We start from the raw sequence: 70,452 nt of genomic DNA, 5'->3' as shown, positions 1-70,452 counted from the left end.
GAGAACTGAAGTGGAAGTGGGCCTTGTATTTGCTGTCAAGGAGAACAGAGATTGGTTGTAACGTTCAGAAGGAGGTTTGTTCTACAAAGAGTTTTTTTTTTTCAGTTAGATTGGAGAACATATTTTATATACATATATATACATATATACACATATATATGCATATATACACATATATATACACATATATATACATATATATGCTGATGGCAATAAAATAAAATTTAATGATACAGTAGAGAGAGAGAAAAAGAGAGACCACCTCCGTCTCTTCCTCTCAATACCTACTCATTTATATTAGTTACTGTTTTATCATTCCTCTGTTTTTTCTCAGAATATGTGATTTTTAATAGAAAGTACAGAAGCGATAAAAATAATATGACAGTTTTTAAATAGAGCAAAATATAAAGCCTTATTTCAATAAGAAATTAAGTAGATATTATTGGCATTTCAAAACACAGTTCATAATTACAGAGTTTCCATAGATAAATAAAAATAATTAGTGTAAGTACCTGGGATGTCAGATGATAAAGAATCAAATGAGGAATTTTAAAGCAATAACAATTATGTTCAGTTTTTTACAGAGCAGTAGACCTTTTTTCCCCCCTCTCTGGGGGGAAAGCACTGAAAACATATTATATATCAGTCATGGTTCTACCAGGTAAATAGAACTTATATATATATATGAGATTTATTGGTTTATGAGACTTTGGAAGCTGGCTCAGTAAGTCTGAAATCCACAGGGCAGACCATCAGGAAGGGAGGGCTGGAAACTCCCAGGCTGTAGTTGATGCTTCAGTCCACAGAGAGTTTCTTCTTCTTCATGGAAACCTTGGTTCTGCTCTTAAAACCTCTCAATTTTTTGTTTCAGGCTCATTCAGATTATAAAGGTTAGTCTGCTTTACTTAAAGTCAATTGGTAGTAAATGTTCATCATATCTGAAAAGAAATTCACTGCAACACCTATAATAATTTTTGATGAGGAGGACACTATAGCCTAGCCGCATTGACACACAAAGCTAACCCTCACAGTCCATTCTTGTCATCCAGTCACCCATACACGTTTCCTTAAATCATGTTTATTTTCCAAAGAAAGGTAAGAACAAAGTCCTCCTTCCTCCTAACATGATACACCTATCTTCCTTATAGCCAAAAATGCACTGACTCTTTCTCCAGAAGAAGAGGATGCAGAGTCCTTGGGTGATGTTTCTTCTTCTCCTCCTTCTCCTTCTCCTTCGTCTTCCTCTTCCCCTTCCCCTCCTCCTCCTCCTCCTATCCTTCTCCTCCTCCTCCTCTTCCTCTTCCTCTTCTTCTTCTTTTTCTTTGCCCAGGCTGCAGTGCAGTGGTGCAATGTCACCTCAATGCAACCTCCGCATCCTGAGTTCAAGGGATTCTCCTGCCTCAGCATCCCAAGTAGCTGGGATTATAGGTGCACAGCACCACACCAGGCTACTTTTTATGTTTTTAGTGGAGACGGGGTTTTATCACATTGGCCAGGCTGGTCTCAAACTACTGACCTCAAGTGACCTACCCGCCTTGGCCTCCCAAAGTGCTGGGATTACAGGTGTGAGCCACCACACCCAGCCTTCTCTCTTCTTTTTGATCTCCTCTAATATAAACGCCATGATTTAAAATTACCTATTATTAATACCTTTTATGTTAGGTGATAATGAGACAAAAGAGGAAAGAAAACAAAAATTTTTGAAACACACAAATTTATTCATGACAAAATAAGAAATATTCATTAAAATGATAGTCTTCACTTCTGTAACTGATTCTGTGATCATGGTGGTATTTATAACTACCATCTTTCACTCCTCATTCCATATTCCATCTTCCCTCAACTAGTACCTCAGTTGGTCATCATCTGTGCCTAGTGGGGAAACTCAAACCTTCATTCCTGAAAGATCTGGGGCATTAGCAGTCCTGCTTGATAGAGTTGTGGTTTTACATGGACTTTAATGACAAAACAAGGTGGTACTCAGAGCTGCCCTAATGGGTCTCTCATATTCCAGACATGTTCTTCATTATCTGTATTTAATATAGTAGCATACCAATTTCCTTCTTAGTAGCCAGGATCAGTCACCCCATCCATACAGTAACTCCCTTCTTTGCCTGCTGATTCAGAGCAAGAGGAGCCCAAAGTAGTGATGGGCAGTGGTACCTTCCAGTTCAGTAGAAACATTGTTGTGTCGCTGGGTGGATACATTTCTTCCTTTGGAACCAAGACCTCTGAGCCAACACAGCATAAGGTCATGAGGATGGGAAGCAGAAATTTTTCTAGTGGATCACTAAGGGTAATAATGAGTGGTACAATTCCCATTTCTACCCCTTCATTCCTGGATCCTTGGATTCTAGTTATGGGAGAGAGAGCACCATATACTGAGTGCTGATTTAGAGTATATATAGCTTCCTAAAGGATATTGCTCCAGCCCTGCAAGGTATTGCCTGCTAGCTGGTACTTGGGTAAGTCTTCAAAAGGTCATCCTACCATTCCTTCAAGCCGGCTACTCAAAATGGACAATATGGTAGGACCAGTGAATTCCAGAGTGTGGACCCATTGCCACAGTTTATTTGCTGTGAATTTAATCCCACAATCAAACCAACGCTGTATGGAATGCCATGATGATGGACAAGGCATTCTGTAAGTCCACAGATGATAGTTTTGGCAGAAGCATTATGTACAGAGAAAGCACATTCATGTTCAGAGTTAACATCTATCCCGATAAAAACAAGGCTCTGCTTCTCCCACAAGGGAAGTGGTCGAGTGTGTTCAACCTGCCACTGGGGAGCTGGGTGATTACCCAGGGAATGGTGCCATATCAGGGACTCAGTGTCCATCTCTGCTGTGGGCAGATTGGGCACTCAGCAGTGAGTGTAGCCAGATTGGCCTTGGCAAGTCAAAGTCCATGTTGCTGATCCCAGGAACATCTTCCATTCCTGCCACTGAAACTGTAGAAGCAGGAAACATGTTAGAATGATCAAGGATAGAAACTAGGTTTCTCTGAATGTATCTACTTCCTCTTATGGTTTTTTGACTGTAACAATAACGGGATAGGAGGTGCCAACTGGGAAGAAATTGTACTTGATGTACAACAGCATAACCTATATAAACTTTTAAAATCTTGCCCTTTCTTAAAACTGGGCTTGAAATTACATTCCTATTCCCATAGTCTAGATACCCATCGTGACTGGTAAAATGTTTACCGTGATTTGACTATCTAGAATGATCTCTAGAGACAGTGGCAGACTATATTTTCCACTGATATCTATGTTACATATTTATCTCATCCCACATGTTGTCTGTACAGGTAATTCACACTCCTCCTACTCCTTCCACAGAGGAGTGAGGATTTTTTCCCCCCTCCTCTTCAATCTGGACGAGGACTTGTGACTGCCCTGACCAATGGAGTATGGCAGAAGTAATGCTATATCCCTTCCAAGTGTAGTTCATAAAAAGAATGAAACTTCCATTTAACGCTTTCCCCCTCAGATCACTCATCCTGGGAGATACCATCAGCCACCTTATGAGACTACTCCAGCAGTTCTGTGGTGAGGAAGCAACTTTCCAGCAACAACTCATTATCTATGGGATTATGTCACCTGGAAGTGAATTTTCTAGCCTCAGTCAAGCCTTCAGATAATTGCAGCCTCAGCTCACATCTGACTACAAACTCATGAGAGATTTCAATCCAGAAACACTCAAGCCAGAAACTTCCAAATTCCTGACCCAGAGAAATTGTAACAGATAGTAAATTAGATTACTATTGTTTTAAGCCATGTTTTGAGGGTGATTTGCCTGCAGCAATAGATAACTAACACAGGGACAACCTGGTATAATATTAGCTCAAGTGTGACTTAGAATAGGTGAAACATTATGAATTGCCAGGAGTTTTATCAACCAGCAAGCCTCCCAACTCTGTGTGGGTCTCACAAAATCTCCATCATTAGTAGTTAATTCTTTGACTCTATCTTCCAAACTTTACACCTAGATTGCCATTTCAACTGGAAGAGAACACACTGGGCAAGAGGAACCACTGAGCACCTACTTCCCTACAAATTGGGACAGGAAGTTAGTGTTAGGACCTGAGGGAGTGAGAGTAAGGGACATAGTTTTTGGAGGCGATACTGGCTCTTTTTGTATCAGAGGTTGTCCTTCCTCTTTCACTGTGTTTCTCAGTAACTGTTATGTGCTTTGTGTGTACATACAAAAATCAGATCCAGATTTAGTTGGTTTGCTATTTGTGGTAAGAATTGAGGTGTAAAGGGCATGGGGGACTTTTTTCTGATGAATTATTAATTCCATTCACTGTTGCTGAGAACCTCTTCTTTCAGAAGAACAAAGTATTGTCCACACCTGTGATTTCAAGATCACAGCCTCACTCTCCAAATTTGCTTTTCTAACTAGGACTTCTCCCCATGTTTCCCTCCCAATGGCTGTGTTACCACCGCATATAAAAAAGACCATTTGTTCTATGGTGTGGACCATAAAGATATATCCGTGTTTCCAAGAGGTAATATTAGTTCTAATTCTCATGGCCTAATATTAGTTCTTATTATGTCCTCTAGTTAAGAGAGTATTTATTCAACTGCTAGAAAGCAGGGGAATCATTGCTGGGCGCAGTGGCTCACACCTGTAATCCCAGCACTTTGGGAGGCTGAGGCAGGCAGAGCACTTGAGCCCAGGAGTTCGAGACCAGCCTCGGCAACCTGGCGAAACCCTGTCTCTACAAAAAAAAAAAAGTAGAAATAAGCCCCGTGTGGTGGCATGTGCCTGTGGTCCCAGCTAAGACAGAGGTGGGAGGATCGCTTGAGCTGGTGAGGTTGAGGCTGCAGTGAGCTATGATTGCACCACTGCACTCCAGCCTTGACCATAGAGCAAGACCCTGACTCAAAAACAAAAGAAAACAGGGGAATCTGATTGCACATTACAATTTACCAGGGAATACCTAAAGGGAACAAAGTTAATCTGTGATTAAATACAGATTATTGTGCTCTGCTCCAAACTTTATAAATCAAGACGCTTTGATGTTGCAGTGACCTAACCCATATTAAAACAAACAAACAAACAAACAAACAAACAAACAAACAGACACCTCCCCAATTGACTCTGATGAAACGGCATCAGTGTAGGTCAACATTTGGGACGCAGTTAACTAGATGGTGTTTGGAGCCGCAGGAGGCATGAGATGGAAAGATAGAATGGAATCACAGTTGAACAGTCGCCAGCATCCTAAGGTCATGAAGCATTTACATGGATTTTCTTTCGTCTAATGGCACTGGTAACTCATAGAATGGGATGAGATACAGGAGAGATCTCTAGCCTCCACCGCCTCTGGAATGTACATTTTGGAATGAAGGAGACTTTCTGCATTGAAAGAACAAAGTTACTTGTACAGATGTGCTTAGAAATATATTCTGGGCGAGCTAGCCCACAAATAATCAAGCTTTCCAAGGGTTATCTCCCAATGCGGTCACAGAACTGAGTGAAGCAAGACTTGCATTTCCTTGTGTTTTCTTTTAGCTGCCACAAGAGGGAGCTCGATGTCTAATGAGTTCGTTTTCACGAGCCCAGGAGACCCGAGCCAGTCATGCCGGGGATGGCTTCCTCCTGCTGCCTTTGACCCTGAGTCCTCCCTGTCCTAGCAAGTATGAATTTAGAGAATTGCAGCACCTATATGAAAGGTGTCCTGCTTCAAGCAGCCTAATTTCAGGAGCTATGAAGCTTTACTGGTATAAAGAAAAGGGGACCCGAATTCGATTGACTTATTTTTCATGTTTTCCTCTTTTTTTTGAGACAAGGTCTGGCTGTGTCACCCAGGCTGGAGTGCAGTGCCACAATCATAGCTCACTGCAGCCTTCGCCTCCCGGGCTCAAGCTATCCTCCCACCTCAGCCCCAGTCCTTCAGCTGGGACTACAGGCACGCACCACCACGCCCAGGTAATTTTTGTATTTTCAGTAGAGACGAGGTCTCACTATGTTTCCCAGGCTGGTCTCGAACTCCTGGGCCCAAGCAATTCGCCCACCTCGGCCTCCCAAAGTGGTGGGGTTACAGGCATGAGCCGCTACATCCAGCTGACTTATTTCTCTTAGCTTTTAAAATGTGGACTATAACAACCACCCCCCACACAAACACACACAATGAGAAAAAGATAAACTTGAAGATTAATATATTTGTGTAAAACAAAATGCTCATGTACTCCCACTCATGTCAAGAAATAGATCACTATTTGTTTTTCAGAAAAGTTGTCTTCCTAAGATGTGGCAATGGGCTTTATAGCTCTGATAGTAGATAAGAGCAGAGAAATCAACTAAATTACAAACGATCTTTTTTAGTATTACTTTTTTTAATTTTTAATTTTTGTGGGTACATAGTACATAGTAGTTGTATATATTTATGGGGTACATGAGATACTTTGATATCAGGCATGCAATGTGTAATAATCACATCATAGAAGATAGAGTATCCATTCCCTCAAATATTCATCCTTTGGATTATAAAGAATCCAGTTATACTCTTTTAGTTTTAAAAAATATAAAATTAACTTATTATTGACTATATTCACTCTATTGTGCCTTTGAATACTAGGTTTCATTCATTCTTTCTATTCTTTTTGTACCCATTAACCATCGCCACTTCTCCCCCGACCCCTGCTACCCTTCCCGATTTCTGGTAACCATCCTTCTATTCTCTGTCTCCATGAGTTCAATTGTTTTGATTTTTAGCTCCCACAAATAAGTAAGAACACGCAAAGTTTGTCTTTCTGTGCCTGATCCATTTCACTTAACATAATGACCTCCAGTTCCATCCATGTTGTTGCAAATGACAGTTTCATTATTTTTCATGGCAGAATAGTACTCCATTATGTATATGAACAATTTTTTTTTCTTCATTCATCTGTTGATAGACACTTCGGTTACAAACTATTTTAATTTTTTTCTACAGACAAACACACAGTCATGCAAAGGAATGTGTGTGTGCACAGGTATTCATTGTAGCATTTTTTTTTTTGTAACGAGCAAAAGATCAAAAGCAATTTGGTCAGATTAAATTTTGTTACATTCATCCAATAAAATACAATGCAAAAATTAAAAAGAATGAGGAACTTTGAGAATACAGACACAGAAGGAGGACTTTCTAACTCATGATAAATCCATGATCACCTTCAGATAAGCCTTCAGAAAAGACATGGAGGAAACTTTAAATGCATCCTACTAAATGACAGATGCCAATCGTAAAAGGCTACATACTTCATGATTTCTACTATATGACATCCTGGAACAGGAAAAAACTATAAAGACAATGAAAATATCAGTGGTTTCCAGGGGATAGGGAGGAGGGAGGGGTGAATAGGCAGGGCATAGAGGATTTTTAGGGCAATGAAACGAGTCTCTATGATACTGTAATGGTGAATACAAGTCATTATACTTTTGTCCAAACCCACTGTATTAGTCTGTTTTCTTTTTTCTTTTTTTTTGAGATGGAGTCTCCCACTGTCGCCCAGGCTGGAGTGCAGTGGCGCGATCTTGGCTCACTGCAAGCTCCGCCTCCTGGGTTCACGCCGTTTTCCTGCCTCAGCCTCCGGAGCAGCTGGGACTACAGGCACCCGCCACCACGCCCGGCTAATTTTTTGTATTTTTAGTAGAGACGGGGTTTCACCGTGTTAGCCAGGATGGTCTCGATCTCCTGACTTTGTGATCCGCCCATCTTGGCCCCCCAAAGTGCTGGGATTACAGGTGTGAGCCACCGTGCCTGGACAGTCTGTTTTCATACTGCTGTAAAGAACTGCCTGAGACTGGGTAATTTATAAAGGAAGGAGGTTTAATTGACTCAGAGTTCAGGATGGCTGGGGAAGCCACGGGAAACTTTTACAATCATGGCAGAAGGGGAAGGGGAAACAAGCCACCTTCTTCACAAGACAGCAGGAAGGAGAAGTGCCCAGTGAAGGGGGAAGAGCCCCTTATGAAACCATCAAGATCTCATGAGAACTCACTCACTACCACAAGACCATCATGGAACTGCCCCCGCGATTCAATTACCGCCACCTGGTGTCTCCCTTGACCCGTGGGGATTATGGGGATTACAATTCAAGATGCGATCTGGGTGGGGACACAAAGCCTAACCATATCACCCGCTGAAAGTAAAACACCAAGAATGAACCCTAATGTAAACTGTGGGCTTTGGATTAATGATGTATCTGCGTAGGTCTATCAACTGTAAGAAATATATTACTGTGGTCGGGGATGTTGATAATGAGAGGGATTGTGCATGTATGGGGCAGTGGGTTTATGGGAAATCTCTGTATTTTCTTCCCAGTTTGCTGTGAATCTCAAATTGCCCTAAAAAATAAACTCTAGGCCACGTACAGTGGCTCATGCCTATAATCCCAGCACTTTAGGAGGGCAAGGCAGGAGCATTGCTTGAGCTCAGGAGTTCAAGACCAGCCTGGGCAACTTGGTGAAACCGTGTCTTTACAAAAAATAACAAAAATTAGCTGGGCATGATGGCACAAGCCTGCAGTCTCAGCTACTCAAGAGGCTGAGGTGGGAGAACCACCTAAGCCTGGGAAGTCAAGGCTGCAGTGAGCCATGATTAGTGCCACTGCACTCCAGCCTGGGTGACAGAGTGAAACCCTGTCTCAATCAATCAATCAATCAATCAATAAACACTATGTTAATAAAATAATGAGGCAGCCCCTTATGTACTAATGTGATACTATTTTTGTATCTTACTGCCTAGAATTTACCCACACCTAGCTGGAAGGATGACTGAGAAAAGGATTATTTTAGCTGAATGAATTGCTGCCCACATTTGTTAATAAAGTAGGGGGAAGAATACTGGGTAGGCAGCTGGCAGTCTCCAGGGGAGCTTATGCCTTTGGGTACTCAACAGTCTCTACACTCTTCTCCCCAAACAGAAAAAGTGGTCCTGTTCTTCCCATGGACACCATCCCCAGAGTTTTATTTTGGACTTCCAGATTCGAGCAAGTCTAGAAATGTTTATTGGTGGTGAATGTCCCATAAACACCAAGAATCCTCAGCTTCTGAAGACCCCAGTACACAGGGGTGCAATTGGAACTAAGAATCCACAATGGCAACTTCCAATGAAGAAAAGAAAAATGGGGAGGATGCAGCAGGCACTGTTCCAGTGCAATTAACCAAGGCCAGTGGGAAGGAAAGTAAGACTCCTCTGTCCTGGCAGTGGAGGAAGGCTGTTAACTAGCCAATCTAGAAGCCGCGGTTCTCCTGTTTCAAGGTCATATGCTGTTCTTGGCTCCAGGTTTCTCCTTCTTGCGTTTTCTCTTTGTTCCTTATTTTCTATGGCCACAACTTAGTCGGGCATTAAAGGGTATACTTTCCTTAGGAACTGGAAAGCATTTATAGGAGTCAAGAATGCAAATGAACTAAGTAAACTTCTCTGTTTTGGAAATGTTGGAAATGTAAATAACTTCAGGGGAAACAGGAGGGAAAGGGAGAAGCGGTGGAGTGAGTGAGGACGCTGATAACAGGACTGCCTCATATTCGTGTAGAGTTCTGTCTTTTGCCAGTGCATCCGGAAAGTATGTTCCGCACCGAAGGACCATTTCTGAGTGGTCATTTCCTGTAAGCAAAGTAAAGGGCTGAGTACCTTTGTGGGTTGATTTATTTCAAAACAAAGGCGTGAGGCAACAGTTAGCCATGGTACTTTCCTTAAAGCAGAAGCTCAAAACCAGAAATGGATGAAAAAGTAAGCCACATGAGTATTTCTAAATATTGTGTGCTTGAGGATGGGTGTTTACTGGACATGGTCTGGTTCATGTAATAAGGGTTGGAGATAATTTTGATTTGACATTAAAACTTCTCACTTGACACCTAGGTGATACTATTGTTTATTGATTCGTTTATTCAATGAGTATTTAATGAATGTCTATTACATATCAGACAGTATTTTACACATAGAGGATGGGGTTCAATCAGCAAACCATACAGACCAAAATCCCTGACTTCAGAGAGCTTACATTTTCATTGTTTAAAAGAAACTGTATCTCCAAAGGCTGTGCTCTAGAATAATAACAACAACAAGAAGAACAAAAATCAGAAATTAATAAATACATAAAAGAAAGCATTTCAAGTTTCATACTTTTTTTTTTTTCAGACAAAGTCTCACTCTTGTCCCCTAGGCTGGAGTGCAATGGCACAGTCTTGGCTCACTGCAACCTCCACCTCCCGGGTTCAAGCAATTCTCCTGCCTCAGCCTCCTAAGTAGCTGGGATTACAGGTGTGCACCACCATGCCCAGCTAATTTTTGTATTTTAAGTAGAGATGGGGTTTTACCATGTTGGCCAGGCTGGTCTCGAACTCCTGACCTCAGGTGATCCACCCTTCTTGGCCTCCCAAAGTGCTTGGATTACAGGCATGAGCCACCGCACCCAGCCAAGTTTCATACTGTTTTATAACTTTTAAACAGTTCTTATACTATTTCATGCCGATGAGTTTGACAGTTTGAATGAAATGGCCAAACTCCTTGAAATTCAGTTTACCAAAACTGACAGATAGGAAAAAACAAAAAAACAAAAAACAGAAGAGTCTAATGACTGTTAAAGAAAACAAACTTGTTATTAAAAATCTTCCCAGAAAGAAAACACAAGACCAAGTTGGCTTCACTGGTGAATTTTTCTGAATATTTAATAAAGATATAACACCAGAAAACAGAATCAGAGGAATTACTTCTCAATTCCTTTTCAGAGACCATTACAAGTTTCTCTTTGTTCCTTATTTTCTGTGAAAACTTAGCAAGGATAGTAGAAAAAGTGAAATAACAGTATATAAACATAAACACAGAAATTCTAACCAACTCTTGTGAGATATAAATATTTAAAGTACATCAGGACTAAGTGTGGTTTATTCCAGGAATTCAAGAGTAGTTTAACATTCAGAACTTAATGAACATTATTTATAATGTTTTACATAAAAGAAGGAGAATAATATGACCATCTTAATACATGTAGAAAATGCATTTGATAAAATGCAAAGTCCATTCATGATGTAAGAAAAAGAAACAGAAAACTCTTAGCAAACTAAAAATAGAAGAAAACGTCCATAATCTGATTTTTTTAATAGCTATAAAAAACCTACAGCAAACATTTTACTTTATACTTTAAAGTCTTCCCCTTATTATGCGCTATCTCATCTAAGTCTTACAAATCCCCACCAGTCTTTCTCTTCTTGTATTTCCCAACTCCACTTACCCCAGGGTATAGGCAGAAGTCAAAAAACAAAAAATAACACTAATATTATAGTAGCCTGACTCTATTTCTTAGCCCCAAATCAGGGACACAAAAGCATTTTTCCTGAATAAATACTTGAGCTGTGCATCCTTGAATGCCTCAATATGACTCAAGGGTAGATGAAGCTGGAACTGGCATTAGGGTAGGATGAACAGAACTCAAAATATCCCTGACCCCATCCTCACATTGCCTGTAACTCAGTCTCTGCAGGAGGTGAAGCAGAATTGGCAGCCGTGTCATTAGTTGGGGCTGAGTCCTCAGACAGGGCCCTCTCCAGACTGGTGGGCAGGGAGTGGATCAGTCTCTCTCGGAAGTCTTGGCCCACAAAGACGTAAAGCATGGGGTTGAGGCAGCTGTTGAAGAAGGCCAGGGAGCTCGTTGGGTTAACCAGGATGTCAATGATTTTGTACTTGCCATAGAACAACATCTCTTTGAGCCAGACGGTGCCCAGAAGGGCAACCAGTTGAAAGGGAAACCAACAGATGAAGAAAGAAGCCACCACAGCAGTGAGGACCCGTAAGGGACGGCTGGATTTAATCATGCCCTTTTTGTGGATCTTGGCTGCAATGAGCCCATAGCAGATGGCAACAATGGACATTGGCAAGCTAAAGCCAATGACAAACCGGATAATCCCTCTGGCTGTCAGCATGGTAATGGCCACCTTCTGCCTCTCCTCAGGGGTGCCACCCCAGGATGCAAAGTTGAAAGTACAGTATGTGTCCCCATTTGGAATAGTTACTGTAGTCAAAAAGAGGAAAACTGGCAAGGTAAGGACTAGAGCAAGAATCCAAGGTCCGACGATCACCTTCATGGCCAGACTCACAGTGCGGTGGTTCTGGGCCCAGACTGGATGCAGGACACAAATGCAGCGGTCCAGTGCAATGAAACCAATCAAGAATACACTTCCAAAGAGGTTGATGTCCACCACGATGTGAATTAACTTACACAGGAACCAGCCAAAAGGCCATTTTTCTCCCATGGCCATGGAGACAATGAGGAATGGTAATGTGGCTGTGAAAGAAAAGTCAGCCAGGGCCAGGTTCAGGTAACAGATGGTGGTGACTGTGCGTGTCATCCGGAATCCAGCCACCCAGATCACAAGCCCATTGCCCAGGACCCCGAGGACAAAGGTGACCCCAAGCACCACCAATGGGAGGATCCGCAGAACAGTGTAGCCAGCAGACTCATAGGACACTTCATATTCATTCAGAGGAGTGGAGAAGTTGGTTTCCATCTTGCCAGCAGCACCTGAAACATTCCAACAATGGCCATTTCTCAGCTGTGGAACCATCTTACGGCATCTGTATTTATAGCTCACATCAACTTCCACTAAAGCTCCCACTCCCACCAGGAGACCCACTCTATCTACTAAGCCTTGTTGACAACAGTGCTATAGAATTGGCATTCTCTTGGATGCTCCTTTGGGAAGGGATAGTCCTCCATATTCCCATCATTATCAATATGCATTTCACTTATCGGGCTGATCACTTCACCAAGAGGATTACAAGGCTCATACTGAACTTATGTTGTATGGACAATGGAAAATTGAGCATAGGCAGCCTCAGCATTGTGAGGAAGGCACAAGACTCAGAATCAGAAGGCTCACATCTGTGTCTCCCACCATTCAATGCAAACATGCTGGCAAGCTCTGCAACCTCTTTCAGCCCCAGGTTCTTCCAGTCTCCCAACTCCTGTCCCTCAAACTGTGAGAACCCTTGACCTCTTGCTTGGCTAGTACTCAAGATAAAGTTTGAGGATTTGGCTTGAGGTTATTGTTGAAGAGAATTTTGAGGAGTCACTGGTAACATGTAGTAGTATGTTATATCCTGAGGATTCTGCACTAGAGGAAGTCAGCAAAGAGAGTTCCATCTCTGCTTTCTACCCTCTGCTTTTCCCTGTCCCTGCTTGATGTGGAGCTCTTCTCTGTTTGGAATGCAAATAATCAGTGCCGATTTGTATAGCTTTGGTGTCTGTGGGATAAAGACTATGAGAATAATAAGTCGTATTAATACTTGTGAAGTTCTTATTAGAGACTATGCATTGTGTTAATTACTACATATGGGATCCGGTTTGGCCTATGTAATAGCTGTGTAATATTCATTACTTCTAGTTTTCATTAGAATAAATTAAAGCTCAGGGCAATTGTGAAATGTGTTGAAGGTCACTTAGATAGTAGATAATAGATTAAGGACTTCAGTTTGGCTTGGTCTGACTTCTAAACCCTTACACTTGACAGATATTGCTGGTTGCCCACCCAGCAACGGTTCCCCATTCTTCTCTGCTCGAAAAACCACAATTGTGTTTAGTTACTCACCCTGCAGAGAAGGTGTCTTTTCTCCATGTTGGGAGTAAATCTTGACTAGTCTAATTAGCACTAACTAGAATTCCTTTTACTTTGCAAGGGATTGCTTTGGTAGTGGACACGTGACTAAATTGTGGACAATAACATTGTAAGAATATAACCCTCAGAGCTTCTCAGATCAAGTTTTTTTGTTTTTGTTTTTTTCTTTTAAGAACAAAAACCCAAAACATGTAGTCCCTGCCTCTGGTCCGGATCACATCTGTAATATTTGTATCCAGTTCAACACAAAGTCCCATGTCACCTGAGCACATTTTCTTATGCCGTGGTCTGTGGACTTTATCAGAAACATCCAGGCTGCCTGTTAAAATTGTATTCATTATCCTGAGCAAACTAACGCAGGAACAGAAAACCAAATACCACATGTTCTCATTTACAAATGGGAGGTAAATGATGAGAACACATGGACACAAAGAGGGGAACACTGGGGCCTACCGGAAGGTGGAGGGTGGGGGGAGGGACAGGATCAGGAAAAATAAGTAGTGGGTATTAGGCTGAATACCTCAGTGATGAAATAATCTGTACAAGAAAACACCAGGATACAAGTTTACCTGTATAACAAACCTGCACATATACCCCTGAACTTATAATAAAAATGAAAAACAATTATATCCATAAATCTCATTCTAGAATCTGTTTGTGTAAAAGCCAGGATGATTTGCTATGGCCATGAGAATTTGAGAATCATCTCAGACTGGGCTATTCAGCATCTTTAAGAGAAATAGCAATTCCATAGCACTTGTTCACATCTAATGCTCGTAATAACGTTGGGAAACAGCCATCACATCTGGAGGAATTCATGGCCCGGGGACTTCTGTAGTTTTTTTCAACATCATGCCCAGCCAGTCAGTGGAGGCAGCAAGAAATGGAAACCAAGATGAACAACTCCAGAGCCACTGCCTTTGCATACAGAAGTCCTGCCTTTGAAAGGGATTCCCCCAAGATTACTAGGATAGGGCTATGCCTCAGTCTGGTGATTTTTAGCCTTCTTCCTTTTCCTTATTTCCTCCTTTTCTTCCTGCTATTACCAGTGAGTTTCACTGAGGTATTCCATGGGACGTTATTTAACGTAGCTCAGGGTTTCTCAGCCTTGGCACCACTGACATCTGGGTCTGGGTAATTCTTCATTGTGGCAGACTGTTCTGGACACAGTAGGATGTTTAGCAGCACCCCTGGCCTCTATCCACAGACACCAGTAGCAACTCCTTCTCCAGAAATGACAATCAACAGGTTCCATAAACATTGTCAAAGGTCCCCTCGGAGGCAAAGTCACCCCCAATTGAGAGTCACTGTTACAAAGAATACTGGGCTCAGCCAGATACGGTGGCTCACGCCTGTAATCCCAACACTTTGGGAGGCCAAGGGGGGTGGATTGCCTGAGGTCAGGAGTTCCAGACCACCCTGGGCAATACAGTGAAGCCCTGTCTCTACTGAAAATACAAAAAATTAGCCGGGCCTGGTGGCATGCACTTGCAGTCCCAGCTACTCAGGAGGCTGAGGCAGGAGAATCGCTTGAACCCGGGAGGCGGAGGTTGCAGTGAGCCGTGCCACTGCACTCCAGCCTGGGGGACAGAGCGAAACTCTGTCTAAAAAAAAAAATATATATATATATATATATACTGGGCTCTGAAGTCAGCTAGATCTCTCTTCTAATCTCATCTGTGATGTCTCCTCACTATGAGTTTTTAGTCAGTGATATCTCTTTGAGCCTCAGTTTTCTGCTCTGCAGAACGAGGACAATTTTTTTATGGTGAAGTCTAACTTTCAGGTGAGGATTAAGTGAGAATAGATGTGGAAATCTTTTAGGCTAGACTGAGTACATCTATGACAAATGGGAACTCTTGGCCCTCACCAGGCTGTGTGCTGTGTCGTGGGGCTCAATCCATTATGAAGTTCAAGGTCAGGACAAGAACGATGCTCATAGCAATAGTTGTTTCTACTTATGAACATTACCCACACGCCAAGAGCTTTTCCTTTAACCCTAACAATGCCTCTCACAGGATCTGTGGATGGGCTGTGTTAATATGTGTAAACACTGAGCACTCCTGAGACACAGTGAATATTGATTAATCTTATTAGGTTGGTGCAAAAGTAACTGCTGTTTTTGCCATTGAAAATAATAGCAAAAACCACAAGTACTTTTGCAGCAACCTGATAATTAATATAACCATTGTACAGATGAGGAAGTTAAGACTTAGATGGGCTGCGTTAATTGTTCAACGTTCCCAGGTAGAAAGAGTAGAGACAGAATTGGAGCTCAGCCAGATTGATTACCACAGAATTGTGCTGTTAACCCTTTTCCACTCCATAGTTCCTCAACAGACTCAGATTTTCTCTATCCACACTCCAAACATTCTACAAGGCACTTAGAAGACATGATCTATCCATAATCTCAAATTCATTTTAAAATGTTGATACAGGCTGGGCGCAGTGGCTCACGCCTGTAATCCTAGCACTTTGGGAGGCCAAGACAGGTGGATCACTTGAGGCCAGGAATTCGAAACCAGCCTGGCCAACATGGTGAAACCCTGTCTCTACTAAAAATACAAAAATTAGCTGAGCATGGTGGCGGGTGCCTGTAATCCCAGTTGCTTGGGAGGCTGAGGCAGGAGAATCACTTGAGTCTGGGAGGCAGAGGTTGCAGTGAGCCAAGATCATGCCACAGCACTCCAGCCTGGGTGAAAGAGCGAGACTCCGTCTCAAAAAAAAAAAAATGTTGATACAACAAGGAAGGATGATTGTGCAATGACAGGTGAGGACAAATTAACAAGGCAAAAATTGCAAAGTTTTGGGTCCACCCTAGTTGTAATGTAAGGAGGAGAACTGCGAACGACAGATGATACCTGTACTGATTATGAGGTCTGCTATTTGGTGAGTCCTTAATATGTGTCAGTCACTATATATTTTATCATCTCTGATTACAATACCCTTGCTTTGGGACAAGTGCTGTCCTTGCGTAACAGGTAGGAAAGTACGGCTCAGAGAGCGGAAGTGACTTTCACAATTATTGAGGGTTGCATTTGAATTTATGACCACAGATTTCAAATGAAAACTCAGCAGTTCCTCATTAGGTTACTCTACTTCTCCAGCGCACTCACTATCCCACACCTTAATTATTTCAGTCCTGCTTTCTCCAAAAACTACCTCATTTACTCTGTTTTTCCCACTCTCAGCAGATGCCCTTGACTGACATTATAATGAGAAAATGGTAATAACTAGATGTGAAATTTTCAGCCGTTCCTCCCCTGACCCTCAGTCTATCTGCCCCTGTTACTGTGAATAAAGACTTCTTGTTCTTTCCAATAATTTCCCTCCCTGCATTGGCCCAGGATGCCCTCTCATCTTCCCACAAACTTTCCCCCTGCATTTGTCCTTCCATTTTCTGCCAAAAACAAACCCTCAAGATTTTATTTCTACTAGATCATTCTCACTATTACATAAACATTACATAAATCATATCCCCTCCCTTTAAAAAGAAACCATCCTTGGCCAGGTGCCGTGGCTCACGCCTGTAATCCCAACATTTAGGGAAGCTGAGGCAAGTGGATCACTTGAGGCCAGGAGTTTGAGACCAGACTGGCCAACATGGTGAAACCCCATCTCTACTAAAAATACAAAAATTAGCTGGACGTGATGGCACGTGCTTGCAATCCCAGCTACTTGGGAAGCTGAGGCAGGAAGACCTCTTGAACCCCGGAAGGCGGAGGTTGCAGTGAGCTGAGATCGCACCACTGCACTCCAGCCTGGGCAACAGTGACTCCATCTCAAAAACAAACAAACAAACAACAACAAAACTAAACAAAAACAAAATAAAAACCACCCCAAAAAACAAAACAAAAAACAACCAAAAAGATCCTGGGACTATATTCCTTTCTGGTGTTAACCCTATTTCTCCTGAGAGAATTCTTTCTATGAAAAGAATTTGCAGCCAGATTTTGGAAGGAGTTTTCTGTGTTTGCTCCCTTTGATTCCCTGCCTCACTTTTTCTCCTGAATCCAGTCTGTATTGACTCCAGTCCTTAGCACTGACCTGGTGCATTTTCCTGAGGATGCTTATGACCTCAAGGCTGCAAATGCAGTGGGTGCAAATCCATATTGGTTCTTATCTCAATATCTTCGTGATAGAGGACCCATTGGATCTCTTCTTCCCATTGGATCGCTTCCTTCTCCTTAAATTATGTTTTTCCTGTGCCATGAGATGATAAATGTACACACAACACACTTTCACTTGCATTTGAAGCTCAATTGGCCACCTCTTTTCAGTCCCCTTTGCTAGTATTTTCTGCTCTAAATTGGACTCTAAATTTAGGAGTGTCCCGCAGCTTTTACTTGTTCCCCACCTCTCTTATCTCTATGTAGTCTTTCTATAGGTGATATTATCCAGTCTCAGGGCTTAAAATATCATGCTCTCTTTTCATCTAAACTATCAGCCTTGGCCTCTCTCTGGTGCTCCAGGCTGATATAACCTCTCCCCATGGGAGTCCCGTAGACATTCCAAACCTAACGTGGCTCAACCAAACAGCTGATTGTCTCATCCTCCCAAACCTGCCACTCTTCCAATATTTTGTGTCTATTTGAGTTTAAACATTCAGTTGTTAAAGCTTCCAAACTAGAACTTATCTTTCATTTCCCTTTCTCTCACCACAATCCCATCCAAGCCCTATTAATTCTATCTGCAGAACCTGCTGAATGCACAGCCAGAGCCATCTCTATCTCTACAACCTGTGTCCATGGTCCTGTCAGGCAGGAGTGTTTGCGCCAGCTTTGCAAATAGGTTGTTCCTGGTCCTGCTTTCCCCTGCCCTACAATCCAATCTCCAGAAGGAAACCAAATGAGCTTTTAAAAAGTTCAATAAGGGCCAGGTGCAGTGGCTCACACCTGTAATCCCAGCACTTTGGGAGGCCGAGGCAGGTGGGTCACCAGAGGTCAGGAGTTCGAGACCAACCTGGCCAACATGAAGAAACCCCATCTCTACTAAAAATACAAAATTAGCTGGGCGTGGTGGCACGTGCCTGTAATTCCAGCTGCTCGGGAGGCTGACGCAGGAGAATCGCTTGAACCAGGGAGGCCGAGGTTGCAGTGAGCTGAGATCGTGCCATTGCACTCCAGCCTGGGCAACAAGAGCAAAACTCTGTCTCAAAAAAAAAAAAAAAAAAAAAATCCAATAAGGGCCGGGAGTGGCTCATGCCTGTAATCCCAGCACTTTGGGAGGCCGAGGTGGGTTGATCACCTGAGGTCAGGAGTTCGAGACCAACCTGCCCAACATGATGAGACCCCGTCTCTACTAAAAAAACACAAAAATTAGCTGGGCGTGATGGCGGGTGCCTGTAATCCCAGCTACTTGGGAGGCTGAGGCAGGAGAATCGCTTGACCCTGAGAGGCAGAGTTTGCAGTGAGCCGAGACTGCGCCACTGCACTTCAGCCTGGGTGACAGAGCAAGATTCTGTCTCAAAAAAAAAAAAAAAAAGGTCCAATAAAATAGTGATGCTATTTTCAACACCTTCTAATGGCTTCCAAACTTCTAACTTATCCTTATCTTAAGTTCCCTCAAGTACCCCTGGACCTGCCCTGTGTGTTCCTCAGACCTCATCTCTGCACTCTCGTGGGACACACTGTGCTCCACCCACAACGGGCTCTGATTCCTTGAACATGCAGCTCACTGTCATCTCGGGGCTTCTGCCTTCTCTGTTCCTTCTGCCTACAATGCTCTTCCTCTTAAGCTCCTCACACCTGGCTCCTTCACATGTTTATTTATTTATCTTTGAGTTAGAGTTTCACTCTTCTTGCCCAGGCTGGAGTGCAATGGCACGATATCGGCTCACTGCAACCTCGGCCTCCTGGGTTCAAGCGATTCTCCTGCCTCAGCCTCCTGAGTAGCTGGGATTACAGGCTCCCACCACTATGCCTGGCTAGTTTGTTGTTTGCATTTTTATTAGAGACGGGGTAATGCGAGCCCTAAATGCCAGCCACACACGTGACTTACAACTTTCTAGTAGCCATGTTAAAAAAGTAAAATCATTGGGGGAAATTAATTATAATAATATGTTTCATTTAACCCCGCAAATAAAAAAAATCATTGGAACACGTTACCAAAATGAAAGTTATTAACGAGATAAGTTGTATTATTTTGATCGTACTAATGATTAAACTACACTAAGTATATTTTACACTTAAGCACATTTCAGATCAAGATAGAAACATAGGCGCTAAAAAGCCGCCTGTGGCAAGTGGATACTCCGTTACAGCACTGCTCTAGAATTTAGGAGGTGTTTGTCAGAGACCAGGAGTTCCAACGATAAATTTTAAATTCAGTCCCCAACTTACCAGCAGCTAAGCTCCTTTTCCTGTGTGCTTCTTGGCTTCCTGTGGAGCAACACTGGCTCTAAGGGCTTTTGCGGAGACTATTGAATGATGGGGGAGGGACAATGGAGCTGGAGCCAATCCCCTAACAGAAACTCAGGATTTCTTATAATTTTCAGAAGACACCTTGGGTATGTTGTCAGCAGACTCTTCTTAGAAACCAGTGTGTCTGAATGTTCCTTCACCTCCAGCCTTCTGTGAGAGACTGGAGTTCATGCTTCCAAATGTCAAGGGTCAAGGAATCTGAATGTCCAGCCCTTCCTTCTTCAGAGTTTCATGAAAATGAAAGAAACAATTACTGAAGTGAGAAGAGTTTCAGCCAGGCAATAAAGCCCAAATATGATGATTAAGTCAAACTCAATTCTCGACTTATACAGTCCTTCTGGCATCAAATGTGTGGGTCTCTTCCATATCAAGCAATTCTCCAATTCTCTGGGGACACCACTGGGTATCTCACAATTCAATTCAGCTCTGACGCTGTCTACCTGGAGTTAGTGTCAGATCCCACAAGTTAAAGGGCTCACTCTCCCAAGACTGTCCTCACTTCAGACACCAATCCAAGTCCCAGGTGGCCACCTGTACTTCTGACAGACTGGCTATAAATCGGGGGTGGGGGGATGTTTATAACCCCTTCCTCTGTTTTGATAATTTGTTAGAATAGCTCACACAACTTAAGAAGGCACATTACTGGCCGGGTGCTGTGGCTCACACCTGTAATCCTAGCACTTTGGGAGGCTGAGGTGGGTGGATCACTTGAGGTCAGGAGTTGAAAACCATCCTAGCCAACACGGTGAAACCCCACCTCTACTAAAAATACAAAAAAAATTAGCTGGGCGTGGTGGTGGGCACCTGTAATCCCAACTACTTGGTAGGCTGAGGCGGCAGAATCGCTTGAACCCGGGAGGTGGAGGTTACAGTGAGCCGAGATTGTGCCACTAAACTCCAGCCTGGGCAACAGAGCGAGACTCCATCTAAAAAAAAAAGAAAAGAAAAGAAAAGAAGAAGGCACATTACCTACATTTACTCGTTTGTTCTCAATGGAGTTCACATATCAAGAAATAAAAGGTGGTAGGTATTGTATAGGTGCAGGTCTCTAAAGAGGTGCTTCCTTGCTGGCTGCTGGAGACATAGAGATCAATCAGACATGGGCTCTGCAGACCACCTGAATAGAGAGGTGAGAATGCAGTGCTTAGTTACAATAGGGTGGGGGCACATAGTGATAGACAGATGCCTGGCTCCTTGTGGTGTCCTCTGAAAGGAACCACTAACTCAGATTCACAGATCTAGAGTCAATATCCAGAGAAGGGAACATGTAGGCTGAGACTTAAAGACTCAGATAAAGGAGAAAAAATAATGCATTATTATGAGAGGGGAGTAAAAATACCCACGAAAGGGGTCACAAAAAAGCAGGTTACGTTTGTTTACCAGAGCCTAGATGATGAGGCAGACAGCAATAAGCATTAAGTATGTAAAGGGTGGCAGATGCAATTTCTTGGATGGTCTTGAATGCTGTAAAAAGAACTTAGAATTTCTTCTTAAAATTTCTTATTTATTTATTTTTTATTATTATACTTTAAGTTTTAGGGTACATGTGCACAATGTGCAGGTTAGTTACATATGTATACATGTGCCATGCTGGTGCGCTGCACCCACTAACTCGTCATTTAGCATTAGGTATATCTCCTAATGCTATCCCTCCCCCCTCCCCCCACCCCACAACAGTCCCCAGAGTGAGATGTTCCCCTTCCTGTGTCCATGTTTCCTCATTGTTCAATTCCCATCTATGAGTGAGAACATGCGGTGTTTGGTTTTTTGTCCTTGCGATAGTTTACTGAGAATGATGATTTCCAGTTTCATCCATGTCCCTACAAAGGACATGAACTCATCATTTTTTATGGCTGCATAGTATTCCATGGTGTATATGTGCCTCATTTTCTTAATCCAGTCTATCATTGTTGGACATTTGGGTTGGTTCCAAGTCTTTGCTATTGTGAATAGTGCTGCAATAAACATACGTGTGCATGTGTCTTTATAGCAGCATGATTTATAGTCCTTTGGGTATATACCCAGTAATGGGATGGCTGGGTCAAATGGTATTTCTAGTTCTAGATCCCTGAGGAATCACCACACTGACTTCCACAATGGTTGAACTAGTTTATAGTCCCACCAACAGTGTAAAAGTGTTCCTATTTCTCCACATCCTCTCCAGCACCTGTTGTTTCCTGACTTTTTAATGATTGCCATTCTAACTGGTGTGAGATGGTGTCTCATTGTGGTTTTGATTTGCATTTCTCTGATGGCCAGTGATGATGAGCATTTTTGCATGTGTCTTTTGGCTGCATAAATGTCTTCTTTTGAGAAGTGTCTGTTCATATCCTTTGCCCACTTTTTGATGGGGTTTTTTGTTTTTTTTCTTGTAAATTTGTTTGAGTTCATCGTAGATTCTGGATATTAGCCCTTTGTCAGATGAGTAGGTTGCGAAAATTTTTTCCCATTTTGTAGGTTGCCTGTTCACTCTGATGGTAGTTTCTTTTGCTGTGCAGAAGCTCTTTAGTTTAATTAGATCCCATTTGTCAGTTTTGGCTTTTGTTGCCATTGCTTTTGGTGTTTTAGACATGAAGTCCTTGCCCATGCCTATGTCCTGAATGGTAATGCCTAGGTTTTCTTCTAGGGTTTTTATGGTTTTAGGTCTAACGTTTAAGACTTTAATCCATCTTGAATTAATTTTTGTATAAGGTGTAAGGAAGGGATCCAGTTTCAGCTTTCTACATATGGCTAGCCAGTTTTCCCAGCACCATTTATTAAATAGGGAATCCTTTCCCCATTGCTTGTTTTTCTCAGGTTTGTCAAAGATCAGATAGTTGTAGATATGCGGCGTTATTTCTGAGGGCTCTGTTCTGTTCCATTGATCTATATCTCTGTTTTGGTACCAGTACCATGCTGTTTTGGTTACTGTAGCCTTGTAGTATAGTTTGAAGTCAGGTAGCGTGATGCCTCCAGCTTTGTTCTTTTGGCTTAGGATTGACTTGGCAATGCGGGCTCTTTTTTGGTTCCATATGAACTTTAAAGTAGTTTTTTCCAATTCTGTGAAGAAAGTCATTGGTAGCTTGATGGGGATGGCATTGAATCTGTAAATTACCTTGGGCAGTATGGCCATTTTCACGATATTGATTCTTCCTACCCATGAGCATGGAATGTTCTTCCATTTGTTTGTGTCCTCTTTTATTTCATTGAGCAGTGGTTTGTAGTTCTCCTTGAAGAGGTCCTTCATGTCCCTTGTAAGTTGGATTCCTAAGTATTTTATTCTCTTTGAAGCAATTGTGAATGAGAGTTCACTCATGATTTGGCTCTCTGTTTGTCTGTTATTGGTGTATAAGAATGCTTGTGATTTTTGTACATTGATTTTGTATCCTGAGACTTTGCTGAAGTTGCTTATCAGCTTAAGGAGATTTTGGGCTGAGACAATGGGGTTTTCTAGATATACCATCATGTCGTCTGCAGACAGGGACAATTTGACTTCCTCTTTTCCTAATTGAATACCCTTTATTTCCTTCTCCTGCCTAATTGCCCTGGCCAGAACTTCTAACACTATGTTGAATAGGAGTGGTGAGAGAGGGCATCCCTGTCTTGTGCCAGTTTTCAAAGGGAATGCTTCTAGTTTTTGCCCATTCAGTATGATATTGGCTGTGGGTTTGTCATAGATAGCTCTTATTATTTTGAGATATGTCCCATCAATACCCAATTTATTGAGAGTTTTTAGCATGAAGTGTTGTTGAATTTTGTCAAAGGCCTTTTCTGCATCTATTGAGATAATCATGTGGTTTTTGTCTTTGGTTCTGTTTATATGCTGGATTACATTTATTGATTTGCGTATATTGAACCAGCCTTGCATCCCAGGGATGAAGCCCACTTGGTCGTGGTGGATAAGCTTTTTGATGTGCTGCTGGATTTGGTTTGCCAGTATTTTATTGAGGATTTTTGCATCAATGTTCATCAAGGATATTGGTCTAAAAAAAAATTTCTTTCTTACAATTTCTTCTGCTTAAAAGCTATTTAAGCAGGAGAGTGACTTGTCAGGTGTGTGCTTCCAAAAAACATTGTTCTAGAGCCCCCCTGCAAAGGGATGGCTCTGAGAATGTTCCCAGTTGGAGGCAGAGATCTTAAAGGGTAAGAAGTTGCCAGAGATCAAGGTGAACTTGTCGAATAATTGCCTGTGCTGGAGTAGTGTGCTAGAGAGGAGGTGTAGTTTAGGGAGAGATTTCCAGGCTTGGTAGACTGGGCTTGGAGACCAAATGGCTCTGGAGAATGAGGAAGCATGAAGGGTCTTTATGAAGCCCACATTCATAATTCATAATTACTGTATAACCACCCAAATCATAGCATGTAAAACAACCATTTCATTACGTTCATGGATTATGTGGATTGGGAATTAGGATAAGGCACAGAGGAGATGCTTGTCTCTGCCACCCAAAACTCAAAGGTCTGGGGGGTGACTAGAAGACTGTGAATTGGAGTAATCTAGAGCTCCTTCATTCACATGTCAGATGCCTGGGTTGGAATGACTCAAATGCTGAACTAGGCTGGTATTACACCAAGTGCCTACGGGCAGCCTTTCCAGCATGGTGGTCTCAGAGGAATCAAAGTCCCAGGACAATGGCTGCCTTCCTCCAGAACACGTGTCCCAGGAGAACTGGAAGATGCTTCCTAGCCTTTTTTGACCTAGCCTTGAAAGCTACATGGAAGTCATTTCTACCACGTTCTTTGGTCAAAGTAGTCCCAACTCTACCCAGGTTCCAGGGGAGAGGCGATACAATATGCCTGCCTTCCTGTCAGTGGAAGGAGTGTCCAAGAATATTGTGGCCATTTTCTTCAGAACCGTTGCACCAAGGTAACTGCGTGGATTTGGGGGCTGTCATTGAGACGAGAGTCAATGAAAAGAAGCAGAGTGTTTAGTTTGTTAGAGCTGCCATAACAAAATACCATTGACTGGGTGGCTACAACAATAGAAATATATTTTCTCACAGTTTTATCAGCTGGAAGTTTAAGATCAAGGTGTCAGCAGGGTTGATTCCTCCTGAGTCCTCTCTCCTTGGCTTGCAGATACCGCCTCCTCCTCATGTTTTCACACAGTTTTCCCTCTATGCCTGTCTGTGTCTCGATCTCCTCTTTTCATAAGGATATCAGTCATATTGAGTTGGGGCACACCCTAATGACCTCAGTTTCAGCTAATTACCTCTTTAAAGGTTGTATCCCCAAATACAGTCACATTCTGACATGCTGGGTTGTATTGGTCAATTCTCATGCTGCTAATAATGACATACCCAAGACTGGGTAATTTATAAAGGGAAGAGGTTTAATGGACTCACAGTTCCATGTGGCTGGGGAGGCCTCGCAATCATTGCGGAAGGCGAAGGAAGAACAAAGGGACATCTTACATGGCAGCAGGCAAAAGAGAATGAGAACCAAGTGAAAGGGGAAGCCCCTCATAAAATCGTCAGATCTCGTGAGACATATTCACTACCATGAGAATATTATGGGGGAAATCGCCCCCATGAAACAACTATCTCCCACCTGGTTCCTCCCACAACACGTGGGAATTATGGGAGCTACCGTTCAAGATGAGATCAGGGTTGGGACGCAGCCAAACCATATCATGGGGTGAGGGCTTCAACCTAAGAATTTGAAGGGGAATGTGACACAATTTAGTCCTTAACAGAGTTGTGGGAGAAGGTGAGGAGAGCAAAGGCTGCAGATGAGTTTGAGAGGAAACAGGAACCCAAAATGATGTGTCTGGACATCAAGGGCAGGTCTGAGCTAGAGACAGGGGTCTGATGAATGTTAGCTGAGGTGTGGTTCAAGTTTTAAGCATGGATGGGTTCACCGCAGAGAATGTGAAACAGCAGATAGAGAGGTTTATGTAATTACTAAGATACTGATAATACTTATTGCACTGGAATTCATGCCAAGTGCTTTGTATCACTGATCTTATTTGTTCTGCTCCAGAAAACACCTCTGTAAGTATCATTGCTCTCAATTCACAGGTGAAGTGACTGGGACCCAGTGCAGTTAAATCAGGGGTCAAATCTAGCCACCGCTTGTTTTTGTATGGCCTGAGAGCCAAGAATGGCTTTAATATTTCTTACCGGCTAAAGAAAATCAAATGAAGGGTATTTTGTGCCATGCAAAACTTATATGAAGTCCAATTGTCGTGTTTTAAATAAAGTTTTATTGACATACAGTCATGCTCCTCATTTACAACTTTGCTTGTGGCTGTTTTCAGGCTACAACAGCAGAGCCAAGGAGTTGTGATGGAGACCCTATGGCCTGCCAAATGAAATATATTGACCATCTGGCTCTTCATAGGAAATGTTTGTGGCCCAGTGCAGTGGTTCCGTCCTGTAATCCCAGCACTTTGGGAGGCCAAGGCAGGTGATTGTTTGAGGTCAGGAGTTCAAGACCAGCCTGGTCAACGTGGCAAAACCACATCTCTACTTAAAAAAATACAAAAATTAGCCAGGCGTGGTGGCGGGCACCTGTAATCCCAGCTACTGGAGAGGCTGAGGCAGGGGAATCACTTGAACCTAGGAGGCAAAACTGCAGTGAGCCAAGATCACACCACTGTACTCCAGCCTGGGTGACACAGTGAGACTCTGTCTCAAAAAAAAAAGTTGGGGGAAATGTTCGAGACCCCTGGATTAGCTGGCTTGTCCGGAGCTAGTGAACAGTAGTCCTGGGATTCTAGTCCAGGCAATCTGGCTTCACCACCTCAGTCCAGTGCTTTACTGGGAGGCTGTGCTGCTCGCCGAGGCCATTTCTCATGTTTCAGTTACCAGAAGAGTCAGGGACTTTTGCAGCATAGGCAGGAATACCCCCATTCCGGTCAACCCTAAGACATCTTCCCTTTTAGCCTTACGCAAACACAGAAGTGGAAGTCCATTTTAAGACTTTCCCTTTTTTCTTCACCATAGTCACTTTGGAATGCACACTCGGCTCTATTTTTGCCCAACCTAGTGTGCTAATCACGGGCCATTTGGTAGCAAGGAAGAAAACCTACTTATGTTTTAGAAAAGAGGGCTCATGGGAAACAGGTAGGGGTGTCCCAGGACCCCCATTTTAGGAAGAACAGTCAGACTTCAAAAGACCTACAAATTTTTCTGGCAATTACTCTCTGTGGAGTCCCTTGTCTCTTGTTTTCTCTTGACGTTTGGGCCCTTCTTCTCTGTGCATAATGATGTCCTCTGCCATTCCCTTTATTTTAATCCCCTTACAAACTGTTGGCTTCCATGTGACTCCTAGGCACGTCTTCATTTGTTACCCTTCATACCTTAGGAATCTTCTAAAATGCATCTGTTGTTATGGTCCCAAGAAAATGTTTATAAAATACAAACACAAATGTTTATAAAGTACAAATGAACATATCACCCTTCTGATTAAAGATCTTCAGTGATTCTTCATCTTATCCCCATCCTCCTGGTGTGGGATGCTGGAGTGTAGCAGTCCCCAACATTTTTGGCACCGGGGACCAGTTTCATAAAAAACAATTTCTCCATGGGGTGGCGGGGTAGATGGTTTCAGGATGATTTAAGCACATTGCATTTATTGTAGACTTTATTTCTATTATTATTATTACATTGTAATATACAATGAAATAATTATACAACTCACAATGATGTAGAATCCGTGGGAGCCCTGACTTGCTTTCCTGCAACTAGACAGTCCCATCTGGGAGTGATGGGAGACAGTGACAGATCATCAGGCATTAGATTCTCATAAGGAGCACACAACCCAGATCCCTGGCATGCACAGTTCACAGTAGGGTTCACACTGTTATGAGAATCTAATGCCGCCACTAATCTGACAGGAGGCAGAGCTCAGGCAGTAATGCCAGCAATGGGGAGTGGCTGTAAATACAGATGAAGCTTCTCTTGCTCGCCTGCCAGTCACCCGCTGTGCAGCCCACTTCCTAACAGGCCACAGACCAGTATCGGTCTGTGTATTGGTCTATGGCCCAGAGGTTGGGGACCCCTGCTGTAATGTGAAGTCAGGAGCTGTGGTAGCTTTCTTGGAGCCATGAAGTGGCAATCCCCAGGAAAAAAAGTCACCATATTAGGGATAAAAAAGAGAAAAGATTAAAATGAATGTAGTTCTTGATGATATTTTCCAGATATAACCTAACCTAGTATTACCCTCTTGCAAAATTCTTGTAAAGTAAACCATAAATTTCGTCTTGGTTCTAAGCTAAGCTTGTCCAGCCCATGGCCTAAGATGGCTTTGAATGCAGCCCAACACAAATTCATAAACTTTCTTAAAACATTATCAGATTTTTGGGGGATTTTTTTTTTTTTAGTTCATCAGGTATCGTTAGTGTTAGTGTATTTTATGTGTGGCCCAAGACAATTCTTCTTCTTCCAGTGTGGCCCAGGGAAGGCAAAAGATTGGACACCCCTGGTTGAAGCCATTGTTAGGTGTAATTGTAAATTATAAATTACTTAGAATTAAAAACAGCCCGGCTCACGCCTGTAATCCCAGCATTTGGGGAGGCTGAGGCAGGAGGATCACTAAACCCAGGGGTCTGAGACATGCCTGGGCAACGTAGCAGGATACTGTCTCTAAAATAAAAAAAAAAAACAGCCTTAATGCAACAATGCCTTGGTAATAATGCTTTTAGAATCAGTGTCGTTATCTCTGATTCTGTAACTGTCTTACCGTATTTCTCCATATCACTCTGATACCCTTGGAAGGATGCTTAACATTTCAGAAAAACAGTTATTTCTTTGGGCTAGAAGACTACAAATGAGCTTCCACAAGATCAGAGGATTATGGGGTTAATCTTGCTGGTGTGCATGGGTGTGGACGCGCTGTCCTGCCAACTGTCTCTACATCCCCCCCTCCCTTACCTCTCTCTGTGTTTCTGGTCTCCATCCCTCACGACTTCTTCTCTGCCTTTCATTGCTTCCCTCTGATTCTTCTCACCACAGGGCTTGCTGCTTTCTTTACCTTGACCCTTGGAGGGAGCAGGGGCCCGGACACTTGGATTTCTTGGCTCTTGATGTTGAGAGCACTGAACCTCTGCATCCCACAGAGACTGAGGCTGAGAAATACAGTCAGGTACATGAGTTTCTAAACAGGCCCAGCCCACTGTCCTAATGCCATTAAAATAGACAGTATATTGGTGTATTCTTGGGGCCATCAAAAATCAGAAGAAGCTCTGACTTCCTATTTCCTGCTACCCAGCTGGTTTCAGTTCCTTTACCCCTTCTTCTGTTCCTTGGTGTATGTTTTGCTGCAATCATTAGAGCCTGAGTCACTCTCCCCAGGAGACCCAGACCTAGAACTACCCAGAGCAAGACCACAGCTGGTGAACAGTCCAGGTAAGAAACATATTCTGGGGGACTGAGTACCTTGACATAGACACACTTAATACACTGGTGGACACAATAGACTCTTTGGTTGAAGAAGGATGTGGAGTTGAAGAATAATTTTTTTAAAGAGGTTCTAAACAGGCCGGGCATGGTGACTCATGCTTGTAATCCCAGCACTTTGGGAGGCCAAGGCAGGTGGATAACTTGAGGTCAGGAGTTCGAGACCAGCCTGGCCAACATGTTGAAACCTCACTTCTATTAAAAATACAAAAATTAGCCAGGCGTGGTGGTGGGCGTCTGTAATTCAAGCTACTTGGGAGGCTGAGGCAGGAGAATTGCTTGAATCTGGGAGCTGGAGGTTGCAGTGAGCTCAGATTGCACCACTGCACTCCAGCCTAGGTGACAGAGTGAGACTCCATCTCAAATAAATAAGTAAATAAATAAATAAATAAACAAATAGGCTCTAGACTTTATTGGGGTCCTGATGGGAATGACGGAATATAGAGACACTATGAGGCTGCAGGAGAGAGAAGGGATAAGTGAAGGAGGGACGTTCTTGAGTAAATGGGGGAATGAGTTTTATGGGACCAGTAGAGGGTAGTTCTTGGATGGAAACACTTGTTTTCTGGTCACTGAGATGAGGGCAGAGAACAGTGATGCATGAGCCAGCAGGAGGAGAATCTGGTGGAGCAAGAGGCAAGGGCATCAGCTTGCGGGCTTGAGTCGGGGTGGGAAGGGATGTTTGGTTTGAAGCTTTCAGGAGAAAGCAAAGGAGCCCTAACGCTTTTATGATGGGTCACGGGGAAATGAGTGTAATACAGAAGCAGTCACCTTTCGGATCAGTGATGAGTCTCCACATGAAGACACTGCTTCTGCATGGTGCATAGGACCCAGCAGCGGAATACAGCCCTGCCCTCTCATGAATCTGCAGACATTGGCTGTCATTTCTCATCAAGCTCCTAGTTTCCTCTTCTGTCACACAGGGATGATGACGTATAATCAATGCTGAGTTTGTTGAGATCAGAGGCAAGAAAGTTGAGGATGTGGCACAACGATTATCAAGCATAAAGTCCTTCATCGATGGCAGCCACCAAGGCCTGTGTTCATTGCAAATCACAGGATTTTTCCCTTGAACCATAATTGGACAAAATTGCACAGGTTTTCCTCTCTGGTATGTTCCAGCTCATGATTGCAGAATCTTCCTCATTCATTGCAACAATCTTCTGAACTGGTTGCCTTAGAGATTCTTGAGGACAAAGAGTCCTCAGGGTATTTTGGTGGTTGGATGGGTGGTAGGGGAGGGAGACATCTCTGAGTTGTTTCTGAGATTGTAGAGTATCAAAGTTCATTAGAAATGTGAGCCACATATGTAATTTCAAAGTGTCAAGTAGGCACTTTAAAAAGGTGAAGAGAAACATGCGAACTTAATTTTAATAAAATATCTAACCTAAACTTAAATAGCCAAATTATTATCATTTTAACATGTAGTCAATATAAAAACTATTAATGAGATGGTCACAATATTTTTTTCATACTAAGTCTTTGAAATCCGATGGGTATTTTACTCCTACAGCCTATCTCCAGTTGGACTAGCCACAATTCAAGTGCTTGAAAACCACATGTGGTGAGTGACTAGTGTATTAGACAGCTCTTCTGTGCCGGTAGCATGGCAGGGCAGAGGCAGAAAGAGACTTCTGCTGGAATTTGACAGCCTGGGCTGTTGGGTGACTTTAAGGAATTAACTGAAATGCTCTAAGTCTCACTTTCCTCATCTGCAAAATGGGTACCATAAAGACAGTGACCCTCATAGTAACAATTTTGAGGAAGGCTGCTGCAAGCATTAGAAGAGAAGACCAGGCCGGGTGCAGTGGCTCACACCTGTAATCCTAGCACTTTGGGAGGCTGAGGCAGGTGGACTGCCTGAGCTCAGGAGTTTGAGACCAGCCTGGGCAACATGGTGAAACCCCATGTCTACTAAACTACAATTTTAAAAAAAAATTATCCAGGCATGGCGGCGTGCACCTGAAATCCCAGCTACTCAGGAGGCTGAGACAGGAGAATCGCTTGAACCTGGGAGGCGGAGGTTGCAGTGAGCTCAGATCACGCCACTGCACTCCAGCCTGGGTGATAGAGAGAGACTCCATCTCAAAATAAATAAATAAAATAAAATAAAATAAATTTAAAAAAAGAGAGAAGGCCAGCTGTTGGCAAGAACCTGACATGCACTTTGCATACCTGATCTAATGAAATGTCATATCCAATACATATTTGGACTATTATTTCCATCACGGTCTTCTACATCCCCAAGAGTGCTGAGCCCATCCAATGGATGGAGAAGCACCTCCCATCCATCTGGCCAAGGTAACCGCAGGGACGAGAGTGGAAACAGAGTCTGTTGTTCTGACTTCTTCTAGCACAGAATCCATTGGATATAATACTTGATTATACGTCATTTAGTATCACTCATGGATCCATTTGACCTATGTTGGAAAACTAACCAAGTACTATGCCTTGCTTCCCACGATGAGAGAGGAAAGGGAGATTTCATGACCTTAAAGAGAGAGAGGGAGCAGAATTTGGAGTGGAGAAGTTGCATATCTTTTTTTTTTTTTGAAACAGAGTCTCGCTCTGTCACCCAGGCTGGAGTGCAATGGCACAGTCTTTGCTCACTGCAACCTCCGCCTCCCACGTTCAAGTGATTCTCCTGCCTCAGCCTCTGGAGTAGCTGAGACTAAAAGCACCCACCGCCATGCCTGGCTAATTTTTGTATTTTTAGTAGAGATGGGGCTTCACCATGTTGGCCAGGCTGGTCTCGAACTGCTAACCTCGTGATCCACCTGCCTCGGCCTCCCAAGGTATTGGGATTACAGGCGTGAGCCACTGCGCCCGGCTGAGAAGTTGCATACCTTATAGTTCTTATGCAGTGTCATGGGTGAGAGAAAGTCTTAGTCCATGTTTGTGTGACACTAGGTCACTGAAGCTGTCGCCCACTGATTTTCTGATATCTTATGCTGTTATTTTTTCTTTATTAAATTGATGGTAAAATACACATAACAAAAAGTTAACCATTTTAGGCTGGGCACAGTGGCTCACGCCTATAATCTCAGCACTTTGGGACGCCAAGGCGGGCAGATCACCTGAGGTCAAGGAGTTTGAGACCAGGCTGGCCAACATGGTGAAACCCCATCTCTACAAAAATATAAAAATTAGCTGGGCATGGTGGCAAGTGCCTGTAATTCCAGCTACTCAGGAGGCTGAGGCAGGAGAATCACTTAAACGTGGGAGGCGGAGGTTGCAGTGAGCCAAGATCGCACCACTGCACTCCAGCCTCGGTGACAGAACGAGACTGCATGTCAAACAACAATAAAAAAGTTACCCATTTAAATGTACAATTCAATGGCATTAAGTACATCTACAGTGTGTTGCAACCATAACCATTATCTAGTTCCAGAACTTTTTTATCACACCAAGCAAAAACTGCATATGCATTAAGAAACAATTCCCCACTTCCTAGTTTCCCCAGTCCCTGGCAATCACTAATCTGCATTCGGTCTCTGTGAGTTTGGCTACTCTGGATATTTCATACAAGTGGACTCATACAAAATGTGACTTGTGGTGTCTTCCTTCCTTCTCTCCTTCCTTCCTTCCTTCTTTCCTTCCTTTCTTTTTTCTTTCATTTTAGAGACAGGGTCTCGCTTTGTTGCCCAGGCTGGAGTGCAGTGGCTCAATCATAGCACACAGTTAACCTTGAATTCCTGGGCTCAAGTGAGCCTCCCATCTCACCCTTCTGAGTAGCTAGGACTACAGGTGTGTGCCACCACATCCAGCTAATTTAATTTAATTTTGTTATTGTTGTTGTTAGAGATGAGGATCTTGCTATGTGGCTCAGGCTGATCATGAACTCCTGAGCTCAAGCAATCCTCCTACCTCAGCTTCCCAAAGCTCTGGGATGACAGGCATGAGCCACCACATCCAGCCCTCTTTTGTTTAGTGTAACGTTTTCAAGGTTCAGCCACGTTGTAGCATATATCAGTGCTTCATTGTTTTTTATGGCTGAATAATATTCCATTGGGTGGATAAACCACATTTTGTTTATCCATTCATCTGTTGATGGACATCTGGGTTGTTTCTACCTTTTGGCTATAGTGAGGAGTGTCTCTATGAACATTTTTGTTTGAATACATGTTTTCTCTATACATCTTTGGCCCCATATTCTCCTCTTGGAGGTCAAGGACCCTATCTTCCTTAGCCATTTAATCTCCCTGGTAGGGGCTCGCATGTTAGCAATTATGAGGATGTGTTATAAGATGCAATCTTGGCCACGCGTGGTAGCTCACGTCTGTAATCCCAGCACTTTGGGAGGCTAAGGTGGGTGGATCACCTGGGGTCGGCAGTTCAAGACCAGCCTGGCCAACATGGCAAAACCCCACCTCTACTAAATATACAAAAATTAGCCAGGAGTTGGGTGGCGCATACCTGTAGTCCCAGCTACTCAGGATGCTGAGGCAGGAGAATCGCTTGAACCTGGGAGGCGGAGGTTGCAGTGAGAGATCACGCCACTGCACTCCAGCCTGGGTGACAAAGCAATATTCCATCTCAAAAAAAAAAAAAAAAAGATGTAATCTTGCCCAACAGGTACAATAAAAGATTGCCAATGTATACATGTGGGCATGTGTAAGGGACAGTGGTGAGGATGTTCTGGCTGTTGTGGGAGCTGTAGGGGAAGGTGAGAAAGCTAGGAGTAGGAAAACTGGCAGGGGCAGAAATGAGGGGATGGGGAAATGGTACGGAGGTTCATAACTGAGGAATGACCACGACTGCACTATTTCAGGAGCAGACAAGATGGAGACAAATTCCTCTCTCCCCACGAACATCTCTGGAGGGACACCTGCTGTATCTGTTGGCTATCTCTTCCTGGATATCGTCACTTATCTGGTATTTGCAGTCACCTTTGTCCTCGGGGTCCTGGGCAACGGGCTTGTGATCTGGGTGGCTGGATTCCGGATGACACACACAGTCACCACCATCAGTTACCTGAACCTGGCCGTGGCTGACTTCTGTTTCACCTCCACTTTGCCATTCTTCATGGTCAAGAAGGCCATGGGAGGACATTGGCCTTTCGGTTGGTTCCTGTGCAAATTCATCTTCACCATAGTGGATATCAACTTGTTCGGAAGTGTCTTCCTGATCGCCCTCATTGCTCTGGACCGCTGTGTTTGTGTCCTGCATCCAGTCTGGACCCAGAACCACCGCACCGTGAGCCTGGCCAAGAAGGTGATCATTGGGCCCTGGGTGATGGCTCTACTCCTCACATTGCCAGTTATCATTCGTGTGACTACAGTACCTGGTAAAATGGGGACAGTAGCCTGCACTTTTAACTTTTCACCCTGGACCAACGACCCTAAAGAGAGGATAAAGGTGGCCATTGCCATGTTGACGGTGAGAGGCATCATCCGGTTCATCATTGGCTTCAGTGCACCCATGTCCATCGTCGCTGTCAGTTATGGGCTTATTGCCACCAAGATCCACAAGCAAGGCTTGATTAAGTCCAGTCGTCCCTTACGGGTCCTCTCCTTTGTTGCAGCAGCCTTTTTTCTCTGCTGGTCCCCATATCAGGTGGTGGCCCTTATAGCCACAGTCAGAATCCGTGAGTTATTGCAAGGCATGTACAAAGAAATTGGTATTGCAGTGGATGTGACAAGTGCCCTGGCCTTCTTCAACAGCTGCCTCAACCCCATGCTCTATGTCTTCATGGGCCAGGACTTCCGGGAGAGGCTGATCCACGCCCTTCCCGCCAGTCTGGAGAGGGCCCTGACCGAGGACTCAACCCAAACCAGTGACACAGCTACCAATTCTACTTTACCTTCTGCAGAGGTGGAGTTACAGGCAAAGTGAGGAGGGAGCTGGGGGACACTTTCGAGCTCCCAGCTCCAGCTTCGTCTCACCTTGAGTTAGGCTGAGCCACAGGCATTTCCTGCTTATTTTAGGATTACCCACTCATCAGAAAAAAAAAAAAAAAGCCTTTGTGTCCCCTGATTTGGGGAGAATAAACAGATATGAGTTTATTATTGACTTCTTTTTTGATTTTGGACCTCAGCCTCGGGTGGTCAGGGTGGGAAATGATAGGAAGAAGCTGTCATCTGCATCCTAGTTTGCCTGAAATGAACCCAAATAATACCCATTATTATTAGTCCTGAATTACGAGTAGTGAATGATACCCATCATTCTGGCATCATGATGAGTAGTGTCCACTTCCATTCTGAAAAGTGCCTTGCTGTGAAAAATAAATTATATAGTCATCCTAGGTAAATGAAGGAGGAGGGAGAAGTGTGAAAGAGTATGGCTTAAATCAGACAAGATATACAAGAAGATACTTTATATAGGCCAGGAGCGGTGGCTCATGCCTGTAATCCCAGCACTTTGGGAGGCCGAGGCAGGCGGATCACCAGAGGTCAGGAATTCGAGAACAGCCTGGCCAACATGGTGAAACCCTGTCTCTACTAAAAATACAAAAATTAGCTGGGCGTAGTGGCGGGCTCCCGTAATCCCAGCTACTCAGGAGACTGAGGCAGGAGAATCGCTTGAACCTGGAAGGCGGAGGTTGTAGTGAGCCAAGAAAATGCCACTACACTCCAGCCTGGGTGACAGAGTGAGACTCCGGCTCAGAAAAAAAAAAAAAAAGAAGATACTTTATATAAAGTCCTCAGCCTTTATTGGTCAACAACTCAGTAAAAATATAAAGTTATCGAGATGTCAGCTGAAGACCCCTCATCCCCTTGAGATCTACCTGATTGCCTAATCTTTTATATAATAAATTTTGGGAAACAGATTGTCCTCCCCACAAGGGAGGGCCCCCAGGGCCCGTGTTTTTACCTGTGGCTCTAAGTCTTGCTTCAACTGAGTTAGTCCAGTTCACACAATGTCTGGTGGTTGCTGCCCTGATGAAATTAACCCAGAGAGGAACTCAGACATTTCCTTCAATTTATTGAAAAGCTACCTGCACAAGGTATTTAAATATGAAACACACTTTACAGAAAGAAGCTTGGAAATGTTAGAGTATGCAACTGGCCGGCAATGGACAAACATGAAAGCTTCCAGTTGAACTTAAGACATCCTTTTAAAAGTCCACCCTCCCTCCTATCTCCTCACCTCCAGATTCCTGCTTTTTTTTTTTTTTTTTTTTTTTTTACAACGCAGAGAAATTTAGCCATCCTACCCTTGACTCTGACTCTTTATCCCTCAGGTCTCCTTTCCTAACTCAAGTCATTTATCAATAACAGCATCCTCCTTAAGAAGATTTCTGGTGCCAGCTCTTTTTTTTTTTTTTTTTGAGACAGAGTCTCACTCTGTCGCCCAGTCTGGAGTGCAGTGGTGCGATCTCAGCTCACTGCAACCTCCGCCTCCCGGGTTCAAGCGATTCTCCTGCCTCAGCCTCCAGGTTAGCTGGGACTACAGGCGCCTGCCACCACGCCCAGCTAAATTTTTTTGTATTTTTAGTAGAGATGGGGTTTTGCCATATTGGCCAGGCTGGTTTTGAACTCCTGACCTTGTGATCCACCCGCCTCCGCCTCCCAAAGTGCTGGGATTACAGGTGTGAGCCACCGCACCCCATCAAGAAGATTTCTGTTGTCGGCTCTTGAAGTAATCATTTAATTACCGTTACAGACATCATCATTTTATTGTATTGTATTTTATTTATTTATTTATTTTTGAGACAGAGTTTCACTCTTGTTGCCCAGGCTAGAGTGCAATGGCGCAATCTCGGCTCACTGCAACCTCCACCTACTGCCTCAGCCTCCAGAGTAGCTGGGATTACAGGCATGCATCACACCCGGCTCACTTTGTATTTTTAGTAGAGACGGAGTTTCTCCATGTTGGTCAGGCTGGTCTCGAACTCCTTACCTCAGGTGATCTGCCCGCCTCAGCCTCCCAGAGTGCTGGGATTACAGGAGTGAGCCACTGCGCCTGGCCATCATTTTATTATAAACAAGAAACAGAAGAGAAATGGAGAGAGAATGAATAGAAAGAAGAGAGATGAAGGAGAAGCTTGGAGCATCCAGAATTAACTTACAGCAGAACCTGTCTTTGGGTGAGGGCCTGGGTGATGAGGGCTAATTTCATTTCAGTGCAAGGGGAGATTCCCGAGTTTTGATGACATGATGTGGTCCTTGGGAATCTAGCTCTTCTCTAGACTCCCATGATGATTTTTTCTGCACACCCCCCAAGAAGCTCTGCAAGCCTTACTCATCAGCATCCAATGCATTTATTTAATCTATGCCACTGACCCCAGAGCTTCTGGAGGGCATCGTGTCATCCTTGCCTTTTCCCTGCATACAAAAGCCTTCAATGAATGATGGTTTAACTAAACCTTTTGCTTCTGTACCTCTTTTATAATTACGCAGGATACTTGCAAATCCTGGAACCCCTTCGGTCACCAACTCCATTAAGTCAGAGAGTTCTTCCTATGCTGACACATGGAGAAATTGAGGCCCAGAAGGAGAGTGTAGTAAAATAGGACCCTGCTACAAAGTTAGAGGGCAGACCCTTCATACAAGACCACCCTCGCTTCTGACACCAGCTGCCAATTTGCAGAATCTCCAGAACACCCTCCGGCTGGATTATTTGCTAGAAAGAGTCACAGAGAGAGAACTGAGCAGAGGATTTGAACAGAGAAGGAGTGAGAGATGACGAAGCCCCAGATTGCAAAGGGTAGGGAGAAGCTACCAGATAATGTTCCAGTTCCTCTAAGGTCTAGACGCACTGTCTGCAGTTGGCTTCCTTTAAATTCCCTTGTGTTCTTCCAGCAAGCAGGTTTAACTTAAGCCAGCTTGACCGAGTTTCTACAACTCACAACTCAACCATCCATTCCTAAGCTACCTATAATAATCGTCAGAATGAATCAACCACAGGGTGGTTCCCGTGACTGAGGCTGAGCAAGAGAATGGGGAGAGACTTGGCTTGCGGGGGATGGGTATTACCCTTCCAGCTACTTACTGGGGGAGCTCCTGGTCTTGCATGAACCAGCAAACAGAGAAGAGGCAATGGCCTATGATGTGGTCAAAGAACGAGAATAAATGATAGCCCCTGTCGGCTCCCAAATCCTAACAATATCCAGCTCACCCTGAATGGTGCCTCTATGGGGAAAAAAATCCCTCTTGTAGAATTTAGACGTTAAGAATATAGACCATCCTAATAAGTTGACTGGATTGGAATCTGGACCTCATCTCTTATAAGCTCTGTGATCTGGGGAAAATCAATTACTTTTTCTCTCTCTTTTTTTTTTTTTTTTTTTGAGATAGAGTTTCACTCTTGTTGCCCAGGCTGGAGTGCAATGGCATAATCTTGGCTCACTGTAACCTCCACCTCCCAGGTTCAAACGATTCTCCTGCCTCAACCTCCCGAGTAGCTGGGATTACAGGCACGCATCGACACGCCCGGCTAATTTTTGTATTTTTAATAGAGACAGGGTTTCTCCATGTTGATCAGGCTGGTCTTGAACTCCTGACCTCTGGTGATCTGCCTGCCTTGGCCTCCCAAAGTGCTGGGATTACAGGCGTGAGCCACTGTGCCTGGCCTCAATTACTTTTTCTGTATCAGTAATGGTCCCCTCAAGAAAAAGGCAGTACACTAAAATGATTTCGTTGAAGAAAGCTGGAGACCCAGGAATGCTGGTGGTGCAGTCCCAGTCCTAGTCTGAAGGGCTGAGAACCAGGAGAGACAATGATGTAGTTCCAGTCCAAAGGCTGGCAGGCTTGAGACCCAGAAAGAGCTAATGTTTTTATTTTATGTCCAAAAGCAAGAAAAAAACTCATGTCTCAGCTTAAAGGTTGACGGGAAAGGAGTTCCTTTTATTCATAGGAGGGCCAGCCTTTTTGTTTTATTCAGGCCTTCAAAAGATTGGATGTGGCCCGCCCACAATACAGAGGGTAAGCTGTGTTACTAAGTCTACCCTTTTAAATGTTAATCTTGGGTCTGGCATGGTGGCTTACACCTGTAACCCCAGCACTTTGGGAGGCTGAGGTAAGCAGATGACCTGAGGTCAGGAGTTCGAGAATAGCCTGGCGAACATGGCAAAACTCTGTCTCCACTGGAAATACAAAAAGTAGCCGGGTGTGGTGGTAGGCACCTGTAGTCCCAGCTACTTGGGAGGCTGAGGCAGGAGAATCACTTGAACCAGGGAGGTGGAGGTTGCAGTGAGCTGAGATTGGGCGACACAGAGACTTTGTCTCAAAAATAATAATAATAATAAAATTAAATAAATAAATAAATGTTAATCTTATTAAGTTTAGCCTAAAGCTGTATTCTCACTTTTTTTTTTTTTTTTTTTTTTTGAGACAAGGTCTCGCTCTGTCACCTAGGCTGGAGTGCAGTGGTATGATCATAGCTCACTGCAGCTTCAAACTCCCACCTCAGCCTCCCAGGTAGTTAGGACTACAGATGCATGCCACCATGCCCAACTAATTTATTTATTTATTTATTTGCAGAGATGGGATCTCACGATGTTGCCCAGCCTGGGTGACAGAGTGAGACCCTGCCTCAAAACAAACAAACAAAAACAAAAAACAAAAAACAAAATTATTGCAACGGTTTGGATACAGAAGATAAGAGAGTTCATCTGTCCTTTATTAAACCAGACATTTTAAAAATCTGCAAACAGGCTGGGCATGGTGGTTCATGCTTGTAATCCCAGCACTTTGGGAGGCTGAGGCAGGTAGGTTACCTGAGGTCAGGAGTTTAAGACCAGCCCGGCCAACATGGTGAAACCCCATCTCTACTAAAAATACAAAAATTAGCTGGGCGTGGTGACGCATGCCTGTAATCCCAGCTACTCAGGAGGCTGAGGCAGGAGAATCACTTAAACTTGGGAGGCAGAGGTTGCAGTGAGCCAAGATTGCACCATTGCATTCCAGCCTGGGCGACAGAGCGAGACTCCAGCTCAAAAAAATAAGAACAAAAAATAAAATAAAAACTAGTACTGGATTTTGCAAGAAATAGCAAGTCACCCTGAAGTTATAATTGTATGGCATTTACAATAAAGAGAATTTTAGATTATATTATTATTCTTTGTAAAGTGTGTGGTACATATCCTTTATAATCAGTAAAATTACAAAATGTATTTTAAACATATGTGTTTATACACAGACATACATTTTTCCCCTTGGAGAGCCAGTTGTTAAACATCTACCAGCACGTCACAGTGTAGAAAGCACATGTATTTTGGATCCTGTAACAGTCATGTTCAGATCCCGGCTGTCACTGCTTGTGTGACCTCAGACAAGTCATTTCCCTCTTTGAATGTCAATTTTCTCTTCTTTAACATGGGAGCAGTAATAGCTGCCTGAGGGAATCTTTTGGTTGGAGCTCATGAACATGAGATGGGAAGCACAGAGCTAGCTGAGCATCTGTATCACAGCTGGCCAGGCACAGTGGCTCACACCTGTAACCCCAACATTTGAGGCCAAAGCAGGCGGATCACTTGAGCCCAGGAGTTCCAGACCAGCCTGGGCAACATGGCAAAGCTGAGTCTCTACAAAAATAAAAAAATACAAAATAAAAAAAAATCAGCCAGGATTGGTGGCGCACACCTGTAGTCCCAGCTACTCAGGAGGCTGAGGCAGGAGAATCGAGGCTGGGCCTGGGAGGTCGAGGCTGCAGTGAGTCATGATCATGCCAATGAACTCTATTCTGGGGAGTAAGAGCAAGACCCTGTCTCAAAATATAATAAAATAAAAACATACATATCATGGCCACCATCAACATTATGACCATTTCCACCTGCTGGAGACAGGGTTGTTTTCTTTTTTTTTTTTTTTTTTTTGAGACGGAGTCTGGCTGTGTCGTCCAGGCTGGAGTGCAGTGGCGCAATCTCAGCTCATTGCAAGCTCCGCCTCCCGGGTTCACGCCATTCTCCTGCCTCAGCCTCCCGAGTAGCTGGGACTACAGGCGCCCGCCACTACGCCCGGTTAATTTTTTGTATTTTTAGTAGAGACGGGGTTTCACCATGTCAGCCAGGATGGTCTCGATCTCCTGACCTCGTGATCCGCCCGCCTCGGCCTCCCAAAGTGCTGGGATTACAGGCGTGAGCCACCGCGCCCGGCCAGGGTTGTTTTCTCTGTCCTCTGCAACCAGAGTGACGTGACACTTCCTGTACGACCCGCCCTCTCCCATTCTCATAGTCTTTTTTCCCCCTTGCACCTCCCTTTGTCAAGCAACAGTGGTAGGGGTCATTTAGTAGGAATTACTCTGAAGTCCCTGCACCTGGGGTTAGGGGAGCGGAAACGCTCCCTCAGTGATCTGCTCTGATCACGTGCACCTTAGAAGGGCATGCATGGTCCCTGTGAGCCTCCCCAGGGCACAGAGAGGAGCTTGTTCATCATACGCTCCACATGTACCCCGCACTGGGCTGGCATGTTAGTTTGCTAGGGTGCTGTAACTCATTACCACAAACCAAGTGGCTTCAAACCACAGAAATGGATTATCTCACAGTACTGGAGGCCAGAAGTCTGAAATTAAAGTGGCGGCAGGGTTGGCTCCTTTTGGAGGCTCTGGAGGAAAATCCCTTCCACGCCTCTCTCCTAGCTCCCGGTGGCAGCTGCCATCCTTAGCATTCCTTGGTGTTAGGGATGTAATTTTGTCTTCTCCACACCCTCCATTCCTACGTTGAAGTCCTAACCCCCAGCCCCTCAGAACGTGTCCTTATTTGGATACTGGATCATGGCAGATGTAATTGTTTAAGTTAAGGTGAGGTCATACTGGACTGGGGTGGACCCATAATCCAACATGACTGGTGTCCTTATGAAAAAGGGAAATTCGGGTGCAGGTGCGCACATGGAAAGAACACCATGTGATGAGGAAGGCAGAGGTTGCAGTGATGCTTCCACAAGCCAAGGAACACCACAGACTGTCAGCAAATCACCAAAGATTGTCAGTGTCAGGCACCAGAAGCAGCCAAGTGCAGTGGCTCATGCCTGTAATCTCAGCACTTTGGGAGGCTGAAGTAGGAGGATTGCTTGAGCTCAGGAGTTTGAGGCCAACCTGGGCAACATAGCAAGACCCTGTCCTTACAAAATATTAAAAAGTGAGCAGGGTGTGGTGGTGCACACCTATGGTCCTAGCTACTTGGGAGGCTGGGGCGGGAGGATCACTTGAGCCCAGGAGTTCCGAGTTGTGGTGAGCTACGATCACACCGCTGTACTCCAGCCCAGGTGACAGACCAAGACCCTGTCTAAAAAATAAAAATAGGCAGGGCGCTGCGGCTCATGCCTGTAATCCCAGCACTTTGGGACACCGAGACAGGCAGATCAACAGAGGTCAGGAGCTCGAGAACAGCCTGGTCAACATGGCGAAATCCCGTCTCTACTAAAAATACAAAAATTAGCCGGGTGTGGCGGCGCATGCCTGTAATCTCAGCTACTCAGGAGGCTGAGGCAGGAGAACTGCTTGAGTCCAGGAGGCGGAGGTTGCAGTGAGCTGAGATTGCGCCACTGTACTCCAGCCTGGGCTACAGAGGGAGACTTCCTCTCAAAAATAAATAAATTAATAAAAATAAAAAACAAGCTAACCAGGTGAGGTGTCTCCCACCTATAGTCCCAGCTACTTGGGAGGCTGATGGGGGAGGATTGCTTGAGCCCAGAAGTTCAAGGCTAGCCTGGCAATGTAATGAGACCTCATCTCTACAAAAAAAATTTTTTTAATTAGCTGAGCATGGTGGCCTGTGCCTGTAGTCCCAGCTATTTGGGAAGCTGAGATGGGAGGTCGGCTAAAGCCTGAGAGGCAGAAGTTGCAAAGAGCTGATTGGGGCTGGGTCAGCTCACTGGCTCAGAGGTTAGTGGGCAGTGAGCTGACTGTACTCCATCTTGGGCAGCAGAGAAAGAGCCTGTCTCAAAGAAAGAAAAAAAAAATCACCAGAATCTAGGCAAGAGGCATAGAATAGATTCTGCCTCACAACCCTCAGAAGAAACCAAGTCTGCTGGAACATCTTGATTCTGGACTTCTAGCTGGCAAAACTTTGAGACAGTAAATTTCTGTTGTTTAATCCCCTGAGTTTGTGTCACAGCCGGCCCTTCATATTTGTGGTTTCTACATGTAAGGATTCAACCAATCATGAATAGAAAATATTTGAAAAAAGTAATAAAAAATACAAATTTTAAAAATACAGTAGAAGAACTGTCTATCATTTATATTGTATTAGGTATCATAAGTAAGCTAGAGATGGTTTAAAGTATATGGGAGCACTTTGGGAGGCCGAGGCAGGCAGTTCACTTGAGGTCAGGAGTTCGAGACCAGCCTGGCCAACATGGCAAAACCCCGTCTCTACTAAAAATACAAAAAATAGCCGGGCATAGTGGAGGGTGCCTGTAATCCCAGCCTCTCAGGAGACTGAGGCAGGAGAATCGCTTGAACCCAGGGGGCAGAGCTGAGATTGCACCACTGCACTCCAGCCTCGGTGACAGAGCAAGACTCCAACTCAAACAAATAATAATAAATAAATAAATAAAAATAAAGTATATGGGAGGATGTGCATGGGTTATGTGCAAATACTACACAATTTTATGTAAGTGTCTTGAACTCATCTGTGCATTTTAGTATCCACAGGATCTTGGAAGCAATCTTCAGAGAATACTGAGGGACAGCTGTACTTTTGTATTACAGAAGTCTTAGAAAACTAGTACACTTAGTTTGTGATACATCACTCCAATCTCCACCTGTGTCTCTGCATCACTTTCTTTTTCTTTTTGATACAGGGTCTCCCTCTGTCACCCAGGCTGGAGTGCAGTGGTACAATCATAGCTCACTGCAGCCTCGATCTCCTGGGCTCAAGTGATCCTCCCACCTCAGCCCCTCATGTAACTGGAACTATAAGCGTATGCCACCACATCCAGCTAATTTTTAAATTTTTTGTAGTGACAAGGTCTCACTATGTTGCCAGGCTGCTCTCGAACCCCCTGGGGCTCCCACCTGGGCCTCCCAAAGTGCTGGGATTACAGGCATTCAGTCTTCTTATTTCATTTTGGGAGGCATTTTTTTTTTTTTCCTAATCAGATGGTTCTCAAACTGTATGTAAGAATTACCTGGGGCATTTGTTTAAATCGTTTCCATTGCCCTGAGCTCACAAAATCTGAATAAATGACAGTGAAGACCAGTAGTCGTCATGTTTAGCAAATGCACACAGATGATGTGGATGCTTTGGGCTCCACGGACCAGTTTTGCAGAACACTTGAACATACGATGACAAGAGCTGATGGCGGAGGCCGTGTCTCATGTGCTTTGGGGCAGCTTCCTTCATCTCTGTGTTATCTCTCAACATTTGGAAAATGGAAATTATCACAAGGACCAGAAGGGTGTTGGCCAGGATGGTATCAGTGTTGAAAAGCCAGATCTCATATCAAAATCCTTAACTTCATGACACCTGCAAAAGCTCTTAAAACCCTTTATCCAAATAAGGTCACATCCATAGGTTCTGCAGGTTAGGACTTAGATGTATCTTTTGGGGGCTACCCGTCAACCCCACTACATGTGGAACCAAGGACACCGAGGGACAGATGTATTTTGTTATTACAGAACCCTTAGAAAACTAATACACTTGGCTTGTGGGTGCATCACTGCAATCTCTGCCGCCGTCTTTACATCACCTTCTTCTCTGTGTTTAGTGTCTACCTCCCTCTGCCTCACTCTTATAAGGACGCCTGCCATGGCGTTTGGGGCCGACCTTAAATCTAGGATACGCTCATCTTGAAATTCTTAATTTTATGACATTTGCAAAACCCCTCTTTCCAAATAAGGTTGCAGTCAGAGCTTCTGGGGGTTAGGACATCCTCTTAAGTAATCCCCTCATGGGAAACCACGGCAGCGTTATTTCCTCTTCATCACTGGGAATGACAGCATTGTGGTTTTGAGCCTCTGGACTGCGGGTGCCTGCAGCCCAGGTCACAGAAAGGGGCCGCCGGACTTCTGCAGCTCTGTGTCCTCTATCTGGAGCCCACAGGCGTGCCCCTTTGATGACACACTCTCTGTGCTGCACAGTCTGGCTGTTCACCAAACTGTTTGGAGCTTTCTGCTATGTCCCGGGTAAGAGGGTCTATTCACCCCACGCTTGAGAGACTAGGAACCAAACAGAGTTCCACTCACCTGCATCAACATGGGGAAGGGTTCTCCTTGTCTGCAGGTGGCTAAGGTGGAGGGGGAGGCTCAGAGCCAGGAGCTGGCTTGCGCAAGGCTGCCTGCCTTGGAACCCAGGGGTGTCTGATGACAGAGTGTGGGCTCCTCCCAGCTCCAACCTGGCTTACTCCTCAGAGGAGAGGTGGGGTATCCAGGGAGGGTGAAGGGGTGGGGTATCCAGGGAAGCATCCCCCTGTTGCCACCTGAGTTAGTCTTGGAGACCTTCAACCTCTGCTCTTTCAGGAATGGCTAAACTCACCTCATATTCGAATGTGCCAGACAGACTCTCTCTCTTAATCTTCAGGGCTCTCCTATGAAGGACAAATTGAGACAGTCCCATTTTACAGACGAAAAAAGAGAGGCTCAGAGGAATGAAATGGCTCCATGCCAAGAACAGGCAACTAACGGTGAGGGAATAAGTGTTTGGGTCCCCCTAAACTTCATTGTTGAAATTCTAATCCCTAAGGAGATGATATTAGAAGGGGGCATGTTTAGGAGGTGATGAGCTTATGAGGGTGGAGCCCTCATGCATGCAATTGGTGCTTTTGCAAAACGAGCCCGAGAGAGAGGACCCTGCCCCCACCACCATGAGAGGACGCAGCAAGAAGACCCCATTTTTGAATCAGAAAATCCACTCTCACCAGACACCAAATCTGTCAGTACCCAGGTCCTGGACTTGCCAGCCTCAGAACTGTGAGAAATAAAATTTCTGTTGTTTATAAGCCACCCAGCTTAGGGTATTTTGATAGAGCAGCCAGAAGGGACTAAGACAATAAGAAATATATATCTGGGGCTGGGCGCAGTGGCTCATGCCTTTAATCCCAGCACTTTGGGAGGCTAAGGCAGGCGGATCACTTGAGGCCAGGAGTTCGAGACCAGCCTGGCCAACACGGTGAAACCCCGTCTCTACTAAAAGTACAAAAATTAGCTGGGTGTGGTGACACACTCCTGTAATCCCGGCTACTCGGGAGGCTGAGGCAGGAGAATCGCTTGAACCTGGGAGGTGGAGGTTGCAGTGAGCCGAGATTGCGCCACTGCACTCCAGCCGGGATGACACAGCAAGACTCTGTCTCAAAAAATAAAAAATAAAAAGAAAGAAATATGTATTTGGGCTGGGTGAGGTAGTTTACAACTGTAATTCCAGTACTTTGGGAGGTCGAGGTGGGAGAATCGCTTGAGGCTAGGAGTTTGAGACCAGCCTGGGCAATATAGTGAGCTCCTGTCTCTACAAAAAATAATAAAATTAGCTGGGCACAGTGGCACAGCCTTTATTTCCAGCTACTCAGGAGGCTAAGGTGGGAGGATCGCTTGAGCCTGGGAGGTTGAGGCTGCAGTGAACAGTGACTGCACCACTGTTCACTCCAGCCTGGGCCACAGAGTGAAAACTTGTCTAAAAATAAATAAATATATATTTGTTTTCTGCCCCTAATTTCTAGCACAGAGCTCCTAAAATTCTTGTAACTTCCTGAGTGAGGAGGTGAGAAGAGCATATTTTGTTATTCATAATTAGCCCCTATCAGCCATACCTGAGTTTATGCTAATGAGGAAGATCTGGGCGGATCGGGGATGGTTGCCAGAGAGACGAACCCTGTGATCCCAGTGGAATTTTTAGCCTCATGCCCTAAATTCCAAGAGGGGAGAGGGGCTGGAGATTGACTAATCACCAGTGGCCAATGATTTAATCAATCTTGCTATAAAATAAAAATAAAATCCTAAGGCCCTCCCTCCACCCCACTCACCACCACCACCACCACTGACTCAACAAGACCCTTTCTTAGCCAAAGGGATCCCAGAGAAACCTAAAAACTGAGTTCCTCGCCGTGAGTTCAAGGGAGGTGGGACACGCCTTCTTATGCCCCTTCCCTTTTGGAGTTTAGGAACACAGAAGACCAGCATTATAGTTAAAATAGACCTCGTAAGATTGACAAAACAGACTCTTTATGATGATAAGATACCAAATTACATACGAGACCTAAGGCAAGTGTTAAGTCACTTCTAAGGGCCATCAATCTTGCTACATCCCGCATCCTTATCTTAAAACATTCTTTTTTGCAGACTCCAGGTTTTGCAGACTCCAGGTTTTAAGCAGACCTTACTCCTTTAACCAACTGCAAATTAAAGAAGCCCTGAATCCATCTGTAACCTGTAAGCCCACCCCTCTTCAAGATATTCTGCCTTTTCAGGCCAAACCAATGTATGTCTTCCATGTATTGATTTATGACTTTGCCTGTAACTCCTTTCTCCCTAAAATGCATCAAATCAATTTTTACTTTAAGTTCTGGGATACATGGGCAGAATGTGCAGGTTTGTTACATAGGTATACGTGTGCAATGGTGGTTTGCTGCACCATCATCTAGGTTTTAAGCCCTGCATGCATTAGGTATTTGTCCTAATACTCTCCCTCCCTTATCTCCCACGCCCCCTCCCTCGACAGGCTCCGGTGTGTGATGTTCCCCTCCCTGTGTCCATGTGTTCTCATTGTTCAACTCATGATCGCATGAGTGAGAACATGCGGTGTTTCGTTTTCTGTTCCTGTGTTACTTTGCTGAAAATGATAGCTTCCAGCTTCATCCATGTCCCTGCAAAAGACATGAACTCATTCTTTTTTATGGCTGCAACATCAAACCAAACTTAATCTGGAGAACCTTGGGCACACCACGGTCACTGAAATTGTCCCAGAATAAACTTCTTTAAAATATTTCACAGAGTCCAGGTGTGGTGGCTCACACCAAAAATCCCAGCACTTTGAGAAGCTGAGGCGGGAGGATCACTTGAGCCCAGAAGTTTGAGACCAGCCTGGGTAACCTAGGGAGACCCCATCTCTACAAAAAATTTAAAAAGTAGCTAGGTGTGGTGGCACACGCCTATAGCCCCAACTACTCAAGAAACTGAGGTGGGAGGATCATCTGAGACCAGAAGGTCGAGGCTGCAGTGAGCCATGATTGTGCCACTGCATTCCAGAGTGAGATCTTGACTCCAAAAATTAATAAATAAATAAAAATAAATAAAATAAAATACTTTATAGAGTTTGATTTTTCTGTTAACAATGCCCAGGTAAAGGAACATCCACAAAAACCCTAAACAATAGGGTTTGGAGAAGTTCCAGGTTGATGAAGACGTCCACATGACACCATCGCAGACAGACGCTCTCACACTTGGAACCCTTCTGGACCTCACCTTATGTTCCCCCTCATCAGGCCACTCACCTGTAACCTTTATAATACTCTTTATAATGAACTGGTACATGGAAGTAAAGCACCCCCCTGAGTTCTGTGAGCTGTGATAGCAAATTATGGAATGTCAGGAAGGGATTGTGGGACCCCTGATCTGTAGCCAAGTCAGATAGAAGTGTGGGTACCCTGTGGTCCCAGTGCCTGTGACTGGCATGTGAAGTTGGGGGCACTCCCGTAGGACTGAGCCCTCAACCTGTGGGGGCTGTGCTAACTCCAAGGAGTTAGTGTCAGAACTGAAGTGAGTTGTTACACATGCAGTTGCTGCCCAGAGAGTTGGAGAATTGATTGTTGGTGGGAATGCAGCCCGGCCTCTTTGGTGTCAGAAGTGTGGAGTGGAGAAACAGGGTCTTCTTGCATTTATTCATGTTTTTCGAGACACAGTTTCACTCTGTCCCCTAGGCTGGAGTGCAGTGGCACAATCTTGGCTCACTCCAACCTCCACCTCCTGGGTTCAAGCGATTCTCCTGCCTCAGCCTCCCGAGTAGCTGGGATTACAGGTGCCCACCACCACACCCAGCTAATTTTTGTATTTTTGGTAGAGGCGGGATTTCATCATGTTGGCCAGGCTGGCCTCCAACTCCTGACCTCACATGATCCGCCTGCTTCGGCTTCTCAAAGTGCTGGGATTACAGGCGTGAGCCACCACGCCTGGCCCAGGGTTTTCTTTCAAACCCACTCCTCCCTGGCGGCCCCAGAGGTCCAGGCCACCAGCCCTGGGCCCTGGATCCCCACCTTTGGATCTATTTTCTGAATCTGATTGCTGTGTTTGTCCTACAGAGACTCCTCTGCCCTGACTGTGGTGGAGGCTGATGCAGGAGGCAAGGTGGACAATGGGAACTTACAGAGAGGAGGGGGTAACCCACAGAGCTAAACCACATGTGCAAGAGGAACCTGGGCTTGGGAAGTTTTCTGTCAGGGCTAGGTGTTGCGGGAAGCCAGGGACCCCAAATGGAGGGACTGGCTGAAGCCATGGCAGAAGACCATAGATTGTGAAGATTTCATAGACATTTATTAGTTCCCCAAATTAATACTTTTGTAATTTCTTATGCCTGCCTTTACTGCAATCTCTAAACATAAATTGTAAAAATTTCGTGGACACTTATCACTTCCCCATTCAATACCCTTGTGATTTCCTATGCCTGTCTTTACTTTAATCTCTTAATCCCGTCAACTGAGGAGGATGTATATCACCTCAGGACCCTGTAATAATTGCATTAACTGCACAAATTGTAGAGCATGTGTCTTTGAGCAATATGAAATGTGGGCACCTTGAAAAATGAGCAGGATAACAGCAATTGTTCAGGGAATAAGAGAGAGATAACCTTAAACTCTGACTGCTGGTGAGCCAGGCAGAACAGAGCCATATTTCTCTTCTTTCAAAAGCAAATGGGAGAAATATCACTGAATTCTTTTTCTCAGCATGGAACATCCCTGGGAAAGAGAATACACGCCTGGAGGTATAGGCTTATAAATATCCCCCCCAGGTGCGCCTGTCTCTTATGGTCGAGACTGCAGGGGTGAAATAGACTCCAGTCTCCCATAGCGCTCGCTCCCAGGCTTATTTGGAAGAGGAAATTCCCTCCTAATAAATTTTGATCAGACCAGTTGATCTCAAAACCCTGTCTCCTGATAAGATGTTATCAATGACAGTGGTGCCCGAAACTTCATTACCAATTTTAATGCTAACCTCGGTCCTGCGGTCCTGTGATCTCGCCCTGCCTCCATTTGCCTTGTGATATTCTATTACCTTGTAAAGTACGTGACCTCTGTGACCCACACCTGTTCGCACACTCCCTCCCCTTTTGAAAATCCCTAATAAAAACTTGCTGGTTTTTGTGGCTTGTGGGGCATCACGGAACCTACCGACATGTGATGTCTCCCCCGGACACCCAGCTTTAAAATTTCTCTCTTTTGTACTCTGTCCCTTTATTTCTCAAGCTGGCCAACGCTTAAGGAAAATAGAAAAGAACCTATGTGAATATCGGGGCAGATTCCCTGATAGCACGGAACGCAGTAGAGCTGAGAATCTAGGGGTCCAGGCCTCATCTTGAGCCCACTGGATGCCAGCCCCCCCACCCCCTCCTCCCTCAGGCCCAGGAGTCCAGGTCCAGCCCCTTCTCCCTCAGACCCCAGAGTCTAGGCCCCCAGCCCCTCCTCCCTCAGACCCAGAAATCCAGGTCCCAGGCCCTCCTCCCTCAGATCCAGGAGTTCAGGTCCAGCCCCTCCTCCCTTAGTCCCGGGAGTCCAGGTCCAGCCCCTCCTTCCTCAGACCAGGGAATTCAGACCCAAGCCACTCCTCCCTCAGACTCAGGAATCCAGGCTCTCAGATCTTAGTCTAAGCCCCCAGCTCCTCCTTCCTCTGTGACTGGCAGGGCATAGCCTAGTGACCTAATGCCTACCACCTGATTTCTGTTACCCAGCCATGCTGCCTGTGTGCTGTATCACTTGTCCCAGGAAATGACTCTTCTTGTGCCTCAGTTTCCCTATCTGGAAAATGGGTCTCCTCCTCTCTTGCTTCCCTGGAGAGGATAAACAGCTTTTGCAAAAGGAAGCCCCTCCCTCCCTCTTCCTCTGTCTGGCTCTTACTGTCTCTGTTTCTCTCCAGGGAAAGCGGCAGGAGAGATGGTGCGTGCTGGGGTAGAAAGTGCCTTCAACTTGTTACAGGCAGGGCTCTCCCCCTCCAGGCCTTTCTCTCCCTCCTTCCAGCTCTGGAAGTCCTACAGTTTCTCCCAGAGGCACTAGCTGGAGGCAGAAGGTGGATGTACAGTCATCATTGCTGGCTAGGCTCCCTCCCTCCCTCCCTGGATTTCGGCAGAATCATGGAAGCCTAGGGGTTTCCCAGAATATGCATGTGGGGGAGAAAAGATCCCGTCTAACTCCAGCCCATCCAAGGTTCTGAGTTTCTGGAAGTCCAGAGGCAGTCTCTTTACAGACTTGGGGTCTTTGCTGATCCTGGAGTCTTTTTCGTCTAAGGTCCCACCTCCCCGGAGCTCCTCAACCCATCCTCCCAGGACTGGCCACTCTGAGTGGTGTCCATAGAACTATTACGTAGGAGTCGGTTGGGGGTCCCAGCTGCTAGGCCCTCTCTCCCCAACTTCTCTCCTCCCCCTCTTCCCTATCCTTCCCTCTCTCTCTCCCTCCTCCATTCTCCTCCTCCTCTTCTGATCTTCCTCCCCCTCCTTCTCTCTTTCCCTCCCTCCTCCTCTACTTCCTCCTTCTTCCCTTATCTTTCCTTCCCCTCCTTCCTTCCTCTCCATTTTTTTTTTTTTTTTTCCCCAGACAGAGTCGCTTTGTCACCTAGGCTGGAGTGCAGTGGCATGATCTCGGCTCATTGCAAACTCCACCTCCCAGGTTCAAGCGATTCTCCTGCCTCAGCCTCCTGAGTAGCTGGGACTACAGGCGTGCACCACCACGCCTACCTAATTTTTGTGTTTTTAGTAGAGACAGGGTTTCACCATGTCAGCTAGGCTAGTCTTGAACTCCTGACCTCAAGTGCTCCACCTGCCTTGGCCTCCCAAAGTGCTGGGATTACAGGCGTGAGCCACCGCGCCCGGCCGCTCTCCTTTTTCTTTCCCCTCTCCATCTACCAATCTGACTTTCTATCCTGACCTCACACATTGTTCAACACATATTTGTTGAGCACCTACCTAGACACAGGTCCAGGCTCTGAGGAATGAGCCATGAACAAACCAGATAAAGACAGCTGCCTGTCTAGAGCTTGCATTCGAACCAGGAAGACACACATTATACAAAAAAGATACTAAACGTACCTTATGCAGGTTATACGTTATATAGGAAGGGGACCAATGCTATGGGAAAAAAGAAAAAGCAGAGGAGAGTAAAGGGGGTCAGGAATCCAGGGGTAGGGCAGTTTTTCGCTGTTGAATAGATGGTCGCGGAAGCCAGCTTCTGTCTTTCATTCCTCTCCCTCCCTCCTTTTCTCCTCTGTCTCTCGGTATCTAGATCCCCGCAGTGTGCATTTCCCTTCCCAACCCAGGACACCTGGCAAAGAAACCATCTACCGGGATTCAAGCATTTAATAAAACAAGGATCTCTTCAGGTTACTGCCCAGGGGCCCCTTGCCCTCACTGGTTCCCCAGTAGATACCTGCCTGAGATGGAGCAAAGCGAGGAGCAACTGTAGCCAGAACTAGCTGAGGTTAGGGGCTTGGCAAGTTAGCCCGCCATGTCTGTGTCCATCCCCCAGTCTTCTTGGTCCTGGCTCCTCAGGGTCCTGCACCTCTGCCCAACCTCACTCACACTTCCTCTCTAGCCTGGAAAAGCCGCAGGGATCTCTGATGCAACCCCACCCCCCAGCAACTCATCCTGGCCCAGAGCCCCCTGTCTCTCCCTCCAGTTTGTCCCTTACTCAGACAAAGAGCTGATCCTGCCCCTCCCTTGCTCACAGCCCTTCCATGGCTCCCCATTGCCACCAGAGCAAAGTCCCAGCCTGATTCCTGCATTCAAAACCCGACACGTTGCATGTGTTAAATAGCTTGATTTAGCCATTTCACAACGAATATATATATATGCATATAGCAAACGTCATGTTGTATACCATAAATACGTATAATTGTTACTTAGTTTAAAAAATTTTTTTTTTTTGAGATGGGAGGCTGGAGTGCAGTGGCGCAATCTTCGTTCACTGCAACCTCTGCCTCCCGTTCAAGTGACTCTCCCACCTCAGTCTCCTGAGTAGCTGGGATTACAGGTGCACGCCACCACACCCGGCTAACTTTTGTATTTTTACTATAGACGGGGTTTCACCATTTTGGACAGGCTGGTCTCAAACTCCTGACCTCAAGTGATCTGCCCGCCTTGGCCTCCCAAAGTGCTGGGATTACAGGCATAAGCCACTGTGCCTGGCCAAAAAATTTTTTTTAAACCTAAATGAGTGGACCTCACTAGGGACCCTACAACCCCCCAGCCCCTTGTTTCACCCTTTGTGCTTCACAGCATCAATCCGCCCTTACTTTTTTGACTGGCCACACCATTTCTTGCCTTGGATGCCCCTTTCTTGCCCCACCTTCCACCACCACCACCCTGACCACGGCTAATGCCTCATCAGCCAGCATCACCTCCTCCAGGAAGCCCTCCCTGACTCTTGGGCTGGGTTGGTGCATCCTTGTACTGTGTTGTGGCCCTCTGTTTACACAGCTGTCTTCTCCACCAGATTGGCATCTCCCCAAGGGCAGGGCCCAGGGCTGAGTCATCTCTGTGTGCCCGGCATCGCCCAGCCCAGCCCTGTCCACCAGGGCTCAGGAGATGTCCCCAAAATGAATGAATGTTCTCTCCTCTGCCTTTGCTCCATTTTTGCCTTACCTCTCCCACCCTGTGCTCCTTCTGTCCAGGTATTCTGTAAGCTGTACCCTGAGGTTTCCTGATGATGGCTGAAATGCTGAGAAGTCCACTGTGGACCCAGGGCAGGAACTGGAGAGCAGCCACCACAGGAATGGGGGTTTCCAGAAGCCATGGGTGTTAGTGAGGGGTGCGGGGTCCCTACCTGTCCCTCTACCATCAGCCCTGGCCTGCTGTGGGAGTGTCCAGCTTCACTGCTCCCTGTCTTTCAGCACTTGTCTGGGCTGCTTCCAGCCTTGGTCATCTCTTCCTGCAAGAAATTCTGGGGGCTGGACATGTAGGTCTAAGGGAGAAGGAAGCTGGGAGTTGAGACTCCTGGGTCTGAGGGAGGAGGCACTGGGGGCCTGCACCCCTGGGTCTGAGGGAGGAGGGGATGGGGGCCTGGACTCCTGGGTCTGAGGGAGAAGGGGCTGGGGGCCTGGGCCTGGGCTCCAGGGTCTGAGGGATGAGGGGATGGGGCCCGGACTCCTGGGTCTGAGGGAGGAGGGGATGGGCCTGGACTCCTGGGTCTGAGGGAGGAGGGGATGGGGTCTGGACTCCTGGGTCTGAGGGAGGAGGGGATGGGGTCTGGACTCCTGGGTCTGAGGGAGGAGGGGATAGGGGCCTGGACTCCTGGGTCTGAGGGAGGCGGGGCTGGCAGCCTGGACTCCTGGGTCTGAGGGAGGGGGTGCTGGGGACCTGGACTTCTGGGTCTGAGGGAGGTGGGGCTGGGGGCCTGGACTCCTGGGTCTCAGGGAGGAGGGACTGGGGGTCTGGACCCTGGGTCTGAGGGATGAGGAACTCTGAACCTGTACTCCTGGGTCTGAAGGAGGAGGGGCTGGGTGTCTGGGATCCTGGGTCTGAGGGAGGAGGGACTAGGTGTCTGGGATCCTGGGTCTGAGGGAGGAGGGACATGGGAACCTGGACTCCTGGGCCTGAGAGAGGAAGGGCTGGGGTCTGGACTCTCGGGTCTGAAGGAGGAGGGTGCTGGGAACCTGGACTCCTGGGTCTTAGAGGAGGGAACCGTTGAGGATTAAAGCCCTGGTTATCCTTCCTCAACCGCACTCTGGTTTTAGAAACATCTGGTTTTATACAGCTGCTCCACCCGAGCAGGGCGGGGTGGGGGCTGGGTAGCCAAATGCCCCACTTCTGGGGAGGAGCCTGCGCTGCCCCCTCCCACTGGGCGGAGGACTCACCCTCCCCTTCTGCTCTGGGCTGGCCTCAGATCATCTGAGGACCCATCATCCTGACACAGCCAGACACCAGGCGGCCCGGCTCCCGGCAACAGCGTCAGACACAGCCCGGCCCGCCCTGGTGGGTGGGAAGGGCGTTCGAGCTCCTTGGGAATGCACCTTCTCCCTGACAGGCCCAGGCAGAGGCTTGGCCTGGCACAGCCTCCTCGGGGAAAACCCCAGGGTGTGAGGACTTGGTGTGAGGACTTGGTGTCTGGCAGGGGAGAGCTCCGGGACAGGCTGGAAGAGATGGAACTGCAGGGAGAGACGAAGACGTAGAAACAGAGAAATGGAGAGAAACTGAATGAGAGAGACAGAGAGAGAGAAACACATACAGAGATAGAGCTTACAAAGAGATAGGTGCGGTGGCTCACGCCTGTAATCCCAACACTTTGGAAGGCCAAGGCAGATGGATCACTTGAGGTCAGGAGTTGGAGACCAGCCTGGCCAACATAGTGAAACCCCATCTCTACTAAAAATACACAAAATTAGCCGGGTGTGGTGGTGGGCGCTTGTAGTTCCAGCTACTCGGGAGGCTAAGGCAGGAGAATCGCTTGAACCCGGGAGGCGGAGGTTGCAGTGAGCCAAGCTCACGCCACTGCACTCCAGCCTAGGTGACAGAGTGAGACTCCGTCTCAAAAAAAAAAAAAAAAAAAAAAAAAAGACAGATGGGGATGCAGAGAGACGGAAGGAGGATAGAGACAGAGCTAGAGAGGGAGGGAGATAGAGGGAAAAAGAGACAGAGAGAAAGAGACACACACGCATGGACACACAGTGAGAAAGTCAGGGAGAGGCACTCAGAAAGAAAGAGAGCCACACAAGAAGAAAGTCAGGGAAGCTTCAGAAATGCAAAGGGACAGACACTCCCGGGTAAAAGCAGAGAGAGAATGGCTGTGAGGGGGGATGAGGAGGAGAAAGAGACAGGAATACACAGAGGCAGAGACCCAAATAGAGGGACCGAGAAACAGAGATGGGGTGACAGATACAAAATGACAGAGATTTGGGGAGAGACAGACGAGGAGAGAGAAGCACGGGGGAATTTCTCTCTGCTGCTCCATGTCTTTCAGCCTGTCCTGGAGCTGGCCCGTGCCAGACACCAAAGGTCGTTGGAGTCACAGGCAGGGAGAAAAGAACGAGGCAGCTACCAAGGCAGAAAGTGAGACATCAATAGTTCACAGTAAGAGGAGCAGAAAGAAGAACAGAATTAGATACAGATAGTTTTTTTAAAATATTCATGGAAAGAAGGGCATGTAAGCAGACATGTATCACAGATCTGGTCCTGAGGGGCTGGGGTTCGGGCACCCCAGGTCCCGCATCTCTTTTCACCCTTCCTCTGACTCAGTTTCCCTGATGGGTGACAGCACTGACAGACCCCGGCTGGCTCCCCAGGGTCAGCTGACCGACAACTCTCTGTGTTCATCCCTGAGTCCCTGGGGATACAAATCCCAGTGCCCCAGCTCTCCACCCCAGACCCTGGTGCACACACGCAGACCCACGTCAGTGAGGCGCTGAATGGACAGACGTTCACTCACAGCTCCGGTTCCAGGCAGCCGTGCCTCGGGCCAGCGTACACACAGGCACACCCACAGCACGCACGTGTGTGTGTTTCGTTCCATCTACCAGTTGCTGAGACATGTCCCTGGGGGGCCCAACCCAGAGATGGATTCTGGGGACATGAGAGGCGGCTGTGGGGAGAAGCAGGGCGGGGGTGACTGGGGAAGGTGAGAAGGGGGAGGTGGGGAGAGCTTTAAAGCAAGAAGAGAAAGAAATGAGGGTGAGAGGAGGCAAGAGAAGTGGAGAGGAAGAAAGGGATGGAGAGAAAGACAGAAACTTGGAGAAATGTGGTAATGGGGAGAGAGGTGAGGGTACCAACAAAGAGATGAGGAGAAATAGTGGGTTAGGGAGAAAGAAAGGGATGGAGGGAAATACAGGGATAGGGGATGGGGGGATGAGGGGAACCCCCAAAATGCAAGTGAGGTGGAAGAGAAAAATCAGGGGAGACAAGGGACAAGAGGGGGGAGGAAGAGAGAAGAAGACATAGAGGAGAGAGGGAGAGGAGGGGGAGCGATGGCAGAGAGGACTACAGGAGGGGCGCGGGTAGACATGGGGGCCTGGGAAGGGAGGCCCGTCTGGCTGAGGGGGGGTGGGAGTAATAGCGGGAAGCGGGTGGAGCTGCCCTGCTGGGCCGTGACCTCAGAGCCCCTGGCCCAGCTTAGCCTGACTGACGTCAGCGCTCGCTCCCGCCCCCGCCTGCGCTGGTCTTCAAATGACCCCCCTCCAGCTCTCTGGCCGCAGAGAGGCTGGGAGAGCAAGCCGGAGAGAAGAGAGAGCCCGGCCAGACCCACTGCGATGAGACAGGTGTGTGTGTGTGTGTGTGTGTGTGTGTGTGTGTGTGTATACAGCCATGTGGGGAAAACTACTGCCATATGTGTGACCACGTGTGTCAGGGAACTGTGTGTGCATGATTTCATGTGTGTATCCATGTGCCTGACAGTGACCATATGTGTGTAGGGGACAGTGAGTATGTGAGGCTGAGTGTGCAGGTCTGTGTATACATTGCCCTGTGTGAGCGGCCATCCCAAGTACATGTAGGTGAGACGTGCCATGTCCGTATTTCTGTATCTGCGTATCTTGCTACAAACTTGTGTATGTCTATGTTCCCTGGGAGGCAGAGAGAAAGAGGGAGTGAGACCGTGAGCGAATGAAAGAGACTGAGTGAGAAAGAGAGTTGGATTTGCCTGTGGCACATGGGAATGGATTTCTGTTTCATGCGTTCAATAGCTATTAAGTTGAACCAAATGAAATCGCCGATACTGAGCCACTCTAAACTTGGAAGAATAGCAATTTCATCTGGTTCAGTATCAGCTTGACAGTCACCTACTATTTCTCTTGAAATCTTCCCTGTGCGTCCCATTGCCCCAGACTCTCAGTTGGGGCTCTGTGTGTTTGTGGCCACATGGACATCCTTTGCTGGTGTTGCTTTTTCCTGCTGAGGGGTGTGTGTCTGCAGGTTCACCCGTGTGGCCGTCGGTGGGGGTCACGGGATCGCTGTGTTTGGCCTGAGTGGGTGTCTCGGGTCATCCTGTAGAACACGAGTAATTTCATTCTGTGTGTCACTCATCATGTGTGAGTTCACGTGTGGGGGAGTGTGTCTACACGTGTGTTCATCTGTGTTTCTGGAATCAACTCTCTGGATCCCCAGCATGAATTGAGCCATCCTTAGGAACTCAGGCAAGGCCAGGTTTGAAGCAAAGGAAGAGAGAAGGGGGATTCGAGAAGAAAGAATAATGTTTAATGTTGAGAGTTTAAAAGCTGTACCTCAGTTTTGTCCTCTAGAAATGTAACGAAAACCACAATATCTAATTTAAAATTTTCTTGTGGCCACATTTGAAAAAGTAAAAACAAACAGGTGAAATTAATTTTAATAATATATTTTTATTTAACCCAGTGTGTCAGGGGCCAGCACATTTTTTTAAATAAAGGGCCCAATATTAAACATTTGAGGCTTTTGGGGGCCATCTGGTCTCTTTTGAAAGTACTCAACTTCGATGTGGTAAATGTAGAATCAGCCACAGATGATGTATAAACAAATGAATGTGGTTGTATGCAAATAAAACTTCCTTTAAGGACACTGAAATTTGAATTTCATATTTTTCATGCTCCACAAACTATTCTTCTTCTTTTGGCTTTCAAAAACCATCTAAAAACACACACACAAATTCTTAGCCTGCAGGCTGTAGCAGGTCTTAGCATGCTGACCCCTGCTACATATAAGATATGATCATTTCAATATGTAATCAATACATAAATGTTAATGAGCTATTTTACTTTCTTTTCCCCAGACTTGGGCTTCAAAATCCAGTGTGTTCATAGCACTTCTCACTTAGATGCTACCTTTTCACTGGAAATACCTAATCTGTGTTTAGATTTTATAAAATTTACAGTTATAAAAGGGGCATCGTAGATGCAACTTGTTCCAGACATATTTAAAAGCTTTCCAATAACTGAATCAAGTAAGGGTTTTTAAATTTAAATGAATTAAAATTAAATAAAATTTAAAACTCAGTTCCTCGGTGATACTGGCTGCATTTCAAGTACTCGGTAGACACATGTGGCTGGTGACACCTGTGTTGGACACAAAGATCTACATCTTAACGACGCATTTAAATAACCCACAGTAAGCCTTGAGGCAAGAACTGGTGGCATAGGAGGCAGTTTAGCGTAGAGGGGACGCCAGAGCCAGACTGCCTGAGTTTTACTTCTGACTCTGCTTATTACCTGAGTGACCTTGGGTAAAAGTATTTGCCTCTCAGTGTCTCAGTTTCCTCATCTGTAACAGAAGACAGTGAAGGTACCTGCCTTATAACATTGTTGTAGAGACCGGGTGCAGTAGCTCATGCCTATAATCCCAGCACTTTAGGGGGCCAAGGCAGGAGGATCACTCGAGCCTGGGAGTTCGAGACCAACTTGAGCAACACAGCAAGACCCTGTCTCTATTATTATTATTATTATTTCGAGATGGAGTCTCGCACTGTCACCCAGGCTGAAGTGTAGTGGTGCCATCTTGGCTCACTGCAACCTCCACCTCAGGGGTTCAAGCAGTTCTCCTGCCTTAGCCTTCTGAGGAGCTGAGACTACAGTCGTGCGCCACCAAGCCTGGCTAATTTTTGTATTTTGGTTTCGCCATGTTAGCCAGGCTAATCTCGAACTCCTGACCTCAGGTGATCCACCCGCCTCCGCCTCCCTAAGTGCTGGGATTACAGGCGTGAGCCACAGTTTCTGGCTCCCTGTCTCAATTTAAAAAAAATTCATATATATATATTAAGGTTGTTGTACAGTAGTGTCTGGCACACAGAAAGTACTTTTTCCTCTGATTCTGGGCTCTTCCAGCAACATTTACTCGGGCACCTGGCTCTGCTGGGGAGTTGGGCAGTGGAAAAGGAGAACCAGGCTATGCCTCTGGAAAGTCAGAGAGAAGAGTCCTCCACCATGGGCTGCTGATCTTGTGCAAGCCACTCCTTCTGGCCAATCAGTCCTCAGTTTGGCCACCTGTATGGTGGCAGAGCACTATCTGTCCCCCAGGGCTCTCCCGAGGGCTAGAGGTTTAGAGATTCAATTCCTAGGGTTCAAATCCAGGCTCCTCTGCTTTCCAGGGATGACCTTGGGCAAATTGCTGAACCTCTGTGTGACTCAGTTGCCTCATCTGTAGAACGGGGATAATAATAACAGTACCTACCTTACGGCGCTGTTGTAAAGATTAAAATAAATTCATTCATCTTAAAGGCTTAGAGCAGGGACTGGTACATAGCATTTTGGTTTTTTAGTACGTGTTATTATTATTACTGTCTCAACCCTAAGAAACCTTTGATTGGAAGATAAATCCTCATTGTATGTGCCACTAAGAAAGAGGAGGGAAACGCCCTAGTAATTAAATTGTGACACTCCATCGCATGCAATCATCCTCACGGATTTAAGAGATTTCAAAACGTGGAAAAAAGTTGTATTGGAAGAAACAAAATCACGCTGGGCTTGGTGGCTCATGCCTGTATTCATAGCACTTTGGGAGAATGGGGCCTAGGTGACATAGTGAGACCCCTCTTCTAATTGTTTTTTTTAATTAGCAAGGCATTGTGACTCCAGCCTTGTGGTCCTAGCTTCTTGGGAGACTGAGGTGAGAGGATCGCCAGAGCCTAGGAGTTAGAAGCTGCAGTGAGCTATGATGGTGCCACTGCACCCCAGCCTGGGCGACAGAGCAAGACCCTGTCTATAAAAATAAATAACTAATAATGAAAAGAAGGAATCTAATCAGCATGAAGCCTAGATAGCTATTTGCTCCAATTGTTTTCGTTAATGAAAATAATTTTGGGGCCCGGTGAGGTAGCTCATGCCTGTAATCCCAGCACTTAGGAAGGCCGGGGCAGGCAAGTCACTTGAGCCCAGGGGTTCCAGACCAGCCTAGGTAATGTAGGGAGACCCCCGGCTCTACCAAAAATTTAAAAATTAGCCAGGAGTTGTGGCACACTCTTTGTAGTCCCAGCTACTCGGGAGGCTGAGCCTGAGCTCGGGAAGCTGAGGCTGCAGTGAGCCTAGATGGCGACACTAGGCTGGAGTGAGACCCTGTCTCAAAAGAAAAAAAAAAAAAAAAAAAACGAAAGGAGAGAGAGAAAGGCAGAGCGAGAGTGAGAGAGAGAGAGCGAGACAGAGAGAGAGAAAGAGATAAAGAAAGAGAAGGAAGGACGGAGGGAGGGAGAGAGGGAGGGAGGGGACAGAAAGGGAAGGAGGGAAGGAAGGAAAGGATTTTTAATCTTCTCTCCGAGGTGGCTCATGCGCCCGGAACTCATGCCCCTTCCTTTCCCCTCTCGCTCCCAGCAGGACGCGCCCAAGCCCACTCCTGCAGCCCGCCGCTGCTCCGGCCTGGCCCGGAGGGTGCTGACCATCGCCTTCGCCCTGCTCATCCTGGGCCTCATGACCTGGGCCTACGCCGCCGGGGTGCCGCTGGCCTCCGATCGCTACGGCCTCCTGGCCTTCGGCCTCTACGGGGCCTTCCTTTCAGCGCACCTGGTGGCGCAGAGCCTCTTCGCGTACCTGGAGCACCGGCGGGTGGCGGCGGCGGCGCGGCGCGCGGCGGCGCGGGGGCCCCTGGATGCAGCCACCGCGCGCAGTGTGGCGCTGACCATCTCCGCCTACCAGGAGGACCTCGCGTACCTGCGCCAGTGCCTGGCGTCCGCCCGCGCCCTGCTGTACCCGCGCGCGCGGCTGCGCGTCCTCATGGTGGTGGATGGCAACCGCGCCGAGGACCTCTACATGGTCGACATGTTCCGCGAGGTCTTCGCTGACGAGGACCCCGCCACGTACGTGTGGGACGGCAACTACCACCAGCCCTGGGAACCCGCGGCGGCGGGCGCGGTGGGCGCCGGAGCCTACCGGGAGGTGGAGGCGGAGGATCCTGGGCGGCTGGCAGTGGAGGCGCTGGTGAGGACTCGCAGGTGCGTGTGCGTGGCGCAGCGCTGGGGCGGCAAGCGCGAGGTCATGTACACAGCCTTCAAGGCGCTCGGAGATTCCGTGGACTACGTGCAGGTGAGTAGAGGCGCCTTCAGCCCACTCGTGACCCGAACACCCAAATCCCACTTTCCTGGGTTATTTCCTTCAATGTACAGATTTGAATGACTCTCTCCCTTTCTTTATTCATTCATCCATGCAGTGGAGAGATTCTTTCCTTCACTCATTCTTTCATCCAGCCATCTATCCCTTTATCTAATATGGAGATCATTCGTTCATTTATTCATTCATTTACCTATTCAATGTAGAGGCATTCTTTCCTTTCTTCATTCACCTACTCATTCCAGGAAGAGACAATTTCACTCATTCTTGACTCATCTATTCATCTATCCATCCATTCAATATAGAGATTCATTTGTTCATTCATCCACTGATTCAGTTATCCATCCATTCAATGTAAAATTAAGCCCTTCCAGCCGGGCACTTTGAGAGGCTGAGGTGGGCGGATCACCTGGGGTCAGGAGTTCTAGACTAGCCTGGCCAACATGGTGAAACCCTGTCTCTACTAAAAATACAAAAATTAGCCGAGCATGGTGGCGAATGCCTATAATCCCAGCTACTCGGGAGGCTGAGGGAGGAGAATCTTTTGAACCCGGGAGGCGGAGGTTGCGGTGAGCCGAGATCGTACCATTGCACTCCAGCCTGGGCAACAAGAGCAAAACTCCGTCTCAAATAAATAAATAAATAAAAGTTCTTCCTTACTTCATTCAGTGTAGAAATTCTTTTTCTTTACTCACTCATGGATATACCATCTATCCATCCAATATGGAGATCATTTACTCATTTATTCATTCATTTATCTATTAAATGTGGAGATTTGTTCCCTTTCTTCTTTCCTTCTTCCCTCCTTCCTTTCCCCTCCTTCAGTGTTGAGATTCTTTCATTCAACCACTCAACCATCTATCTATGTATTCAATATACAGATTAATTTCATGTATTTACCTCATTCATCCATCCCATTTGGTGTAGCAATCTTTTTATTTTTATTTTTATTTTTTTGAGATGGAATCTCACTCCGTTGCCCAGGCTGGAGTGCAATGGTTCAATCTCGGCTCACTGCAACCTCTGTCTCCTGGGTTCAAGTGATTCTCCCACCTCAGCCTCCCCAGTAGCTGGTATTACAGGAACCTGCCATCATGCCCGGCTAATTTTTGTATTTTTGTAGGGACAGGGTTTCACCATGTTGGCTAGGCTGGTCTGAAACTCCTGACCTCAGGTGATCTGCCCACTTCAGCCTCCCAAAGTGCTGGGATTACAGGTGTGAGCCACCACACCCAGCCTGATGTAGCAATTCTAATGCATTATATTAGTTTTCCATTGCTGCATAACAAGTTACCATATGTTTGGCAGCTTGAACAAAACACATTTATTATCTCATAGTTTCTATGAGCCCAGAGTCAGCACAGCTCAACTGGATCCTTTTTTCAGGATATCACCAGGTTGCAATCAAGGTGTCAGCTGGAGCTGGGTCTTTTTTAAGGCTTGGGGTTATCTTTCAAGCTTATGTATTTGTTGGTTGGCAGAATTCACTTTCTTGCAGCCACAGAACTCACGGTAGCAGTAGCTTGCCTCTTCAAGGCCAGCAAGGAGACTCTCTGACTTCTACGTCTGCTTTTAAAGGTTCTCCTGATTAGGTCAGGCCCACCCAGGATAATCTCCTTTTGATTAACTTATAGTCAAGAGATTTGGGGACTTACATTGCAAAACCTATTCACCATTTCCATATTAGGTAATATAATCATGGCAGTTACATCCCATAACTTCTGCCATATTCTATTGCTTAGTAGCAAGTTAGGGGTCTCACTCACACACCAGAGGAGATGGTATATGTCTTATTGTTCATGTTCATACAAGGATGTGCATCTTGGAGTACATGTTAAACTGTGATTACACATTGAAAATGACTTAAAAAAATCTCAAAATTATGTTCAGATCGGTTGCAGAATGCCCCAGCTGCATTGCACCCCTTGGTGCCTTCCTCTCAAGCATCAGCCTGATGCAGGGGTCTGTGCTGATCCTGGCCCCTTCCACCTTACAGGTCTGTGACTCGGACACAAGGTTGGACCCCATGGCACTGCTGGAGCTCGTGCGGGTACTGGACGGGGACCCCCGGGTAGGGGCTGTTGGTGGGGACGTGCGGATCCTTAACCCTCTGGACTCCTGGGTCAGCTTCCTAAGCAGCCTGCGATACTGGGTAGCCTTCAATGTGGAGCGGGCTTGTCAGAGCTACTTCCACTGTGTGTCCTGCATCAGCGGTCCTCTAGGTAAGCAGGGGCAGAGATTGGGAGGGCCGTGGATGGGGTGGAAAGGGAGAAGGGAAGCCGGATGGGGCTGAGGATGTGACTGGGGTTGGGAACAAAGATGCAGCAGGGCAGGAATTGGGGATGGGATAAAACTGGAAGCTGGTGGTGAGGATGCTGCTTGGGCTCAAGCTGAGTTTGGTGTGGGGAGTGAGGTTGGAGAAAGGATATGGATGACGATTGGGGCTGGGGCTGGGGCTGGGGAAGAAGATGGGATAGGCTTGGAGTCAAAGACAGAGTTGGAGCCAGGTTTGAAGTTGCAGTGGGTTTTGGATGGGGCTGAGAATGGATATGGGATTGGTGATGAGACTGGGGTGGGCAGGTTTGCAGTCACAGTAGGTATAGTTCAATGACAGGCAAGTTGGAGTGCATATGAGGTTGAGGACAGGATTCGGGCTGGAGATGGGATTGGAGATAGTGCTGAGATTGAGATTATGATGACTGAGGATGGGGTTGGAACTGGAGATGGGGTTGGGGCTGGAAACAGCATTGGAGTTGGTGTTGGTGACAGCAGAGGCTGACACTCTTTCACTCCTCCCCTCCACCCAGGCCTATATAGGAATAACCTCTTGCAGCAGTTTCTTGAGGCCTGGTACAACCAGAAGTTCCTGGGCACCCACTGTACTTTTGGGGATGACCGGCACCTCACCAACCGCATGCTCAGCATGGGTTATGCTACCAAGTAAGCTGAGGGGACCAGGTGGTCGGGTATGTGTGGAGGCCAATGAATATCCTAGCGTGTGTGCATGCTGAGAGTTCTCCAAATCCAAAGTAACTCACCAGACAATGGGCTCTATCAAGTGAGACTTTAGAGGAGAGAGGAGGATACCATAATGGGCAGAGGGGCCATTTGCATTGAGCCAATGGACTCTACCAAGTGAGATGTTAGGGAAGAGGGGAAGATACTATAAGGGACAAGGCTGGCATTTGCATTGAACCATGGAATGCGGTGAACTCTACCAAGAGAGGCAAGGTGAGGGTAGAGAATTCCACCTAGAATTGAGATAGGGTGAGTTGGTTCTGTCATGGAGACCAAGGTAGCACAGTGGGGAGTGAAGTAGGAAGGGCAAGAGACAAATGGATAGAGTGGGATCTAACTAGTGAGAGAGCCATGGAGAAAGAATCAAGTGAGAGAAGAGGAGCACCTGAACTCTAGTAAGTTCTTCAAGAGAAGACAAGTAATTCCATGAGACTCAGGGGAGGATGATCTAGACCAAGTGAAGTTCAGGGGAAGAGTGATTTCTGCAAAGCCAGGTCCACTGAAAGACCCAGAGGAAACTTGGGATAATCCAAGGGAATCCATGCATTAATTCACTCAACAAATATTCACTAGGTGCCTAGAATGTTTAAGCTGCGGGGATACAGCAATAGGCAGACAGGACACCAATTGATTACATCAGTTGGGGAGACACACAAGAAATAAATAAGTAGAACATACAGTATGTTCATGATATGTGTTATGGAGATAAATAATGCCGGGCAAGGGTGGTGGATAGGAAGTTTTGGGGTTGGGGGTGAAGTGTTAAGTGGAGTGCCTGAGGTAGGATGGGGCTCAAGGCTGAGAATAGTGTGGCTGGAGCACTAAACTGGGGGAGTATTAGGAGAGCAGGATGGAGAGTTAAGGAGTGGTCCACTCATGAAAGGCTTATAGGTCTAAGGACTCTGACTAAGATGAGGGAGCCATGGGAGGGTTTTAAGCAGAGAAGTGACACGTTGTAATGGGATCCCTCTCGCAGCCGTTTTGGGTACAGACTACAAAAGGCAAGGTCGGAAGCAGGGAGGCCACTGAGGATGCCAAGTGACACAGGGGAAGGAGACTGGACACTGTCAAGTAATGCCCGGGATTCTAGTCTTGTGTGGGCTTGGCTGGAAACCATGCAGGGATTGATTAATGATGTCTGCCACAAAACAGGAAGGAGGCCTGATGGTTCCCTTGAGAAGTTCTAATACATAGACTACCCTGGGTAGCAACCATGCCCATCTTGCTCCTCCCTATAGGGCCTGCCAGTAATAGTAAGCATGGTAGTATTAGTAATATGTTAGTGATAGTATTAGTAATAGTGTCAGTAACCAACATGATATTAGTAACAGCAATAGTAATGGTATTAGTCATAGTAAAAACGGTAGTAGCTAACATTTATTGAGCAAATACTATCTACTGGTCCTAAGCACTTGGCGTTTAATTTCATTCAATCCTTACAGTATCCTTGTCTTATGAGAGCTTTTTTTTTTTTTTTTTTTTTTTTTTTTTTTTTAGATAGAGTCTTGCTGTGTTGCTCAGGCTCAGGCTGGAGTGCAGGGGCATGATCATGGCTCACTGCAGCCTCAAACTCCTGAGCTCAAGTGATTCTCCCATCTCAGCCTCCCAAATAGCTGGGACTACAGGCCACCATGCCCGGCTAATTTTTTTTTTTTTTTTTTTTTTTTTTTTTTTTTTAGAGATGGGGTCTCACTATGTTGCCTAGGCTGATCTCAAACTCTTAGCCTCAAGTGATCCGCCTACCTCAGCCTCCTAAAGTGCTGGGATTACAGGCATGAGCCATTGCATCCCACCCATTGGTGCTTATTTATTTATTTATTTATTCATTTATTTAGTAGAGATGGGGTCTTGCTATGTTGCCCAGGCTGGTCTTGAACTCCTTATCCCTCAGCCTCCCAAAGTGCTTGGATTACAGGAGTGAGCCACCGCGTCCTAGGAACCATTATCCACCCTATTCTACACATGAGAACACTGAGGCCTAGAGAGGTTAAGAAACTCGTCCCCAGTGGCCATCCACAGTGGTCATTTCTGCCTCCAGAATCCTGCCCAGGCCCCAGGGAGCACGCGATGATGCCCTCATTCCTCGCCCCCGTGCAGGTACACCTCCAGGTCCCGCTGCTACTCAGAGACGCCCTCGTCCTTCCTGCGGTGGCTGAGCCAGCAGACACGCTGGTCCAAGTCGTACTTCCGTGAGTGGCTGTACAACGCGCTCTGGTGGCACCGGCACCATGCGTGGATGACCTACGAGGCGGTGGTCTCCGGCCTGTTCCCCTTCTTCGTGGCGGCCACTGTGCTGCGTCTGTTCTACGCGGGCCGCCCTTGGGCGCTGCTGTGGGTGCTGCTATGCGTGCAGGGCGTGGCACTGGCCAAGGCGGCCTTCGCGGCCTGGCTGCGGGGCTGCCTGCGCATGGTGCTTCTGTCGCTCTACGCGCCCCTCTACATGTGTGGCCTCCTGCCTGCCAAGTTCCTGGCGCTAGTCACCATGAACCAGAGTGGCTGGGGCACCTCGGGCCGGCGGAAGCTGGCCGCTAACTACGTCCCTCTGCTGCCCCTGGCGCTCTGGGCGCTGCTGCTGCTTGGGGGCCTGGTCCGCAGCGTGGCACACGAGGCCAGGGCCGACTGGAGCCGCCCTTCCCGCGCAGCCGAGGCCTACCACTTGGCCGCGGGGGCCGGCGCCTACGTGGGCTACTGGGTAGTCATGTTGACGCTGTACTGGGTGGGCGTGCGGAGGCTTTGCCGGCGGCGGACCGGGGGCTACCGCGTCCAGGTGTGAGTCCAGCCACGCGGATGCCGCCTAAAGGGTCTTCAGGGGAGGCCAGAGGAGACCTGCTGGGCCCTGAGCCACGAACTTGCTGGGTGGTTCTCTGGGCCTCAGTTTCCCTCCTCTGCAAAACGAGGGGGTCAGCCCAAGATTCTTCAGTCTGGACTATATTGGGACTGGGACTTCTGGGTCCCCAGGGAGGGTATTTATTGGTCAGGGTGTGGGATTTGAGGAGTGGAGGGGAAAGGGTCCTGCTTTCTCCTCGTTCTTATTTAATCTCCATTTGTACTGTGTGATCAGGATGTAATAAAGAATTTTATTTATTTTCCCCCAGCCTCCTCCTTTTTGAGAACTAAGGGGACTGGATGATTGAGAATTGCGGACGCTGGGCTCAGTGCTGGGTGCTAGCCGTTTGAACCTGGACAAGACACTCTCCTTCCTTGGAACCTGGGGTTCCCTCTTTTGAAAACAGGGATTATTAATCCCATGGGGCAGGGTTGGTGTGAGGGTTAAATTACTCAACTCATTCACGGGTACTTACCAAGCACCTGCCACCTGCCGCACACTGGCAGGTACTGCAGATGGTGCTTTCGTCTCTGGTCCGTCTACTTAGAAGGGTAATACATCCCTTTTCTCCTCAAACCTCCAGCACCTCCTCCCCTCCCTCTTAGCTGGCTTCCTATCTCACTGAGAAAATAGGGGTTAAAAAAGAAAACTTTTGCTGGAGTCCCCATCTCCACGTCTTCCCACTCACTTGCCCCTGTGTCCATACACTCCACCTTCTTCCTGTTGCTGAGGGTGACCTGTCTGTGCTCTAAGCCAGTGCCAACCTCTTCCATCAGGGCACCAGACCCTACGTCCTCTTTGTCTGCTCAAAGACTTCACTCCAGCAGTTCTTCCCACCTGATCCTCCGTCAGTTCTCCTTTCCCTTCGGAGCCTTTCCCATCAGCATCTTGAACATATTGTTACTCTCCCATTTTTCAGACCCCCACTCTTGACCTCAGTTTCCCCATAAACAACTGTTCCATTTCTATTTCAGTTAATAGCAAATTTCCTTGGGAGAGTTGCCCATATTTGTCTCCAATTTATCTCGCACAGAGTTCACTCACTCAAAGTGTACAATTTGGCTGGGCGCGGTGGCTCACACCTGTAATCCCAGCACTTTGGGAGGCCGAGACAGGGAGACCACTTGAGGTCACGAGTTCGAGACCAGCGTGGCCAACATGGTGAAACCCCATCTCTACTAAAAATACAAAAAAAAATTAGCCAGGCATGGTGGCATGTGCCTGTAATCCCAGCTACTCAGGAGGCTGAGGCAGGACAATCGCTTGAACCTGGGAGGCAGAGGTTGCAGTGAGCTGAGATCGTGCCACTGCACTCCAGCCTGGGTGACAGAATGAGACTCCGTCTAAAAAAAAGAAGTGTACAAGTCAATGGTTTTTAGTTAAGGTTTGCACAGCCACCACCATAATCTAATTTTAGAACATTTTCATCACCCCACAAAAGGAACCCCATATCCATTGGCAGCTCACTTCTCCTTTCTCACCCCTTTATCCCCCTAAGACCTGGGCAGCTGCTCATCTGCTTTCTCTTTATAGATTTACCTATTCTGGCTATTTCATATCAATGCAATCCTGCAGTATGTGCTTTTTTTGTGACTTCCTTCATTTAGCATATCAAGGTTCATCCATGTTGTTGCATGTATCACTGATTCATTCCTTCTTATGGCCAAATAATATTCCACAGTATGGCTATATTGCATTGTGTTTATGTATTTATCAGTTGATGGACATTTGGGATATCTCCACCTCTTGGCTGTATGAATGATGCTACTATGAACATTCGTGTGCAAGTTTTGGTGTGGGCACAGCTTTTTAATTTTCTTGGGTATATACTTAGAAATTGAATTGCTGGGTCATATGTTAATTCTATGTTTAATTTTTTTGACGAACTGGTAGACTGTTTTGCACGGGGACTGTACCGTTTTACATTCCCACCAGCAATGTATGAGGGTTCTAATTTCTCTACACCCTTGCTACATTTTGTATTACCCAACTTTTTGATTACAGCCTTCCTGGCAGGTGTGAAGTGGCATTTCATTGTGGTTTTGATTTGCCCTTTCCTAATGACTAATGATGTTGACTTCCATTAACTCTTAAACCCAAGCCAATCAGATGGTCATGCTTTCCCCTAGTTCTCCATAGAAACTGCTCTTGTCAAGTTCATCAATGATATCCACGTTGCTAAAACCAATAGCCAATTCTC

General features: G+C 46.2%; 3 protein-coding genes and 1 long non-coding RNA gene across 9 annotated transcripts in view; 3 read left to right on the top strand and 1 right to left on the bottom strand.

Moving 5' to 3' along the window:
• The window catches only part of LOC129528663 (uncharacterized), a 3,906-nt gene extending 127 nt beyond the window's left edge, over positions 1-3,779 (top strand). The window contains exons 1-2 of the long non-coding RNA XR_008673936.2: positions 1-74; positions 3,493-3,779. The exon at positions 1-74 is cut by the window's left edge and continues 127 nt beyond it. This is a non-coding gene — a long non-coding RNA (uncharacterized lncRNA). The remainder of the gene's footprint in view (positions 75-3,492) is intronic.
• Positions 3,780-9,855: 6,076 nt separating this feature from the next.
• On the bottom strand, positions 9,856-20,192 carry FPR2 (formyl peptide receptor 2). Of its 2 annotated transcripts, none has more exons than XM_004061314.4 (2): positions 19,950-20,192; positions 9,856-12,515 (listed from the first exon to the last, which is right to left on the bottom strand). In XM_004061314.4, the coding sequence occupies exon 2, from the start codon at positions 12,499-12,501 to the stop codon at positions 11,449-11,451; it is 1,053 nt and encodes a 350-aa protein (XP_004061362.1). In that variant the 5' UTR covers positions 12,502-12,515; positions 19,950-20,192; the 3' UTR covers positions 9,856-11,448. The 2 variants fall into 2 exon arrangements, with proteins under 2 accessions (XP_004061362.1, XP_063557653.1); XM_063701583.1 differs by lacking the exon at positions 19,950-20,192 and adding an exon at positions 17,656-17,784 and having other exon boundaries at positions 10,617-12,515.
• A 9,048-nt stretch (positions 20,193-29,240) lies between these two features.
• Positions 29,241-35,412, top strand: FPR1 (formyl peptide receptor 1). Of its 3 annotated transcripts, none has more exons than XM_019016125.2 (3): positions 29,241-29,356; positions 30,331-30,518; positions 34,179-35,412. In XM_019016125.2, exon 3 carries the CDS (start codon positions 34,190-34,192, stop codon positions 35,240-35,242), a length of 1,053 nt encoding a protein of 350 aa, XP_018871670.2. In that variant the 5' UTR covers positions 29,241-29,356; positions 30,331-30,518; positions 34,179-34,189; the 3' UTR covers positions 35,243-35,412. The 3 variants fall into 3 exon arrangements, with proteins under 3 accessions (XP_018871670.2, XP_004061358.2, XP_030859898.2); XM_031004038.2 differs by lacking the exon at positions 30,331-30,518 and adding an exon at positions 30,921-30,971 and having other exon boundaries at positions 29,292-29,356; XM_004061310.3 differs by lacking the exon at positions 30,331-30,518 and having other exon boundaries at positions 29,285-29,356.
• Positions 35,413-57,598: 22,186 nt separating this feature from the next.
• On the top strand, positions 57,599-68,514 carry HAS1 (hyaluronan synthase 1). 3 transcript variants are annotated; one of them, XM_063701582.1, is made up of 5 exons: positions 57,599-57,664; positions 61,679-62,383; positions 64,404-64,629; positions 65,215-65,347; positions 67,523-68,514. In XM_063701582.1, the coding sequence occupies exons 1-5, from the start codon at positions 57,656-57,658 to the stop codon at positions 68,196-68,198; spliced, it is 1,749 nt and encodes a 582-aa protein (XP_063557652.1). In that variant the 5' UTR covers positions 57,599-57,655; the 3' UTR covers positions 68,199-68,514. The 3 variants fall into 3 exon arrangements, with proteins under 3 accessions (XP_063557652.1, XP_063557651.1, XP_018870451.2); XM_063701581.1 differs by having other exon boundaries at positions 61,676-62,383; XM_019014906.3 differs by having other exon boundaries at positions 57,604-62,383.
• Positions 68,515-70,452: the final 1,938 nt, after the last annotated feature.

Source organism: Gorilla gorilla, chromosome 20 (genome assembly GCF_029281585.2).
Source record: "Gorilla gorilla gorilla isolate KB3781 chromosome 20, NHGRI_mGorGor1-v2.1_pri, whole genome shotgun sequence".
Classification (NCBI taxonomy): Eukaryota; Metazoa; Chordata; class Mammalia; order Primates; family Hominidae; genus Gorilla; species Gorilla gorilla.
Note: the sequence above shows the minus strand (reverse complement) of the source record. Positions and strands in the feature narration are given on the sequence as shown.

What these genes read in the sequence shown, in the direction of transcription:
- FPR2 (XM_004061314.4), bottom strand. Translation starts at nt 12,501, where the DNA reads ATGGAAACCAACTTCTCCACTCCTCTGAATGAATATGAAGTGTCCTAT.
- FPR1 (XM_019016125.2), top strand. Translation starts at nt 34,190, where the DNA reads ATGGAGACAAATTCCTCTCTCCCCACGAACATCTCTGGAGGGACACCT.
- HAS1 (XM_019014906.3), top strand. Translation starts at nt 61,631, where the DNA reads ATGCGCCCGGAACTCATGCCCCTTCCTTTCCCCTCTCGCTCCCAGCAG. An exon ending in CTGCATCAGCGGTCCTCTAG is followed by an intron (nt 64,630 to 65,214) that starts GTAAGCAGGGGC and finishes CCCTCCACCCAG; the next exon opens with GCCTATATAGGAATAACCTC. An exon ending in AGCATGGGTTATGCTACCAA is followed by an intron (nt 65,348 to 67,522) that starts GTAAGCTGAGGG and finishes GCCCCCGTGCAG; the next exon opens with GTACACCTCCAGGTCCCGCT.